This window comes from Phyllobates terribilis, unplaced genomic scaffold (assembly GCF_046119375.1).
Source record: "Phyllobates terribilis strain yellow unplaced genomic scaffold, ASM4611937v1 Scaffold_4334__1_contigs__length_62167, whole genome shotgun sequence".
Classification (NCBI taxonomy): Eukaryota; Metazoa; Chordata; class Amphibia; order Anura; family Dendrobatidae; genus Phyllobates; species Phyllobates terribilis.
This window is the reverse complement of record NW_027367086.1, coordinates 1-62,168: the sequence shown is the minus strand read 5'-3', so window position 1 is coordinate 62,168 and position 62,168 is coordinate 1. Positions and strand designations below refer to the sequence as shown.

Genomic DNA, 62,168 nt, shown 5'->3' with positions numbered 1-62,168 from the left:
AAATGGGCAATTAAAGATATTGGCCTGATTTATTGGTTTTCATTTATTTTCGTTGGTAGACTATGGAGTTTATTTGAGTTTAGGAAATTGTAATAAGGCAATTTTATATATTTTGCTTGATTTACGTTATTTATATAGTTTAAGTCTTGATTTTAGGTTTTTCTTTTGATAGTGAAATATTATGATTGAATTGTAATATGCGCTGATTCACATACCGAAATTGGTGAAGATATATTCAAAATAAAGAAACTGCCATATTCTAACATTGTATTAATTTTATTTGTGCAGATTCTATGATTGAAGACATGTATGAAATGGGCAATTAAAGATATTGGCCTGATTTATTGGTTTTTCTTTTATTTTTGTTGGTAGATTGTGGAGTTTATTTGAGTTCAGGAAATTGTTATAAGACAATTTTATAAATTTTGCTTGATTTACGTTATTTATATAGTTTAAGTCTTGATTTTAGGGTTTCCTTTTGATAGTGAAATATTATGATTGAATTGTAATATGGGCTGATTCACATACCGAAATTGGTGAAGGTATATTCAAAATAAAGAAACTGCCATATTCTAACATTGTATTAATTTTATTTGTGCAGATTCTATGATTGAAGACATGTATGAAATGGGCAATTAAAGATATTGGTCTAATTTATTGGTTTTTCCTTTATTTTCGTTGGTAGATTATGGAGTTTATTTGAGTTCAGGAAATTGTAATAAGGCAATTTTATATATTTTGCTTGATTTATTTGGTTTAGTCGCTTATTTCTTGGGGCAGATTATGGACAAATTTTGGCAGTTTTTAAAAGGTGTAGGTAGCAGCTCTTTATAATTGGTTTATTTTTCTGATTTAGGTCTGAATGCATTTAGGTCATTTTCTCGTTTAAGAATGAAATAATGGCTCTATAATCTCGTAATAAAATATTATACATTAAATGGGTCCCGCCTGTTTGTAGGTTGTCTGTATGAATGACATCTGACAATTTTCTCAACTTTAACTGTGAGAGCGACACGTGACGAGGACGAATTTTAGGCTATTTATGTCTGTTCCTTTAGTATTATTTAGGTAGATTGACAACGAGTAATTTAACTATTGTCTAACATCATCCATATTTCCAACTTAATATTAATTTATAATTATACATATTCCAACAACGAATTATTTAATTAATAGAAATAAAAATTAAATTTAAGCCACATATGAAACAATAACTAAAATATATTAATTTGAATAATATGAAATGTTTGATCCTTAACACAAGCAACTAATTTTTTGTGTGTGTTTAGAACAAAAAAGCTACATCAATATTAAAACTAGCTAGCTATCTTTTTGTCATACGCTACTCTACTAATTGACATCGTTCTACCTGCAAAAGAAAGAAATAAAGCAAGCAAATGGATAAATCTATATGTACATATCAATAGCAAATTAATATATAAAAGATAATGCTCAACGAAGATCACTCACGTACCAATCAAGGTAATTCTCAACGAACTCTACCCATTCCTCTCTCAATAGATCAAGTTGGTTGGATGTATAAGCTTGCGAAGAACCACCAAAATACTGGAGAGTTTAAATTACGTGTTGACTTCAGCTAGCTAGCAATTGAAAATGTAACTAATTGATTTTCAAATACTATATAAAGCATCAACGTACCTCAAGAGGGATGCTTATACTTCTCTGTTCAACAATATCTCACATATATCTCAATACATAATACCCACAATCAGTAGAAGTGGGTTGTCGAGGACACTAATTAAGATGCACAAAAAACATATATAGAATTAATGTACATAAATCAAGTATATAAACATAACTATAAACCGTTTTAATTTAGAAACTGACCTTTATACGCAATCATTGCGTTTTCTTTTGCAATTTGTTTTCCTTCAACTGCTGATGAAACATACTGAAGGACCTAAGATTTAAAAAAATATTTAGTTAATGAAGTTTTCCTAATACATGATAATATCACAAAAAGGCCAATACATGTAATAATAACAATAATTCAAATATGCACTTCCATGTCACTAAGTTGCTTACAGTCCTCGGTTACATTTCCATGTAACGGATCCAACAAGTAGACAATACTTTCTCGAGGATAAACAACAACTAAAGTCCAATGGTCACTACAATATTATATGATGACATACATATTAATAATTATAGGGATGATATAAAATTAAATTAAATTAAATAGTATTTATATAATGTGCTACTTACTTGTTATTGTAAGGTAAGAGATATAACTTTCAACGATCCTTTTGCCCAATCATAAAAGTATGAACATATTGTGCTCTCTCTTTTAATGTCACGCCAGTTTCAGAGCTCGCAGCTGTCCATTGTGGACATAAAAAGCTAAACAGATCTAAATTCTTTGGACATCTTTTCTCAAACAAGAACATGTTAGTGAAATAATAAAGTTAATATATCACATTATATAAAGGACATTTAGAAAGAAACACATAAACTTACTTCATGTATATTGAAATATGCAAAGCCTCTATCGTAGCTTTATTTAACCATGTTTCAATGCTCTCTTTCCAGATTGAGAGGTTATGACCATAACCCAAAATTTCTTTAGGCGTCACAATAGAAGCTATAATCTTATGAGGATCCAAAACCTCAATGAGCTTTGTCATTTTTCTCATAGATTTGAGTAATGGTTGGTTTTGTTGCTTCTCTTTAGCATGGTGCTCAGGTACAGTTTTTTGGAGATGTTCATAACTGGATCGCTCACCTTATTTGGTGGTATTGATACCTAAGAAGAAGTATTTTTGTGCATATATACAATAAGCAAGTGAGCCACTCGTTATAAAATAACAATAGATATAAACAGACTATATCAAATATCCAACAACTATGTATATACCTTATAAGGGAGAATTAGTTTCTTTGGCCATGCAATAGGAATGCCTACTGCCTCTTTCACTATTGATACTTCGTCGATTGGGCATGGCAGTGGTAATGAAGAATGGAGATTCCCATATACATCTATAATAACTTTCATATGATCAGATGAAAGAGGCTTACAGTGGAGAGAGATTTGTGAGTTTGAAGAAGGGATAAACACGCTTCCAGTGGTCACTCGACATTTAAGGTCTGGAAAAAATAATTGACACTTATCCCATTTTCCCTGTGCCAATTAAATATATAAATATTAAGAAATAAATGCACAACAATAATTTATAAAAGAGGTTCTACTTATTACCTCTAAATTAGTCGAATTAGGTGGTGCATGTTCATTTGAAATTGCATTCTTTCTTTGCAACATGTGATCTACTTCAGAACTTCTTGCAGATTGATTATCTTTTTTATGAGTATCTTCCTGCAAACTTCTTCAGTTGGAGATTCTCCGACACATTTCTCTTGTGTTGACACCTCTTTAGTTGGATTTGCATTTGCTTCAACTTCAAAATCTTTAAGGTCTAAATTCTGCTTTTCAGCGAGTAACTTGACAATATTTCTCAAAAGTACCACTTCAGCGGTAAGTTGCTTCACTTCAATAGCTTGAGAAGACTCTCCTATGTATTGATTGTGTGGCGATTTCCAATGTTGTTTAATTGTCACTCCTTGACCGACACCTAAAACACGACCTGGATGGTCATCCCTATCTAAGGCCATTGATAAAGCATCTTGTCTTCCATGAAATTTGAGTTGGCCAGAGGAAACTTTCTCATTTATCTCATCCTGTGTAAATAAAGAGTTATGTACAAGGAATAAAGAGCTATGTACATATGCAAGTGTAATATAATATAGTTCAGAATATATAGTTCAGAATATAACATAGTTCAGAATATAGTTCAGAATATAATATATAGTTCAGAATATAGTTCAGAATATATACTGAAGTTTCTCAAATATAATATATACTGAAGTTTATGAACTGATATAATATAGTTCAGAATATATACTGAAGTTTCTCAAATATAATATATTCTGGTTCTACATATGAAGCGAAAAAATGATTGGGCACGAAAAAAACCCAGTGTGGCTACAATTCAGGTTCTGGTTCCAACTTGAATTATTGTCTACGCAGTATGATTGGGCACGAAAAAATGTTGTGAGCACCAGGAGAGGAAGAGGTGCATAGCGAACCCTAGTTTGGTCCATGGATGCGTACTACAGTGAGAAGATCCTAGTCAAGAGAGTCAAAGCGAGAATTTGAAGTAGAAGAGAAGTTATTCAAAATTTTCCAGAAAGAGAGACAAACCAAAGTGCACATGAGGCTGAACCTGATTAATATAGTTTAGAATATAGTTCGGAATATAATATATAGTTCAGAATATATACTGAAGTTTATGAACTGATATAATATAGTTCAGAATATATACTGAAGTTTCTCAATTATTGTCTACGTAGTATAATATATATTGAAGTTCATATCAGTATGATTGGGCACGAATATAATATATACTGAAGTTCATATCAGTATATCAGTTCAGAATATATACTGAAGTTTCTCAAATATAATATATTCTGGTTCTACATATGAAGCGAAAAAATGATTGGGCACGAAAAAAACCCGGTGTGGCTACAATTCAGGTTCTGGTTCCTTCCTGAATTATTGTCTACGCAGTATGATTGGGCACGAATATCATATATACTGAAGTTTATATCAGTTCAGAATATATACTGAAGTTTCTCAAATATAATATATTCTGGTTCTACATATGAAGCGAAAAAATGATTGGGCACGGAAAAAAACCGGTGTGGCTACAATTCAGGTTCTGGTTCCTTCCTGAATTATTGTCTACGCAGTATGATTGGGCACAAATATAATATATACTGAAGTTCATATCAGTATATATCAGTTCAGAATATTCAGTTCAGAACTTATACTGAAGTTTCTCAAATATAACATATTCTGGTTCTACATATGAAGCGAAAAAATGATTGGGCACGAAAAAAACCCGGTGTGGCTACAATTCAGGTTCTGGTTCCTTCCTGAATTATTGTCTACGCAATATGATTGGGCACGAATATAGTATATACTGAAGTTCATATCAGTACATATCAGTTCAGAATATATAAGTTCAAAATATATATTGAAGTTTCTCAAATATGATATAGTTCAGAATATATCAGTTCATATCTAGATCAGTTCATATCAGTACCGCTCTCAATACTGAAGTTCAGATCATGCCCAATTTAGTAAGAGAATATAATATATACTGAAGTTTCTCAAATCCAACAGAATATAATATAGTTCAGATCAAGATCAGTTTATATCAGTACCGCTCTCAATACTGAAGTTCAAATCATGTTCTTTATACTGAATTATCTAGATCAGATCAGTTCAACGCAAATCCAACAGAATATATACTAAAGTATCTAAGATCAGTTCAGTAAGTGTTGAACAACTCAAGTCCAGACAGTAAGTTCAGGCTGATGCAATAACAGTAATTATCTAAGATCAGTTTTGTACTTGCTAATAACCATGCATTATCTAAGACCAGTTCTGTACTGATGCAATAACAGTAAGTTCAGACTTACAATTTTATCAGCAACGTGCTTAATACTCGGTGTGTGAATTTGACCATCAATATCTACCCGTGCTCTTTTCCATAATTCACATCGAGGAATTTCTGTAGACGGGTCCAAGTTTCTCTCTTCAATCTGTAATATTCATTAATATGAGTATCAAAATAGCGTCTAATAATTAATGTAAAATAGTCAACAGTATATAGAACTAAAAACATACCATTTCCTCCTCAATCCCAACATAACCCTTCCGAGAACCCCTGAATGGATATTTGTTTCTCCTTGCAAATCCACTATTCTTTTCACTAAGCTCCTGCTCAACATGATTGTTAAAAGTTATTACATATAATATGATTGGAAATGTAGAGTTAATAAATCTTATACCCGGAAATCTTTAGACTGTCGTTGATTAATAAACTCGGTCCATACATCTTGATCAATAGATTCATAGACACCAGGTGGTTCGGTACACAACTCACCATCATTGTTGTACATGAATTTTTTTCCCAATCTACACTTGAATTCTCTAAATCTGTCTGAAGCTATTCTTAGGATCCATTTAAGTCCTCGAAACAGGTATTTCAAATGCTCCCTATAAGAAAAATATGTATATGAGTTGTGCAATTTATTAATATGTGAAGCAATACAGTAAGACTCAATTTATGAAGCATAAAACTGAATTTGTAATTACCATGACTTGTTCAGCTACCATGTTCTTTATCTCTTGAGGCACTTTTTCCAGGATTGATAAGAAATTGGAACTCTAAGTCGAGTACAATGACCAATGTAGCTCATTAGTGTTGTACGGTTGTTTCCTTTAGGTTGGCCTTTTCGACTCCACTGTATATCATACTTTTTACCATTGTCCTTCATCCTTGTAACTGATTTCATCTTCTTAACACCTCTCTTCGTTGATTTAAATTCTTCGCTGTCACTATTGTTACCATGAGATTTATCTGACGAAGAAGCCATCTACAAATAATAAAATAGAAAACTGAAGTTAATACATTGAAAACAAAGGAAAAACATTACAATTAATAGAATACAGAAATTAACCTTTATGAGAATAAACAACTAAGTTTCCTCTTTAAGATTTACGTTTCCTTTTTCTCTTAGAAGCTTGTTTATTTTTCTCTATCCATATCCCTTCATTATGATCTTCACGTGCATAAATCTCCTCCCAATTTACATTGTCATCAACTGATACATTTGCTGCAGGAATTTTAGCATTGGCAATATTTTCCCAAATCTGATCTCTTTCATTATACTCCTCCATATTTCTCTCTTTTCCTGAAACGGCAACTGACCACCTCTTATCCAACGGATCAGTGACATAGAAAACTTGCTTTGCTTTGCTTATTAAGATCAACTACAGTAAAGCCTAAACCATCAACTTTTACTCCACCATTATTGTCAACCCATTTGCATCCAAAAACACAAGCTTTAAACGACACATAATCTAACTCCCATATATGTTCGATCACACCAAAATACGCCATGTTTGCATACACAGGTTTTCTGTCCTTTGCACTGGCTATATGCATCGCTTCAGCCACCAAAGTCACACCACTATTCTGCGATGGACTCTTATCATCTTGTTCCTCTGTGTAGAAGGTATAACCATTTATTACACATCTTGTGAAACTTCTCACTTCTGAACTTGGCCCTTGAGACAACCACTTCAAAGTTTCAGATGTAGTACCCGATAATTGATCCATTCGGTTAAGAATGTGTTTCTGCAGCCAGCTGGAAAATGATCGATTATGTTCATTCCTCACCCATTTATCGGTTCTGCAAGATGGATTTTGGCTTCTCATGAGTGCCAAGTGCTCCTCTATGTACGGTTGTACTTCATCATGGTTATAAAGTACATGCAAATGAGCCTTAAGTCTCTGATCAACTAATATACTTATAATTTGTCCCTTGTTTGTGTCAATCCCATCTTTTTCGTCATGTATGGATCTCGGAATGCCAATACTAGCAGCCCCTGATAAGAACTCTGAGCAAAACTCAACCGCTTCTTTAACAATGTATCTCTCAACTATGCAACCTTCAGGTCGATTTCCATTGTTGACATACCCTTTTAGTACTTTCATATTCCTTTCAACACCATACATCCATCTGAAGTGTGGGGGACCACATAGTCTAATCTCTCTAACTAAATGAATAGTCAAATGAACCATTATATCAAAAAAGGAGAGAGGAAAATACATCTCTAACTCACACAACACCATGACAATCTCCATCTGCAGCGAACTCAACTCATCAGAATCAATGACCTTGGCATAAATTTTCTTGAAAAATAAACATAGTCTAATGATGGCATACCGAACATGCTTTGGAAGAACGGCACGCAAAGCTATAGGCAACAAATCCTGCATTATTACGTGACAATCGTGCGTTTTCAAGCCAACTAACTTCAACCCATCACCAGACACTAGATTACTTATATTCAAAGAATACCCGGACTCGACCTTTATATCACGAAAAAGCTGACAGAAATCCTTTTTCTCCTTTCTAGAAAATGTATAACAAGCAGGTGGCAAATAAGTGGTGTCTCCAATCTTTTGTGTTGCTAATTCTGGTCTGATCTTCATATCAACCAAGTCCTCTCTAGCCTTGAGACCGTCTTTTGTTTTTCCTTTGAAATTCAGTAGTGTACCAACAACACTATCAAACACATTCTTTTCTATGTGCATAACATCAAGGCAATTTCTCACATACAAGTCTTTCTAATATGGAAGATCAAAAAATATTGACTTCTTCTTCCAAACATCTTTCGAATTAGGAGGAGAGCTCTTTTTCCCAAATCTGGTACTCAAATCCTTCACCTTTTCATATGCTTCTTTGCCACTTAATGGTATAGGAGGGGGGCTCTTTTCAGTCTTTCCGTTGAAGGCTTTCTTAATATTGCGAAAACGGTGAGAACTGCTTAGAAACCGATGATGTCTGAGGTAAACTGTCTTCTTATAGCATTTCAACCAGCTATGGGTTGTATCTTCTCCGCAAATAGGACACGCTTTCTTTCCTTTAGTACTACAACCAGACAAATTACCGTAGGCTGGAAATTCGTTAATTGTGCAAAAAATCATTGCTCGAAGTGTAAAAGTCTCTTGACGATTGGCATCAAAAACCTCAACTCCACAATTCCACAACAACTTTAGATCATCTATAAGAGGAGCCAAATAAACATCTATATCGTTTCCTGGTTGTCTTGGGCCTGAAATCAGTATACACAACATCATGTATTTCCTCTTCATACAAAAAGACGGGGAGAGATTATATACCATTAGAATAACAAGCCATGTACTATGAATGCTACTAAGATTGCCATATGGGTTCATTCCATCAATGGCAAGAGCAAGACGCAAGTTTCTAGCTTCAGACCCAAAATCTGGATATAAATTGTCAATCATCTTCCACTGAGGAGAATCAGCTGGATGCCTCAATTTCCCATCAGAAACTTTTTCATCTGAATGTCATCTCAATCTTTTTGCATCTTCTGCATTGCTAAACAATTGCTTGATTCTGGGCACTATCGGGAAATACCATACAACCTTGTACGGAACTCCTTCTCTCTTGAATCGCGGTTCACCACAATAACTATTTGGACATTTCTGATGATTTTCATATTCATTCCGATACAGAACACAATCATTTTCGACATGCATGTATTCTCTCATAATCCATACTCACTGCGCGCAACATCTTTCTCGCTTCATATGTACGATCAGGAAGTACATTGTCTTTTGGAAGCATGTCCTTTAAAAGCTCAAGTAATGCGGTGAAACTCTTGTTACTCCATCCATAAGCGGCTTTCAGATTGTACAACTTAAAGACAGTTGATAGTCTTGTGAAGTCAGTACAGTTTTCATATAGAGGCGTTTCTGCATCACTCAGTAGCTCATCAAACACTTCAGTCTTACCTACAAAATGTTCTTTGATAACATTTGTCACGTCATCTAATCTATCACATTCATTACTGTCATCTGCATAATCTTCACAATCAGATTGATTTGAAGTGACATCTTTCTCACCATGCCAAATCCATCGTGTGTAAGACCTATCTATTCCATTCATAATCAAGTGATCTCTTAAATCATTGGGATTTACTCTTTCCACATGACAACATCGTAAACATGGGCAAGGTAATTTTCTAGAATTTTTAGAATGTTGGACAACAAACTTGATAAACTCTTCCACTCCATCTTCATACTCTTGTGAAGTACGAATTGCACGCATCCAAATTCGATCCATTATATACTAGTATTTTACGTAAGAGAAGAACAGACCCTGAATAAGATCAAAGAGGGAAGATTTCAGCCCCTAACTACTGATGTTGGCAATTTACTGATGTTGGCAAGTTACTGATCTCACTTGATTTAAGTAAAGAAAATGAAAGGACTCCAATGATATGAACTGATTGTTTACTGATGTTGGCAAGGTACTGATGCAGAACAATTCACTTATAAAGATCACTAATGCAGAGAGACGAAGTCGTACCTTGTTTACCGATGATGAACAAATTTGAGAACAGATCACTAATGTTGGCAAGGTACTGAATTGTTCTGAGAGACAGAAACAACAAGGATGATGAACTGAAGCTGAAAAATGATGTAGGAAATATGAGATCAAACAAATAGTACTTCAATAAGAGACATAAAATCAGGACAAATTGAAGAAGTTGTGGATTGAGTATTTATAACAGTTCTCTGATGATGAACAACAATCTGAAACATACGAGACAACACAACAATCTGAGAAAATGAAAAAGCCTAGACATCAGTCAACATAAAATTCAGTCTATACTTAGAGTAGCAATACATCAGTCAACAGAAAAACAATCTGAAGCATACGAGAAAATCAGGACAAATTGAAGAAGTTGTGGATGAACAACAATATGAAGCATACAAGACAGAACAACAATCTGAGAAATTGAAGAAGCCTAGACATTAGTCAACATAAAATTCAGTCTATACTTAGAGTAGCAATACATCAGTCAACAGAAAAAATTAAAGGTTTGTTTTGAGGCAACTATATAGTCACTACAACCATTAATTTTTTAACACTACTTCAATAAGAGACATTCAAAAAGAGTGACTTTCTCGTATGCTTCAGATTGAAGAAGCTGTGGAGCAGCTGAACAAACACAGATTGATGAACGAGTTGGTGGGATGTATTGCTACTTATAGTTTCCTTAACTACAACCTTTAATTTTTCATCATCAGAGAAGTGTTAAGTATAATATAGTTGCCTTATTGAAGTACTGTTAAAAAGTTATAGGTTGTAGTTAAGGCAACTCAAGATTAACAGTACTTCAATAAGAGACATTCAAAAAGAGTAGCAATACATCAATCAACAGAAAAAAAATTAACGCTTCATCGTGTCTAAAAAATTAAAGCTTAATTTTTTAACAATACATCAGTCAACCTTTAATTTTTTATACTTAACACTTCTCTGATGATGGAGCTAGGCTTATTGTTTCTTAGTATACAATGTTCTAATCGTACAAAGACATTAAAAAAGAGTGACTTTCTTGTTTATATCAATCGACAATCCAAAAACAGGGTAATAGCAACAAGTATATCCTCCAACAATAGAGAGATTAATGGAATAAGTAGAGGAGGATAATATAATTCAGCAGTATACTGTGATTCTCAAATTCCATCTACTCTACAATTTATAAACTTGATGAAGGAACTTGCTATAATAAGAGTATCAATACATCAGTCAACAATCTGAAGCAAACGAGACAGAACAACAATCTGATGATGAACCAACCACAGTGAATTGTGAGAAGTGTTAAGTATAACAATTGCCTTAAGTTTTAACCGCAGTGAATTTTGAGAAGTGAGAAGTGTTATGATGAATAGACGAGACAACATAGATTATATGAACTGAAGCAAGAAAAAACGCAACAGAGAGAAAGAACAAGAGTCTGATGACAAAGTGAAGAAGAATACTAACCGCAATGAATTCTGATGAGAGACGAACGAAGATGATGATGAACTGAAGCAGAATCAGGATGATGAACTGAACGGACGAAGATTGAGGATGGTGAGAGGTGAAGAAAATCAGGATTGTGAGAGGAAGCTCATACGTATCTCATAGATATCCAAACTGCGTATCTTCAACATATGACATTTATTTTAAATCAACATAAAAAATATCTTTTAACCACTATTATTATGATGACGGTTTTACATGTGTTGTTTTAGATTTTATGGAATTTTTTTATCAACCACAACGGTTATGATAAACCGTGATCCGTGTTATTTGTAGCTACGACAACGGTTGTGACTATAACCGTTGTCCTTTGTTCTAAAACCCATAACATATACAACGGTTATGTAAAAAACCGTTATCCGTGTTGTAAAGGTCATAAAAAATGCATTTAGATAACACTATTTTTTGAACCGTTTTCTATAAGGCGTTTTCTATGGACCATTTTGTACTAGTGTTAGCTTCTCGTCCTTTCCTTCACTGCGCCTGAATCTTCTACGCGCTGTGTTGAAAATAACACGTTACCAAAGTAGAAAATACGTGTTTTGATCAGCTATTGTCTTTTGTCTCTAAGGTTCATTAAGCCTTAGATGCGCTTCACTAGTATTGAATTGCGCTTTCGATACTTGAGATGCGCTTGACCAATGTAGGACACTTAGTAATGAATTTACTAATGTCCTTTAAGTGCGGAAGTGGTCAGACGACAATAAAGCGCGCTTTAAGTTATTAAAGCGCACTTCTATTTGCACACAACACAAGAGTTTTTTCCAAGGTGAGAACCCTAAGCCACTAATTGACTCGGGATAAAACTCACCACTAATTTTGTATTGATTGAATAGGGTTACAATCTCTTGCTTCAACACGAGAAGCTCACTTGTAAGCTTTCTCCTCACAATACAACCAATCAGCTCAAGAACAAATGGCTCTACACTCTCTCTGAATACAAACCTGAGTAATCAATCTAAGCACCCCTAGCTTTCCCTATGAACTACTCACTTTGTATTACAGCTTCGAAATCCCTCTGATCCCCTTTTTCTAGAGTGAATGCTATAGTCCTCTATTTATACAAAAACCTTAAGCTACCCTTGCTTAATTCCTTGTAACAAACTAGAAGACTAAGCAATAGCCACCTCATCAATCCGTGTGCCTTGATCACTTCACCAGAATTAATCAACGGCTTGGAGTGATTTGGTTTTGTTCTCCATGTGTTGATCCACGCCACATAAGCAATCCGTGTGCTTTAAGCTCTAACAAACTCTTGCCACGCTGGCGATCCCTGGAGTAGCGTCACAAAGAGTGTAAAGTTCTTCTCGCACCTTCCTGTGCACGCAACTTGCACTCTCCCGCTTTACCAGCCTTCGAAGCGTCTAGATTTGTTCTCCTGCGCTCTGGCACACCCTAAGCTTCAGTGGAACCTCGTGATCAACTTTCTCCTTTTTGCTTCAAGCGCATCTTCAATGGCTTAGAAGCACGCCTACACTCACATCTGTACGTTGACAGGATTTATTGAAACACCGTTTTGCGAAACTTGATTTCTCCGCTTGGTGTTAAGCGCGACTGTGACCAGTCAAGCGCATCTCTAAGTGACTTAAGCGCATCCTTACAAGTATGGCAATGACCTGGAAGGCTTAAAAACACTAAGAGATTAAACATATTAGTTTGTTATCATCAAAACACAGAGAAATACATTGAGCTTTAATATTCCTACCAAAGCTCAACTAACAATTTCCCCCTTTTTGATGATGACAAACTATATAACAGGTAAGCTCATATACTTTCATTAGTGATGAAATTGAAGACAACAAACATCAATTTAATCATATACACAGATTCGGAAATAGGCCGAAGTATCTTACCAAGTACCTTATCGACAGATTTCGAATTCCCCCTAAGTTCAAGCACGGTCTCAAACTTCCCCCTTAATCAAAGAAGGATGTACCTGTTTTCTTCCCCCTTTTGACATCATCAAAAAATTCAAGCGTAATCATACAGTCGGAAAGTTAGCAGGTGCGCTTCTCTAGGTTAAGATCAAAACAATACTGAGATAGTGAAAAAATCAAACAGAGAAGGCAAAGAAAATATCACATTAGCAAGACTCTCAGAGATATAAAAGTCAAGTGCATGCTTAGTAATTTCCAAACTGCCAAAAGTAGGGTCGGAATACTAGGGAGACTAGTTCAGAATACAAATAAACATAGTAGAGAGTAAGAAGCCCAGCAAATACGCTTTATAAGCGCAACCACCACACACAAACAACAAAGTCGTTAATCAACTAGAGAACTTCATCACATGCGCTGATTCTTGTTGGTCCGCTCTGTGAGTGGGGAGATGCAGGGGAGAGACAAATGTATCACATTGAGACAAACATGAAGGTCAACAAACCTGGAGGGGGTGGCGACTTTTATGTTTAAGCGCAACCTTTTCCCTTACCAGAAGTACATAACAACGTCTCTAGATGTGCTTTCTTCTTGGGAGATTTGATGAAGTCTCTTCGCCCTGTGCATGAAGCACAATCAGCGATAATCGTAGCCACAGTACCTTTATGATCACCAAACTGAGAAAGGTTCTGAGCCACAAGCTCTTGGTCGACGGCAAGAAGCTTGAATATGATAGTGATGAAGCTCAATATCGAATGTAACTATCTTCGTGTATGTATGTGATGTCCAGTGTCAAACTTACCAGCCACTATGCAGATAGTAAAATGAACGGGAAATGCACATTTCAAGTTGGGGACATTACAGCATTCAATCACTCAAGTAATATGTAATCGTATGTGCATATACATGTAGCATGGTAATTGAGGCTTTTTGTCACCAAATGAATACTTCTCTAATGTAGAGCTCAATAAAGGACGAGAGAAGCGTTACATCTAGTCAGGCTAGGGACACCTATGCAATGGATCATTTCTTAGGCATGTAATATGGGTAGAAGACGATCACCATTGTCACGTTTTTGGCAATGAAGAGCATGCAATGACTGAGATTATATCAAATCGAGCTAAACTAGGAAGATACCGTAGAAGCGCAATCCGTTTGATAAACAACTACACAGAATGAGATGATTTAATCATTTAAGCGCATGCTACTAAAGTTCAAACATTGATATCATGCTTGCTAGTTCTAGTCAAATAGAGGAATACTTACAGTGCCATTGCCTTTAAGCTAATGGAGTTGCACGAAATTGAATTGAACCTGGAAGTTTAAGAAAGTCTATCGGTCAAGCGCTTGTGTAGGATATTCGCTATTTGCCCTTCTGAAGATATATAGTCAAGCTTGATGATCTTGCGCTTCAAATGATCACATAGAAAGTGTACACCGAGATATAAGCATGAATGGTGTACTGGTATGTCTCGTGATCTTTTCTTGCCTTTTGCCCTGAAGAAGTCTTGTGCTTCTTCCTTATGTTGAAATGAGAGTAGCCGTAGTGGATCGCTCATTACAAACAATCGCTAAACATGAATCTTCTACTCTTCATTTCATTCTGCATAGAAAAAGATCAATTTCTATGTTCCCTACGAAGCGCACGCTTCGTGGGAACATTGTCCATAGCTATTGACTCGCTTGTTTTATGAACAGGCTCATAATAGCTAGGATCATTAAGATCAAGCACGATATGAGGTCGCGCTTTACGAAGCGCATCTCTGTGCTTTGAAGCGCAACCGTTGTCAACATGTGAACGTTGATAACGTTGACGCTTGCCCTTGGATTTAGCCATCGGCTTATAGGGCTTAGTTGGGGTATGCGCTTGTTTCTTATACAAATGATGCGCTTTTGCCCCACGAAACCACTCTTTGGTTTCTAAAGGTTGTTCCTCAAGTACCTTAATCCTGCTCTTTAAATGAGAGTTTTCACTCTTGTAAGCAGTAAGGTCTTGTTCAAGTGATTTGATCTTAGAAGATATTTCACTTGCTTGAGGAGGAATGGAGGAAGAGGAAGATTCCTGGGGGTCATAACCCAATCCAGGTCTAGCTTTAACAAAGCCGGTTTGAGAAACAGGCTTTGTTTCCACTAACTTTGTAAGAACATCAAGCTTTGATATGATCTGATCAAGCTTAACATCTTTGGTTGAGACAGAGTTACCTTCTAACCCTTTACCATGACAAAGTTCACAAGATTTAGAAGGGAGTGTGTTTTTGTCATGTAAATGTTTAGAAAGCTCAACCAGTTCTTCCTTAGCATTATCTAGTTCAACAAGCCGTGCTCTAGCATCAGTTGCTAGAGACTTATGTTGAACCATAAGCTCTTTTAGAAGGAGTACAAGATTGCGCTTGGGAAGAATATCAAGGTTCAGGTCATTTACCTCAATCTCAGATCCAGAGTCTGAGTCAGATGCGGCGCCAGCCATTAAGCATAAATCAGGTTGCGCTCCATCGTCCAAATCATCATCAGATTCTCCCCAAAGTGTGACGAAGGCTTGTTTAGGAGGGGGCTGTTGTTCGGTGGGGCTTGCGCTTGGATTCACCTTTAGATGAGGACATGCTTTAGCGAGATGTCCCTTTTCGTTGCAGTTGAAACAGGTGAACTCCTTGGGGTCGCGCTGCTTGTAGGTAGGATCGCGCTGATTCAAACCACCCTGCTTCTTGAAGAATTTCTTCACAACCTTAGTCATCATAGCGACGTCCTTATCATCATCTTCTTCTCCTTCTTCATCATTTTCAAGCTTTTGGAGTACACGTGAAAGCTTGAGCGCTATCCCTCTTGTTTCTTGGTTTGAGTGCTTTTCCTCGTTGTTCTTGATTTCCTGCACTTTAAATTTACCTGCAAGAACAGAGATAGGCAAATCTCGGGTTTCCTTGGACTGAAGAAGAATTTGCTTGAGGGTTGTATACTTTGAGTTCACTCCATGAATGAACGCCATAGAATACTCCCAAGCTTTCTTCTCCATTCCAGCAGAAAGCATCTTGTCATACAGGATTTGACACCGAGAATGATAATCAGAGACGAGCTCATTTTCCCCCATTCGAATGGAGCAAAACTCGCGATTAAGCTCAAAGATACGGTTGTCCTTCATATCATCACTGCCAGAGTGCATGTTTATAATAGCTTTCCACATAGCTTGAGCAGTGGGAAGGGACATTACCTTGTCTATATCTTTCCGTGAAAGAGCATTAAGAATGAGCTGTCGCGCTTTAGCATTCTTCTCCATAAGTTGGTACTCTTTTGCTTCCCATTTTGAGTCATCCGTCTCGGAGATCTTCTCATCACCCTTTTCAATAATCTTCCAGCACTGATAGTCGGTTTGCTGGATGTAGTTCTTCGTCATAGTGAGCCACCATTCAAGTTCGCCTTCAATAAGGACATGGGGCTTGGCGAGAGAAATACCGAGGTTGAAGCTGGCCATTGTTCTAGACTTGAGAATCCTTTTGAACCTGTAAAAGGATTAGAGCAAATAGGCAAACCTGGTGCTCTGATACCAATTGTTGAAAATAACACGTTACCAAAGTAGAAAATACGTGTTTTGATCAGCTATTGTCTTTTGTCTCTAAGGTTCATTAAGCCTTAGATGCGCTTCACTAGTATTGAATTGCGCTTTCGATACTTGAGATGCGCTTGACCAATGTAGGACACTTAGTAATGAATTTACTAATGTCCTTTAAGTGCGGAAGTGGTCAGACGACAATAAAGCGCGCTTTAAGTTATTAAAGCGCACTTCTATTTGCACACAACACAAGAGTTTTTTCCAAGGTGAGAACCCTAAGCCACTAATTGACTCGGGATAAAACTCACCACTAATTTTGTATTGATTGAATAGGGTTACAATCTCTTGCTTCAACACGAGAAGCTCACTTGTAAGCTTTCTCCTCACAATACAACCAATCAGCTCAAGAACAAATGGCTCTACACTCTCTCTGAATACAAACCTGAGTAATCAATCTAAGCACCCCTAGCTTTCCCTATGAACTACTCACTTTGTATTACAGCTTCGAAATCCCTCTGATCCCCTTTTTCTAGAGTGAATGCTATAGTCCTCTATTTATACAAAAACCTTAAGCTACCCTTGCTTAATTCCTTGTAACAAACTAGAAGACTAAGCAATAGCCACCTCATCAATCCGTGTGCCTTGATCACTTCACCAGAATTAATCAACGGCTTGGAGTGATTTGGTTTTGTTCTCCATGTGTTGATCCACGCCACATAAGCAATCCGTGTGCTTTAAGCTCTAACAAACTCTTGCCACGCTGGCGATCCCTGGAGTAGCGTCACAAAGAGTGTAAAGTTCTTCTCGCACCTTCCTGTGCACGCAACTTGCACTCTCCCGCTTTACCAGCCTTCGAAGGGTCTAGATTTGTTCTCCTGCGCTCTGGCACACCCTAAGCTTCAGTGGAACCTCGTGATCAACTTTCTCCTTTTGCTTCAAGCGCATCTTCAATGGCTTAGAAGCACGCCTACACTCACATCTGTACGTTGACAGGATTTATTGAAACACCGTTTTGCGAAACTTGATTTCTCCGCTTGGTGTTAAGCGCGACTGTGACCAGTCAAGCGCATCTCTAAGTGACTTAAGCGCATCCTTACAAGTATGGCAATGACCTGGAAGGCTTAAAAACACTAAGAGATTAAACATATTAGTTTGTTATCATCAAAACACAGAGAAATACATTGAGCTTTAATATTCCTACCAAAGCTCAACTAACACGCTGGTGTAGGATTCCACCGTAGGACACTCTTCGGCACTTGATCCACTTGTATATTTCACTATGAGTTTGAAGCTTGATCCACTAGCTCGCAACGACTCTCTTCACTCAGCTAGTCCTCCGGTCTTCACAACTCACCACTTGGGCTTTTATTTTCCTTTGTTCTTTATTCTTCAACACTGCCTTGGCGAGAAGCTAGTCTCCACTTGTGTCAAATCTACTCCCCTAACTCCTCGAGCTATTCCTGGAAAGCTTATCACACACAATGAACATCAAATTCTATGTTTATCATCATCAAAACAAGTGAAACGTTTAAGCTACTCAAGCTTAAACTAACTCTTTCTCTCTTTTTGATGGTGACAAACACTTAAAAATGTAAGCACATAATTTTTCAAGACATACTCAATTAAGCTTAAGATATGAAATGAAGCTTAATAGAATACTTTCAGATTGAACAAATTAGCTCAATATCTTGCAAAAAGTAGGGTTGGGAACTTACGATTCCTATTATTTTTTTAGCCTACTCGTGGAGTAAAAAGGAATTTTTAATTGGGTTCGGTTCCCATGAATTTTACTAAGGAATCGACATTACCCTAACCTGCAATCTGAACGGTATCTAAAGTCGGTTCATCGGTTCCTATCTTTTTACATATTTGTCTTATTTTGGTTCATAAAGTCATTCTGGTTAACCAATTTTCAGAAAATACAACAACAAATTCAGCACGGCGGCAGCCGTTGTTTCTTGTCTGAGATCCTCAATATCACCCAAGTTGTTTGAATCGGAACCTGACAGGTCGATGGAATCAGTGACTGACTTGTGTTGTAGAATCCGTGTCGAGGGCTACAAATTGAAATAGATGGAAGTTGCAGTTAATATTACAATATTATAAAGCAGAGAGAATTCTAAAGAACAATTTTTTATAATATTATAAAGTTTCAGTAGAAAGTTTTTCCTGCAGTTCCGTAGAAAGTTTTTCAGTAGAAAAAGCCATATAGTTGACTTGTGTGAGTAGAAAGTAGAAATTTAAAGTTTAAGGGAGATCAAATGTATGATTTTGAAAAGCTTAAAAATGAATTATTAAACTTGAAAGCTTATTAATTCAGGGAGATAAGATGACCGGGGAAGAGAAATGCGGCGTGGAAGGACGATCGAGGAAGAGAAATGAGGCGTGGAAAGACGAACGAGAAAGACAACTGGCTGTGTGCAGAACTATAGAAGAAGAAAGTAAACATTATCGCTCATCCTAATGCTTTAATACTCATATATAAGTCTGGTACTCGGTTTATTCATTTTTTAAAACAATACGTACAATTTAAAATCTTGTTCCTGTATATATAGTTAGCTTCGTATCTCATATATCCCTAACTTGCCTATCCGCCATAAAAATATCAGCTCCAACTTCTTCAAACAAAGAATAACAATATAGTCCATATGAACTTAAAAACAGTACGTACAATTTGTTCTTGTTTTTTTGAATATGAGTTTAGAAACACAATTCAAGCTAATAGATGGAGCCCACATTTTCAACCTGCTACACTACAGGGTTTCAGCACCGACTTTCAACCGTCTAATGGTCGAGTACAAGAACGGTCAATTCTTGAACCCGGAACCGTGCTGCAAATGCACCAAGATGACCAAGGACGGTCTCCCCTGCTACCACGTAATTGGAACTTATGTGCACACAAGGTAGACCATTACCACGATCCGTATATTCTGGAGAACCCTTTCCATATTGGATGTACCCGATGTTGTTGACGACAAGAGGATTAAGAGGAAGGTGAACAGATCATTGATGGACGGCTTTACAGGAGAGGATTTCGACAAGTTGATCATGGATGATCAGCTGAAGGCGGTCAGGATGTTGAACAAGATAATACGCCTTGAAGAGACAAAGCTTGACGAGCCCGCAAACTTCAAGCACAAGGCCAGACCGGTTGGTGCACTCAACAAAAGGCTACCATGTGCGTGGGAGAGTTCAGAAGTTGACAAGGACCAGACACCACCGAAGAATCAGAAGAACACCACGAGGAGGTCTGAAAAGGAACCCAAACAACCTTCAAAAGCGCCAAGACTGCTTGTCAACAGAAAGTATCACAAGGTGTGGCCACAATTTATGGGATTGTACATCCAAGGTTGGTACAAGATCATCTCCGACGGAAACTGTGGATACATATCCATAGCTCTTGGTCTTGGTACGGACCAAGATGATTGGGGCCAAACAAGGGATGCCATGGTGAGGAGTGAGGACGGTTGAAACCGATTGAGAGGTCAAAAGCAAGTTGATATTTTCATAAATCACTAAGGAATAGATGATTGACAAGCTGAACTCGCAATGGTCTTGGCCGTCTGCTCCGTCGTGGAAGTGGTTTACTATTCCTGACATGGGGACGATTGTTGCATAACCTTAAATGTAGTGTTGGTAATTCTCAGGGAAAACAATAGCAGCACTCACTTGCCTATACGTGTAGCGGCAGACCATGTTCCCGATCAACATATCCCGATTATATGTCTAGGCCACATACCACTTGAGTCCCACTAGGTCTCGGTAAGTTTATTACATTCCTAGTAAATGCAGTTTTTAGAACTTCGTTATATTTTACTTGTAAATATTTCTCGAAATCTATTTCTTTCACGCAAGTTATCATTCATCCGAACTCGCCCCTCCCTCCACTGAATGTGATGTGGAACTATCATCATGAACCTTCAGTCAATGAAATGCTTGTGCCCGTGCTTCCACGGTTAGGATCTTATCAAGTTGATGCGGCAGATAGACATACACAGGCTGGAAGGGATTGGAAACAACGTAGTACTCAAGTAGATGTCGGTGACGATGGTGTTGTTTGTCCATGTAATATTAAGTTCCTTAATGTTTTTTCATGTTTGTTGTTATGATTTCCCACATTGTCTTAATTACACGGTGTTGTTAATGAATGAATCACATTATAACTCACACTTAACAAAAACAAGGCCCATTATAACTCACACTTACACAAAATGAAGCCCAACAGAACTCACATTTAACAGAAGGAAACCCATCTTAACTCAACAAATTGAAGCCCAATATGACAAATGGGCTACCAAGTAAGCCTACTTTGAAGAGTGTCACCAATCTACTATTGGATTCCGAAATGCAATTCACCTATATTGATGTGACCTTGCACTGCAGGGTTCCATCATGCTTTGCAGCTTAAGACCCAAACATATGTCTCCTTGAATCTTGAAAAATAATATAGAATCTGGATGTGAGCTGTACTCCCACTGTAACCCATCTATCCATCCTAATTTAGCTATAAATACTGCAGACGGCCAAGAGAAATCTCATCCCAAAACAACACTTTCCATTGCCATTCTGTTTAGTGATGAATTTTGATAGGGTGTCTTTCAGGTACCGTGATGGTATGGTTTACCACCGTTACTTCACCTCTGACAACAATGGTAACAACATGCGTCCAATACCAACATGGATGATGTCAACCATAGCGGAGCAAGTCTATGGGGTTCCGCAAACTAAGGTAAACTTCAAATTTGTGCTCATTAATAAGCATCTTTATAAACTACTTCGGTAACATACATTATTGTATTCCAGGAACAAATAACAACATATGCTTCAATCATCATCATCATGATGCTCTTCTTGTTTACACACTGTACTACATTCGTTCGAACGGAACAATTTAACGAGGCAACTAGAATGGGTGAAACTCCAGGAGTGTTAAGCTTGAGGTTTGACATGTTGAAGAACATGTATGCTGACTGGACAAGGTTCGTAAGGGATTATCCCGACAGACACGATCCTATTGTTGACGACGAATGGTGGACAACAAGTTGTCCCCCAGAATTTGAGAAATTCAGGGATCGTCCAATGCATCCCACCACAGTTGAGCTCCTAGCTCGCATCCCTGCGAACTTCATCGGGTGATCGTCACATTTCTCCACCGTGTGTAACCTTATGTTGTTGTTTTATGTTGTGTATCGTGTTTCTTTCATGTAACGTGTGTAACCTTATGTTGTTGTTTTATGTTGTGTATCGTGTTTCTTTCATGTAACGTGTGTAACCTTATGTTGTTGTGTTGTGTTGTGTTGTGTTGTGTTGTGTTGTGTTGTGTTGTGTTGTGTTGTGTTGTGTTGTGTTGTGTTGTGTTGTGTTGTGTTGTGTTGTGTTGTGTTGTGTTGTGTTGTGTTGTGTTGTGTTGTGTTGTGTTGTGTTGTGTTGTGTTGTGTTGTGCTGTGCTGTGTTGTGCTGTGCTGTGTTGTGCTGTGCTTTGTTGTGCTATGTTGTGTTGTGTTGTGTTGTGTTGTGTTGTGTTGTGTTGTGTTGTGTTGTGTTGTGTTGTGTTGTGTTGTGTTGTGCTGTGTTGTGCTGTGTTGTGTTGTGTTGTGTTGTGTTGTGTTGTGCTGTGCTGTGCTGTGCTGTGCTGTGTTGTGTTGTGTTGTGTTGTGTTGTGTTGTGTTGTGTTGTGTTGTGTTGTGTTGTGTTGTGTTGTGTTGTGTTGTGTTTAGTGTTCCTTACATGTACCGTTTTTAACGTTATGTTGTTTGTGTTGGTTCTACGTAACGTTGAACCCTTTCTATGTCAGTGGTAATGTTGTTTGCTGTTTGTGCTATGTTGCATGAGTTCATAACGAATTGATTCAATTAGTTTGAAAAATAAATAACATGACAATTCCATAACAAAAGATTAGAAGTTACAACATTCAACTACTACAACAACCTAACAATCACGGTAAGTCATAAATAGACAGGTCTTGGAGACTGTTTTGGATGACATCCCACATGTCCCATGGCTGGTGCTCTTCTTCCTCCTTGTATAAGGTAGTCCTTTACACGTTTCATGCACTAAAAGAATACCGAAACACATTACATGTCATCGATGCATATTACTCGTTAGAAATTGTAAGAAAACAAAGAATTGACTTACCATTCTGAGTTCCTCAGCCGTAGGAGGAATTATTTTAGAGTGTGTGCGTGCCAAATACCACTCCATATAGTCGTCGGTTACCTCGTACCCATACATAGTCAGTGCACCGATCGCGTCAAGTGATATCTTGTGGAAATGTTGTGCATCCCACACCCAATGCGTAGTCGTGTAATCCACCTTGTAACTATTTATCGATCGCGCCCGGATGGCTCTTGTGGGTGCGATTAATGGTGCCGGAATACACTGGACTACCCCGACCTGCCTCAAGACTCGATTGGGCATGTACGGTTCAATGATATCGTGACCGAATCCCAGCACACCATGAAATAGAGATGGCGCGATGTCCTCTTCGTCGAAGTCCAGAACATCGTAGGGCAGCAGTCAACCTGAATAAGAAATTAATTAAGTTTTAGAATAAGCCTACACTACAAATAGACGTTGGCATAAACCAACTTTTCGTAGTACACAATACGTACCTCGTCTGCTTACATGGCATCTAGCTCGGCCCGGTAGTTTCTCCTATGGCCGGACTGGGCATGCGGGGACCACATCATGGCTAGAGGTCGGTCACCGTCCCACTGACTGTGATGCGGCCTAAATGTCGGGAAGTCGGCATATATCCAGCTCTGCATTTTACGTTTAAATCATCACCATAGCAACGTTAAAGATATATAAACAATCTTTAATTGACATACAATTATTTACCATCACGAGCGTATATCACACTGGAACCTGCTTACACTCAGCCCTAGAACCCTTTCCCAGTTCCTGGTACATAGAGGCAAGTAGACCGACACCCAATGCCCACTCTCTGACCTCATCCAGGTCCCGAACAAAGTCTATGTTGGATAGTGGAATCTTGTCCTGTGACCTATCCGGGAAAAGGGCACTACCCAAAGGATGGAGTAGATACCCCGAGGCGGCTACGTGAGGAGTGGCAGTAACGTATTGATGGCTACTGCATCTATCCCTTGGCGTGGCATGGGAGACATCAGAGTCTTTCCCACGCAAACCCAAAAATGCCCTCGCCTCGGCCAGCTTCTGGGTAAGTTCGATATGCTTCCCTCTAAGGCGTTTATGCTCGGAGGAACCCATTCCCCTGCCATGTATCGGTAGCTTCATCTGCTGGTAAACATCATGCAGGGTGATTGTAATTTCACCAAAAGGTAGGTGAAATGAGCTCGTCTCAGACTGCCACCTCTCCACGAACGCCATGAACAAGTCCATGTCCACGTGCTTGTAAATGAAGTCCGGGATGTGGTCAAGCCCATCATCAATATCAACTAACTTCATTGGCGTCCGCGGGGCTGGGATCCAACCTCGCACCACCTTGTGGCAGAACTGGAAACTGCATGTTCGACTCTACAAAATTAATTTAGAATTTATGTGAGAACATCATACCGGAACTTAATGACATTTCATTGAACATGTAACTTACCTTTCCCCGACATATGGCGTATGCAACGTGGGCAGAGAACCCACGAAGCAACTTAGGGTTTTCCGGACCACCACTGATCCCTACGGTCAGGTAGGGATCAACGGTGATGGCCCTGTTGGCTCTCCTTTGTGGCGGATCGGCATCCTCCTCTACGACCACCCCCTCATCTACAACCCCCTCAATTGCAGCCCCCTCGTCACTCTCTGCATCCCGTGGGGCATTCCACGGTCTTCGCCCCCCCCCCCACTCGCCCTACAAGACATATTTAATATTGAAACAATCATGATCTGATTTATTAAGCTTAACTTATCATAAACAATATTGTACTTTATTATACATACCTCCACTTCAGACTCTTCCTCAGCATGAGCCCATTCCTCACCATGAGGATCTTCCTCAACTGCCTCTTCGTCCATACTACGATCATAACCGAAGGCAGACCAATCGCCTTGATGGCGATCATGGTCACCACCGTAGTACGGTTGCGATCCACCGCCATATTGGTAGTCTGACCCACCACCGTACTGGTTTGCGGAACCACCGCCGTAATGGAATTCCGATCCACCGCCTTCGTGGTGTCCGGACCCGCCGCCTTGGTGGTAATCGGACCCACCACCCATTTGTTGGTCACCTTAGTACCCCAGCAACATCTGATGGGTAGACGATGCATCTCCCATGTAATCGTCCCCCCCCCCCACCCGAGATGGAATGTCGTGACCCGGATGCCGCCGGGTACATGGGGTAAGGGTACGAGGGCTCTTCGGATTCACATGTTTCCCCTCACCCGAGACTGAATATCTCGCAGGCGTGTAAGTGGCCGAGAAGGAGATCCTTTCAGCCCCCTGCTTCTTCTTCCGGGCCACTCTAGTGCCCAGCTCTGCTTCAGCTCTGTCTGCTTCCTCCGCAGCCAGGCTCGGCATCCCTCACGGCATCCCTTTTGTGGTGCCGTGCAGATCTGGATCCCATGCAACCAACCTTCTTTGCTATCTTCTTCAGTCGGTCCTGCATACACAACATTACAATGTAAATGACTTTTAAATGAATTAACCATACATTTAAATCAACTAACTACAGAATTTGATCACATTCAACCTAAAAGTTGCAATCAAGCAAGTGCTCGTGATGGCTATGAAAGCCATGCTCGTGACGGCTATGAAAGCCATGCTCGTGACGAGCACCTCAGTAATGCTCGTCACGACCCAGAGAGCCATTGTAACAATGGCAAACACATACAAGACTGCCTTCCCAAACTGCAAATCCAACCTCAACCAACATTCAAAATTGTTTTCCTACTAATTCAACATTAAAAACTACCTAAACACCAAATCCACCTAACAAACTCATTACCAAGATAATTTTGACCCTAAATGGTATTAAACCCCTTATATAGCCAAATCACCATAAAAATCAATATTCCTAACATATAATGTATTTAAGTCAATTTTTTTTACCTACAAATTTTACAATAAATCAGAACAATTCATAGAAAATACTTATATAATCAAATATCTACAAAATCAATACTACAACTACATTCAACATAAATTTCAACATTTTAACCATATAATGTAATTAAATCTAATTATTTTACCTAAATACCTAAAAAATCCACCAAAAATTAGAACAATTTATAAAAAATTACGTATACAACCAAATATCCACCAAATCAATACTACAATTAAAATCTCGATATATATCAATATATCAACCATAAATTTAAATTAATTCACATTTTTTGAACTAATTAACCTGATTAACTACTCAATCTTCCAATAATTCAACCTAGAAACCTATAGATCCAAATATCTTCCAAATCAACTCAAATATTCCATATACTTCAAGATTTCAACAATATTATACATATATATCACATTAATTTAACTAAATAGCATCTATAATTATTAAATCATCCAAGAATTAGGCAAACGAACTTATAGATCTACATAAACATCAACTTAAACAAGCTAGAAATTGGACAACTAACCATATCAACTTCGATTTGGATCTTTAGAATGGAAGAACAACCAAACGAAACTCAAACAAGCAACAATGATGTTCGAACGAAGCTTTTCTGCAGAGAGAGTTTGTGGGAGGTGGAGGAGTTGATATAATGAGGGTTTGGGCCAAAATTTAGGCTTTTATAAGCCTTTACACGCTCCTCGTGACGAACAACGTCAGCGTGCTCGTGGAGCGTCTTCAAAGCGTTGCGATGGTGACGAACGCGTATGCGATCGTTAGTAAAAAACATGTGCGACACTTAACAATGGACTAAATTATAACTTCTTTTCCAAAATAATCTATTTAAGTGATAATTATTATTTTTATTTCAAAATTCACATGTACGAAAACCCGGAATAAACCCTAACTGTATCCCGTTGCCGCGCTCTCTTCTCTCCCTCTATAGACGGTGTCCCTCACCCTGTATACATCTCGTATCGAGCTCTCCACCCTCACGCCGCCTCTCTCTCTTTCTGTTGCCAACTTCTTCTCAGGTGATTTCTCTTTTGTTAGTGGTTATGGATTCTTATATATCACCGGTTCTCTGATACACAAATTTGTCACAGGATAACCGGTCTTTACTGGCTCTTGACTTGCAGTTTGAAGTGCGCCGACTAGCCAACCAATCTCTAAGCTGCCTGTATCTAATTGAGAAGAATGGGGATATTTGAGCCGTTTAGAGCTATAGGTTATATAACATCTTCAGTTCCTTTCTCTGTTCAGAGGTTGGGTACCGAGACATTCGTCACCGTTAGCGTCGGAAAAGCTTGGCAAATATACAATGTAAATTCTTCTTATCCCTTTTTCTACACTGCTTGCTACGGTACCTTGCAAAAATTGCTGTTCTAACCAAAACCTTTTCTGTTCTTTTTGCTCTGGCAGTGTGCTAAGCTCAATTTGGTTCTTGTCGGTAAGTTCTCCGTTGATTATATATATGAATATGACGTGATACAGCTCAATTTTCTTAGATTTTATGATTTATGAAGCTTTGTGGCGTTTCCATTGTCTGGGTATTGTGTTTTATCTGGTGCATTATCTTCAATTTCGGTACATCAATATTGGTGCTTTTGATCGGAAGTGTGCAAGGAGTTTAGTTTACTTTAGTTTTTGGCTTGAGGATTACCAGTCATAGCTTTTGTCATTGTTCCCATATTATATGCTTTGCATATGATGGTATCTGTATCTGTATACTTTCAATCTCAATTTTACATTTTTGGATTAGCTCAATGAATTTTGTCTTGTTACATGTCACTGAATTGACAGTGTTCTCCTTGATCGTTTTGGTTCCTGATTATTCCTTGAACCGACATGAGGGAAGTGTTACCATAAACTGCTTTAATTTCTTTTCTGATTGTTTTGTGTTTATTTTGGCATTGATCAAGGTCCTCAGCTTCCGAAGAAGATTCGAGCACTTGCTTCCTATCGTGATTATACCTTTGCTGCATATGGAAATGAGATAGGAGTTTTCAAACGTGCACATCAGGTATGTAATGGAGGACTTTCTTCTATTAAAGCTTTAAATCTGTAAGTAGGTGTACATCCACTTACTTTCTTGCCTGTTTTCACAAAGGTGTCAAACTCTGTGATCTTTGGCTCAACCTAATGCTGGAAATGTGTTTCAGGTAGCAACATGGTCAGCACATAAAGCAAAAGTTAATATGCTACTTCAATTTGGAGATCACATCCTTAGTGTTGATGTTGATGGGAGTTTGTATATCTGGGCTTTCAAAGGAATTGAACACCATCTGGAGCCTATTGACCATATTCTGCTTGGAGAAGGATTTACACCTAAGTGCATCATGCATCCAGATACATATCTGAACAAGGTGATTTCCATGTAATTTTTTTGCAAGTTCTGGTCTACTTGTGCTATTAGCACCTTCTTACTTTGTTTATTTTTAATCCAGGTAGTCATAGGGAGTGAGGAAGGCTCTATGCAGCTCTGGAATGTGAGCTCGAAGAAAAAATTGTATGATTTCAAGCACTGGAAATCACCCATATGTTGTTGTGTCTCCTCACCAGCATTAGATGTTGTTGCAGTTGGATGTGCTGATGGGAAAATCTATGTACATGACATAAAATATGATAAAGAGATAGTCTCTTTTTCACATTCTGCTCGAGGTGCAGTAACAGCTTTATCATTCAGCACAGGTAAATAATCTTTTTTACCTCAGATATTTACCGGAACATTATTAAGATGCTCCTAGTCCCATTTTATGTTATCTAACTCATTTAGTTTTGTGAATGCATGTTGTTTTCTGCTGTGCATTTATTTTGGTTTCAATTTTTATCTCGTAATTTTAGTAATTCGTAGCTGATTAGATTAGTGGCTATGCCCTGGACATTCTTGTAATCTTATTGCAGATACACAGCCACTTTTAGCATCAGGAGGTTCATCTGGTATCATTAGCATATGGAATCTGGAGAAGCAAAAACTTCAATCAGTGGTTCAAGAGGCCCATGACAGTTCTATAATTTCGCTTCACTTTTTTGCGAACGAGCCTGTTCTTATGAGTTCTGCAGCAGACAATTCTATAAAAGTGAGACAAGTCCTTATTTGGTCCTCTGTTATATGTTCTTTTGTAACTTCCTCTCTTGTTCACTAATAGAACCCACTTAGAGCACTCTTTGTAGGGCTCCTGTAATTATCCCTAAATTCAAATTTACCTAAATAAATTGTGCCCACAACAATTGAGCCCTATATTTGAGAACTCTCTAAATTAATTCCTAAATTTGTACTTCCCTATATTGCTCCTAAATGGATGACCCACCATATTTAAATATGAAATGGGAATAGATGAGATATTTTAGGTTTCTAAATTATTTTTATATATTTAAATATATTTTAAAAAAGATATAAGGAGATGTTTAAGAGTTTTGAGTTTTTCAAACAAGATATTAGTATACCCTAATTTTTAAGGGATGATATAGGGAGATATTTCGGAGTTAAAACTGTAGGAGTCCTTTAAAGAGTGCTCTTAAGGTTAATGATCTCACCCTAACGAAACCACCACATGTCAGTATCTAATAATTAAGAAATTAAGGAGAATCTCCATTTTTCTGTATTCAAATCAGTCATAAGCTTATAAACTGACTTTAGGATGACTTAAATCTGCCCCTCTACTTAGGTAAACATAAATAACAACAACTAGCTTTGACTGACTAGTGGTTGTGAAATAAAACAAACTACTCAGAAGTAGAAATTAGTAACTATTCTGGGATTGTATCATACTTCTGTGCACTACTGCAAGCTATGTCTCTCACTGTTTCTGTTTTTTTAGGTTTCTTCTTTGCATGAATTGTTTTGTTAACGTCAATGATTCATTAACAGTTTTATTTAATTTCTGATTTTTGTTAGATGTGGATATTTGATACGAGTGATGGTGAGCCTCGTCTTTTGCGTTTCCGCAGTGGTCATAGTGCACCTCCACTCTGCATCAGGTTCAAATGATTTTAGCCCATATATGTCATGTCATTTAAACATACGCAGATTTGTTAGTTTCTGGTGATAGTTATAAAATTTAAAATAAATGTGGCTCATTTTTGCAGGTTCTATGCTAATGGGAGGCACATATTATCAGCTGGGCAGGATCGTGCTTTTCGACTCTTTTCTGTTGTGCAGGTTTGATACTTTCTTTTAGGATGTAAGCCAAGTATATGGTATGAGATTAGAGCTTAATTCCTTGCATTTAGAAAATGTACAATAGTGTAATGAAGGAAATTCATCTTAATATGAAGATTTGATTGGTTATCTTCTTATTAACCTTTTAATGATCACGAGAGAAATTATATTGAGATTAATAATACATTTGTCACTATTGCCTTCATGTTGGCTTATGTTACTTGCTAACTTATCAGGACCAACAAAGCAGGGAGCTGTCACAACGACATGTATCTAGACGGGCCAAGAAATTGAAGATGAAGGTATGCCTTTGTGAACTTGCATGCAGACCGAATCTGAATCTTAAATTGCACTATGATTCTTATGCTTTTTTGATCAAAATGTTATGGCTATTAACTGGTCATGCTCTAATACGGTTAATGGATCATGTATTGAGCAAAATTTGCTCATGACCTTGTTTAGGACTACCATGATTAGAGTTCAGATTTGTCTTCTGTTCTCCTTTCGAATTTGATCTTGTTCATCATAGTAGCTGTGTGATCAAAAATTTGCTTCTTCTTATTTATTATTATGCAACATCTTTTCAGTTCCTAAGAGTTTATCGCTGACTATGTTTTAGGAGGAAGAGATAAAGTTGAAGCCTGTTATAGCATTTGATTGCGGTATTTATCGACTTCCTTAGAGTTTCTTGTTTATCCTTGTGCTATTTGTTAATTGATTCACTGATTTCATACTCGTACACTATTTTCAGCTGAGATTAGGGAACGTGATTGGTGCAATGTGGTTACTTGCCATATGGATACACCACAAGCATATGTTTGGAGGCTTCAAAACTTTGTGCTTGGTGAACATATACTGATTCCATCTGCAGAAATTCAAGCTCCTGTCAAGGTTAGATTTCACTAGTTTAACCTCCCTTGTAATTGCGATTCCGTGTGTTCTTCATTTTAGTCATTTCCTAAAATTCTTTATAATTAAATATAAAACATAATATTGTATTTTTAATTATGCTAGATTTTTCCTTGTATAACATAGAAGAATTTATTTTTAGTTCAGAATAATCTCTGCCACATGTATGCTAAATTAGATGCCATGTGGCTATAGTCCAAAAATAACAATGCTCTTAAAATTTGACACGTGAAAAAAACTGTTCAGAATTAATGAGAAGATGATAATTGTCCAAATCAATGAGAAACCAACACATGGGCTGTTTTTCATGTTGCTTTAGTCCTATATAGATCGATTTATCTAGAAGACTATGTTCCCTCGCGAACATTCTCGTTGTATCTTTGCACATAATTTTTCGTTCCTTTGAACAAATAACTGTTTGTATTTCATAGCTGATACTTTTTGTGTCTGTACAGTCTTGTGCTATCAGTGCTTGTGGAAATTTTGCTATATTGGGAACAGCTTCTGGTTGGATTGAAAGGTTTAATCTTCAATCTGGGTTGAGCCGTGGCAGTTACTTAGATGGAAGACATTGTGCACACGATGCTGGAGTAGTTGGAGTAGCTTGTGATTCAACTAACTCACTATTAATTAGTGTCGGTTATCATGGTGATATAAAGGTCCCTATCCTAATACAAAAAAACCCATTATTACTCTTATTATTCCACTTTTCATGCATAGCTAACAAAATATGCTTCCTATTTAGGTGTGGGATTTTAAAGGACGCCAATTAAAATCAAAGTTGGAAATAGGCTCTCCTGCCTCTAAACTTGCTTATCATCGCCCCAATGGTAATTTTTTTAGTTTGTATTGTTACTGTGAGTGTGCTAAATCATTTACTGTTTGTTGTATGTATATTGGCAGGTTTACTGGCCACTGTAACTGATGACTTAGTTATAAGATTATATGATGTGATGCAACTTAGAATGGTGAGAAAGTTTGAAGGGCACACAGACCGTATTACTGATATGTGTTTCTCAGAGGATGGAAAATGGCTTCTATCGAGCAGCATGGATGGTAGTTTGAGGGTTTGGGATGTCATTTTGGCTAGACAAATTGACGCAACTTATGCTGATGTGCCAATTGCTGCTTTGTCTATGTCTCCCAATATGGATGTCTTAGCAACCTCACATGTTGGCCAAAACGGGGTTTATTTGTGGTATAACATGTTTCCCTTTACTACTCTATCTGGCTGTTACTTGAATCTTCTCTTCTCACATATGAATATTATATATACATATCAGGGTTAATCAGACCATGTTTTCTGCTTCATCAACTGTGCACTCTTATGCTAGTGGAAACAAAATCGTACATGTAAAAATGCCCGGTGTTTCATCAATTGAAGGGTCTGAAGTGAATGAGGCAGGCCAAATCACAGATAAGTCTGTTGAAATTCAAGACAGCGTTGAGCAGAAGTTTGAGAGGGAGATGCCAGATCTCGTTTCTCTTGCCCTCCTTCCAAAGACGCAATGGCAAAGCTTGATCAATTTGGATATCATTAAGGTTTCTTTTTCCTCTCTCTTCTTACCTTACCTTACTGCTACCCATACCTCTTTCTAGTATAGTAGGCTTAAGCTACACTGTTACAACCCACTTAAGGTCAGATTCTAACCTTAACGAACCACTCAGGGTACCCTAAGGAAACCATTAACTGTCAGAAGGAGAATTTCCAATTTCTCTGTATTCAATTCAGCCAGAGTTTCAATACAGAACCTTAAGTACTGAATTAAAATACTGACTAGTAGTAGCCTGTTACCGGTAAACCACCACTTCAATAGCAGAAACTCACTCACTTCACATAAATTCAGGAAACTAAGGGGGTGTTTGGTATCTATATCAAGATATCAGATATGAGTGTAAGATATCATTCATACCCATATTTCTGTGTTTGTTATATCCAGATATTGATATCAAACTGATATGGGGTATATGGTATGAAACTACATGGATATCAGCAACATCAGATTGATACTGTTGGTGTTTTGGAGTTTTGTTTTGATATCTTCATGGAAATTGGTATATCAAAGATATCACTCATGATACTGACTTTTAACTTTTAAGATAGAAACAATAACTAACTACTCATTAGGTAAATTCTAAGTGGTGAATTTTGTATACCAGGAACGAAATAAGCCAGTTGAACCACCAAAGAAGCCCGAAAAAGCACCCTTCTTTTTGCCTTCTATACCATCCCTCTCAGGAGACATTGTATTCAAGTCGAAGGATGAAACAGAGGATAAATCGGGTGAAAGTGTATTGGATACCACTAAAATTCTGGATAAATCTAGCTTAGCCTCGGAGTTTGAGCGCATACTCAAGTCTTCTGCAGAACTAAATAACTGTAAGTTAAAGTGTGTTCTCTGAATGATCTTGTTTATTCCTTTTTGTCTAAACTGGATTTGAATTTGTGTGTTGCTGCAGTTTCAATATTCACAGATTACATCAAGGGGCTATCTCCCTCGTCTCTTGACATGGAGCTTAGGCTATTACAAATCGTTGAAATTGATGATGAAGATGATGATGAACCTAGTGGGGAAGGAGATGAACTTGCAGTTATTGAGCTTCTTCTAGACTACATGACTCATGAAGTTTCTTGCAGGAACAATTTTGAGTTTGTCCAGGCTGTTATCCGTCTCTTCCTCAGGGTAAAAACATCAAACTTCTGCTAGTTTTTCTTCTTTTTTCTTGACATAATCTCCAATCACGCTTGCTTGCTTGATTGTAGATCCATGGAGAAACGGTTAGGCGGAGGCCTCAACTTCAGGAGAAAGCGAAGAAGCTTCTAGAAGCTCAGTCACGGGTATGGCAAAGAGTTGATAAGTCATTCCAGATGGCTAGATGCGTTGTGGGTTTTTTGAGCAACTCCCAGTTTTGAGTCTTATGAACTTGTTTTCTTGGCTGTTGTAAAAGTATCAAGATTTTGAAATATTCTGGATAGCTTTTTTGGTCTGATTATCGATTTATTTCTTAATCATATCCAGATTTTGATTACTTACTGTTAATCAGAATTTGGTATTACTATCAGAATAAGCATTGACTTACCCCAACAGCATCAATACCGGAGTTAATAATACGATTTGTCTGGTCTGAACTACCTTAATAATATGGTATTCGTATGCTAATAATGTGGTAAAAATTGGAATTAGTTTCATTCGCTTCGACATTAATACTTGTTAGTATGATGTAAAGTTTCTATCAAGTAAAATTAAAAATAGTAGAACAAAGATGGAGAAGAAGGTTTGGTTGGAGGGATGAGGATATGAAAATGGTTCCTCACCAACTCCCCTAACCAAGGAATTCCATCTGCCTCACCTAATTTAATTACCTATCATCTCTCGATAGTGGGGCCCTTGAGATCTTTAAAATCCTTTGCATGTCTTGTCTTACATCTTATTCTTCATTTGTTCGTGATAAACTAAAAAAAAACATTAAGAATCTTATACTTAGTAATGCCTACCTAACCAACTTATACTACATGATTGAAGAAGCTTTTTTACACACAACTGTGTTCTAACAAAAAAATGATTGTGTTAGGAGATTTTCCTGGTTTGAAAGTTTTTCGGGTTTGATCATCCATGATCAAAGAGCTTTATTCATTATATCTGGATGACAAGCTTGTCTAGATTAAGGGGATTAATAGACCAAAAATGTTAAAATGAACGGATCCAATATTCCAAGAACTAATAAAAAAAATGCTTGTGTTGTAGATGGAGTGTGACCCAAAGACTCCTGGTAATACAAATTTTCCTTTTTTAAAGAGATGTGAAACTCTCTCATAAGTATATTAATAAATAAAAGAAAAAGTGGCGGGAGCAAACAAATATTATGGTGTAAAATGAGTGCAAATCTAGATTGTCAGATCATTTCAAGAAAATGCAAGCCGAAGACTCCAAAATGCATGCCAATAAAAATGCAAACCGGAGGCCCTTTTATGCATATTTTATATGCATTTTTAACATATTAACATGCACTTTTAGCACATAAGCATACACTCTCAACACATAAACTTGCATTTTGATTAGCATGCATTGTGGGTTGACTTAAATTCATTTCAAAAATAAGCATGCAAAACTGTAGGCATATATGTTGAAAATGCAAAGTTTTACTGAAAATGCATTTAAAATCAAATATAAGTTTATATTTTAAAAGTGCATGCTTATGTGCGAAAAATGCATGCTTATGCACAAAAAATTCATGCTAATGTGTTAACACCGTATTTTTAGCCTCCGACTTGAATTTTCTTAAAATGATCTGACAATCTAAATTCTTTTCTTCATTTCACACCATAAACATTATTTCACCTGAACCACATTTTAAATAAAAATATGGACTCAATGTTAGTTGATAGAACTGTTTATAGAGAATCGCTAAGTACATTTTTTATCTGAAATTTAACTTTTTACTAAACTTGTGTTAGATTCGTCTGGAACACAGTTGTTTGTTTTATACTAGTCTGAAACTGACAGCAAATCATGCAATCACTTACATGATGACGTGGAAACTTCAACGTGAACGTGCGTCTAACGGCCTTCTTTCCAACATTCAGATCCCCTTATCGTGCGCCCCTGCTTATCCTGCGCCTCTCCATTTTCTTACCAACCTCCTCTCCTAACCTCTATTTCTCCATGCCACTCTAATTGCAGAAAACTCTCTCCCACCCCAATCACGTGGAAATCCGAAAATGGTAACCATTTCATTTCCTTCCTTTCGCTTTTGCTCTCAGTGTCGGCGCCTGAGAATTCATTTTACGCTGATTTCTTCGGATACAGTCATACAAACAATGATGCTTACAGTATGTTGTTCTTGTTTTTGTTGTGAAAAGCCAAGAAGGTTTCTTTAGAGGCGATTTGAGATAAATTGGTTCCATTTTGAGAAAATGGAGGGTGGTTGTCGTGGTTCCGCAACCGTAAAACTCCCATCTCAGATCACTCTGCAGCTCCCTAAAACCAGATTTTTAGTTGCTCAGCCTCAATCACCAACAAGACATTGCAATGGCGGCCGTTTTGGGGCATTTCATATTGGTAGCATCAGTATAAGAGGAAGAACAGCCAAGAACTATACCCAGTCCTCTAAAGGTTACCCTTTTCTCTTTCACTTCTCAAATTAAGTTCAGTCAGACAGATTGCTCATTTACGGGTTTGATTGTTTCTGCAGCTTGTAAGATCGAATCAAGAAACCTTTGTGCTTGTTTAGATACGAGTTGGCTACTGAAGGTAAAGAAGTATGGTGTTATATTGAATTCAACTTTCAGTAGAAGTAATTTCTGATTTGAATATGCAACTGCAGAAGAAAGCAGAAGAAGTAGCCCCATATTTAAACGGCCGAAGTATATTCCTTGTTGGTAAGCAAAGGGTCATACATATAGATTCATGTCATTTCATCTCATATTGATCGAGTAATCAAATACTCTGAACTATTAGGTATGATGGGGAGTGGGAAAACGACAGTAGGAAAAGTTTTAGCTGAGGCATTGGGCTATGCTTTTGTTGACAGGTTAGTTAACTCTACAAATTCTATGATCATGCATACTTGGAATTTATATATCAATGTTTATGGGGAAAAAAATCAGCGACGAATTCATTGAAGAAGAAATGGATGGAGGAACTTCAGTTAGACAAATCTTTCAGCAGTTGGGGGAGTCTTATTTCAGAAACTATGAGGTCAGTTGGTTCAATCAACTCAACTGCATTAACTTGTATGTCAAAACTAAATAAATAAACAAAATTTGATATTGTATTTTTGATTTGTGAAGAGCGAGGCACTTCGACAATTAGCCTTGACACCCAAGCTTGTCGTTGCTACTGGTGGTGGTGCAGTTATTCAGCCTATCAACTGGTATAATATACTTATGACATAGTTGTTCTTCAATTAGTTTTTCATAACATATGATGAACCAACAGTGATGTTTGATGTATGTAGGAAATATATGAAACAGGGAATAACTGTGAGGTTAGACGTACCTTTGGATGCTTTAGCAAAGAGAATTGCTGCAGTTGGAACTGATGCTCGCCCTCTCTTGGATTTTGATTCAGGCGATCCATACACAAGGGTTCATAATCTGGAATTATACAGAGTAAATATGTATATGCTGTATATATATAATTATATATAATGCTTTGTAACTTACTTGCAGATTTTTATGGCGCTTTTCACAATATCAAAGAAAAGATCAAAATCGTATGCCAATGCAGACACTACAGTCTCCCTGCAACGTATATATATCTACTCTGTATAATTCCAGATTTTTTTTTTTTACTATTTCTGCTATAAAAATGTTCTTTTTTTGTCTCAGATATTGCAGAGAAACTGGGTCTTGATGATATTGGAGACATCACACCTACATCCATAGCAATTGAGGTATATGTTGTTGCTGAATCAAATTTATTAAATTCACTCTTTTCTTGCTGGGCATTAATGGAGCTTTATTTTGCAGGTTCTGGATAAAATAAAGAACTCCTTTGATAGCAATGAAGAGGGTGGCCTAATTAGCACTTAGATTTACACATATAAACTTTACTGGTTTCTCTGTGTCTTTATACCTTATTTACTCCCTTGTTTGTTCCTTTGTAAGCCTCTCTATAACATTTTGAATAACAAATTTTCATTTCGCTAGCATCTCAAGATTGATAAATATCATAGTATAAACCATAAATTTCTATTTCATTCCTTGATATATATATATATACACACCACATGAGTTTTCACTAGAGTGTTCAGCAGTCAACACAAGACACTAATAAATATAATTGGTTTAAAGGTTCATTCATCATCAAGTTCAAAGCCCTCTGCTGCTAAAAGCCTACTGACCTCCCTCTTCCTTGCTTCATCTGATTTCTTCCTCATCAAATCCCTCTTCTTTAACACCAGAGTGTGTCTTTTCAGTGTTGTATTCAAGTTCTCAATCGAACTCTTCTTCTCCCTCGCTAAGATTCTCCTCTCTTCCTCTGGATCCACCTTTGACCTTGACAGCTGGCGAGCACGGAGGAATATCTCCCGTTGTTGCTGCTCAGCCCATGCAGAAATAGCCATGTCACCACGTTGGTCAAAAGCTGTTCTCTTCTTCATCAGCCAATCCATCCATGCTTGAGATGCCTACAATATGTATATATATATATATAAGATTGTACAGAAATGTTTCTGGAGAGTTTTAGTGAAACTCACTTTCATGGGGTTAACTCGATTGTCCTTATCATATTGTGTCCTTCTCTCGACATCAATAAGCAGCTCATAAGCTGCTTGTATTCTTATGAATCTGGTTTCTGCTGTTTCCCCATCCTGAAGGTCGCCCCTGCCGTTATAGACTTGAAGAAATGGAAACACAAATCAGCCAATTCTAGTTTCTAGCTTCTGTACTTACATGGACAGTTGAAGATAAAAGAGCAAACCATCAGGATGATAGAACTTGGCCAGTCGTCTATATGAAACTTTTATCTGTTCCTCACCGGCATCCCTTTCAAGCTCTGTATACAACAGATGAATTATTTCAACCAACGAACTTGCAATTAGGAGATTAACGGATGATAATAGCTTGTTGGATCAACCCTCAATCACTACTCAGAATCGTAGATCGAGAAATCACTGTTTCAATTCGAATAAAGGATTGAAGAGAAATGATTACTAACCGAGCACCTCATAAGGAGACTTCTCGTCGGTCCAGTTGGAACCTTTAACGCCATAATACCTCCTCTGGCTTGCCCTAAAACAGGGTTTGCTGTACCTCCTCACATAATCAGAGGAATCCGAGAACGAAGGACAAGGAAGGCCGGAGCTCCGGTTAGGGTTCAAAAACGGAGCCCCGGGAGAAATCGAACCAACCTGGAATTGGTTTCTGGAGCACGCGAAAGAGGTAAGTACAGCGTTTGGGCGGAAAATCGTCCTCAAATTGCTCATTTCTTCGACTATTTGTCCTTCGTTTCTCCTAATTTTATAAGTAGAAATCAGTCAAGCTTCAAAAAATTTCTTCTTTTACTCCTCCATCGGTGTATGACGTGAAGCAATTGAACTGAAAACGTGGTTGCCGATTTACATCTGACTATGTGTTCTTGTCGTTCTCCGTTTTCTTTCCAATTTTTCCATATTTCGAATTTCTGAAATTCCAAATTTTTGATTGCCAAGAAAATTTGTGGACCAGTCGACGTTAGATTGCTGCCGGTGCTGGATTCTTGAATCTCAAGAATGCGTGAAGTCCACAAATATTCGGACAATCGAACCTTTTTTTTTCACTTTTTTTTATAAATAATAATAATCAATTATACTGGTAGGTTTGGTAGCTCAACAATCTTAACCAAAACCTATGAAATTTTAACCACATCAAGATCATGTTTCTGATGTCTGAATAACAAACGTTCATGTGTTAGTAAAAGATCACCCATATCATGTAATGGTAAATTTTACACCAAATTCATGTGTTAGTTATTATACAAATATATATATATAAGATGTTTCTGGTGCGGACTCATCACAACTAGTGTACTTTTCATCATATTTTTGGTGCACTGTTCAGTATACTGCCAAGTGCACTACTCAGTGTATTGCCAATGCACTTGTGATTGCACTACTGGTGCATACCTCTGTAGTGCACTGGTGCATTCTTCAGTTCACTCTGTTGCATTACCCAGTAGTGCACTGGTGCACTCGTCATTGTATTATGCTGTACTTCTCAGTAGTGAATTAGTGCACTCCTCAGTTCACTAGTGGTGCACGCCTCAGAGTGCATTACCAGTGCACTCGCGAATGCACTACCAAGTGCACTCTACGGTAGTACACTGATGCACTTTCTAGTAGTTCATTGGTGCACTATTATAGTCCGCACAATCTGCACAGAAAATTAGTCCGCACCCGATTAACCCTCTATAATGTATATACATGCTTTAGATGCTGATCATTACATATAATGATAAAGTATACATAGCCATACACACGAAATAACTACCATATTATGCTAATTAAACAGCTCTTTAGCCCTCCCTCATCCTTTAAACTAAACTCAGACTAATCACAAACTACATAATACATAGAGTAGAAGTATATATACAAACAGTTGAAGAACAAATCGAAAATCACGGCCAGTTTGGGTCTTGGCCTAATTCGCGAGGACGAGCTGCCCAGAGAGAACTTATAGTAGATAAGCGATGAAAATAATCTCCCAATGCAATTAAACCTCTTGCTGCTTGATGTGTTGTAAGAATCTTTGACATTAGATTTAAGGTACTCTCGCGGAGGTGATCTGCCTGGTTTCATGGAGATCACAAGCTCATGTTAATTAGAAACTCAGAAATGTACATGATCAAAACTACATTTTACCTGATTCACAAAGTTATCAATCGCAGCTAGTTTCTCTCTTGCAGTGGTCATCAATGGATCATAAGTGACATCAGCTGACAAGATCTGACCCAAGCTTTGTTGAAGTCTCTCAAGCCCTTGCGAAAGAACATCTTCTGCTTGCTGAGATGAATGGCTCAGTTTCTTGATATCCTCTTCTTGTTGTTCTGTTAATGGCTCAAGATATGGCATCACAACCTATGTAAATTATTTGTGGCAAGTTAAAAATAGAGAGAGCATTTTTTTATTATCAAAACCAACACCAATGGCAAGCTACCAAAAAGTGAGAAAATAGAGGTAAAAACATATCTTACAGTATGAAATGCGAACAGACTTGAAGTGTGAACTTTACTATCTTATATATGAACCTATAGTACTTATTCATGAACCTAAACTGTAAGATAGTGATTGCTCTACGTTCAAGTAATGTTCACACTTAAAGTATGTTTGCATTTAGAACCTTAAGTCATGTTTTGGTGGTTTCAAGGTCAAATGAGAGGAAAACAAGAAAGTATAGGGTAAGCTTACTTTAAGAAGATCTGAGGGGCGAAAACCTCCAATCCAAAGAAAGAAGCGTTCAACTGAAGCTCTCCATGCTCCAGACATTAAATAAAAGACATCAAGTTTGGCCACTTGTGCTTTCATTTGGAAGAGATTATGGTAATGATTCAAGCTTCCTTGTACAAGTGTCTGAAGTTGAGCATCACATAAACCAGCCTTAACAGCATTTCGGAGCATACAAATTCTCCGGTATTGCTCCTCTAGCCACTCACTGTATTCCTTGTCAAATGCAGCTATTCCTGTTTATGATAACAAATACACATAAGAAAAAATATCTAGTTTACATTAGAATGATCATGTAAATATCAATAATATTAATATGAAAAGAAACCTGCATTTATGTCAGGCCGGATATAAGTACGTAATGCGCTTCCAGCACAAAGATTCTGCTTTCAGTAGTCACACATCAACATTATCAGATGAAGTGAATCTTGGTTATGAAGTAGAAATAAACTCTTATCAGAAGTTTAGCTACCTGTAATTTAACTTGCTCAAGTTGTTGTTCCAATTGAGCAAGCTTTAGCCGACTACTTTCCAATTGTTGAACATACACCTGGGGTTAATATAAAAGGAGATTAATTTCTGTCAATGCTACCTGCACTTAAGTTTCTGAATATGTCACCTAAATTTCAGATTACCTTTTTTCTAAGACGGCTTTTCCTGGCGGCTTCACGGTTCTGTGCTAATCTCCTTTTTGTCTGTGGAATGTTTACTTTATTATAACATTTCCTATATATATAGCGAGGAAGTTTCTGCTGAAATTAGGCCTTCGCAGCCGAACCTCGTTATCCAAATTATGCTACTAAGAAAACAGAAAGTGATGCAAAACTGACACGGTGGTAATTTTGTAAATAACTCAGTTTCATTTTTTTCCATTTTTTTGGTAGTTTCACAAATCATGCTCTATGTTTATAGTTCAATACTCTATGTTGGATACTGAGGTTCGGCTGCGAATTTTAAGGTCTAATTTGAGCAGAAACTTATTCAATATATGTAGTATACCTTTAGAGCAACCCTGCTTGATTCATGGTCATTATCTGATTGCCCAGCTTGTTGCTCAGATGTAGATTCACTCTGTATAGCACAAGTACAAAGTAAAGAGATGAAGGGAGATTCAAAGATTAACAAATTTCTTGTATTAGGTAGCTGATTTTCACCTTATGGTTTGGGCTTGTTTCGTCTTTTATAATCGAAGATGGTACAGCTAAGCTGCTTGAAGATTGAGGAACATCTTTCCATTTTCCAAACTGTTGGGATGGTTCATACATGCCAATGCTTCTTAAGTGTGCAACTTGGATGCTTGTTGAGCTCATTCTGAATTGCAATTTTATTAGTACTTAAGAGCATAAAATTTGCAGTTCTATAATTCGAGATATGTTAAGGCACCTATTCAGCAGTAACAAACAGTCAAAACAAACGTGCTGGTTTCCTTGAATTTACAAATCTTTGTGCAATCAAATGAAGAACTTCTTGCTTAATTATTATAGTACTAAAATAATTGGTATTTTCTTTGTAAAGGCTGCTTAAGTCAATAAAATAAGTTAAGGGTGGTTAAGTGTACTTGGCCTTTTGAACCTAACAGGTCAAACACAAAGAAAAGATGCTCTGAGATGTGCAGAAGCTAGACTAGAAAAACAATCCTATTAGCTTATTTAAATACTAATTGACAGTGCCAGAAGTACTAAAAGAGGAAGATAGGATAAGATTAGCTGTTGGGTTAGCTGTTAATTAGCCGAGATTAACAGACTAAAGGACAACCAAGACTTGTGGTATTTCAGTACATAAATATTAAATAGTAAAGAAGCAACAAAGGCATATTGTTTCCTTTTTCCCTTAGTATGTAACAATGGCAAATTGTGAAATAGCATCTACTCACTGGATAAAGGCTAAAGAAAATGGGATTTTATTGATCCATCATTTCCTTCCACATCACTAGATCAGTGACAGTAGGGCAAATAATACCATCAAAGAAATCATATATGTGCAAAAATGTGGTTTTGACATTAATATGCAACGCCCAAAAGAAGATAGACAGTGGATTCTCCTTTTGATATGAATACTTGACTACTAAGGAATTTTCAACTTCAAACAAATAGATTCAGACAGAAATCAATCTACCTTTCATTCACGGCATCTGTTGTGTTGTGTAAGATCTCCCTTAGTTACCTGAATAACAGCAGTGACAGTCGAAATGATCAAACATGGAACAGGAGGAAATCAACAGGGAGAAAACAGAGAGGTTGTTTCACTTTAGAAGTAATAATCGCTGCTGCAGAAACCAATTAAGGAGAAGATAAAGCTGAATCCAAAAACTTCATGCCAAATTCATCATCAATCATCCACTTCTAGAGTCCAAAAACTTATACCCAGAAGCCCAGAAAGACTGATAGCTCAAATATTCAACAGAAAATAAGAGGAGGAAGAAGAAGAAAATCTGTTATGAGTTGTTGAATTGAATGCTTGTATTGAAATGGGTGGGCTTTATAGTGTGGTGACAAAGGAGAAAAAGAAAATGAAGGGCAAAAGAAAGGGAGAAAAGGGGAAAGGAATAATGGGTGAAAGTTGGAAAATAATAAAAAAGAAAGAATAGTGTTTGTGTAGGAGGAATGGGGAGATAACGCCAAAATTGAAAAAGCTGGTAATATTGGTGTGTATAGAGTGGCCAGATAGATCGTTTGCATCCAAGTTAAATCCCATGATTAGTTTAACCTATTTTTTACATTTAAATAAATAAGTAAAATATAAGTTATAAATATATTATAGTTATTAAATATTTAAATAACTAATAGTAATAAAAATATCGTCAAAATATAATTAAATATTTTTTCATAAAAAATAAATTGTGATTGTTTAAATGATAACTTTTTTCCTGGAATTTTTTGTATTATTTATTTTAATTATTTCCTGTTTTTATATAGGATATCTTATGATTAAATTTAAAAAATAATTTTAAATTTTAATTATACATTTTTTTAAAAATTTTGTTTCACATTTAGAATCAAGATATAATTTTCTCAAAAATAATATAAAATATATTACATAAACTAGAATATCTAGAAAATAATATTCTAATTTTTTATTTAAAAGTGAAATAAACGACCCATAATAATAATAAAAAAATAAGTGATATAATGATTAACTTTTTATTTTTGGTTTCGTAACATATGTCTTGGAATATACAAAAAGGGTGTTGCTAAATGACGCAATATTTTTTTGTTTTTTAACGCAGGTAAGAAACCGCCGGTTCCAACCCTCCACTAACCGCCGGTTCCTGGGCGACACATACCGCCGGTTTCGGTGCTGTACCAACCGCCGGTTTCTATTATATTCCAATTGGCTTCACTTAATCAATTTTCAATAAGTTTATTACAATATATAAGACATATATAGTCTTTTATACTATATTTTAACAAAAGATGAAATGTTTACTAGCCTATAGCATTATCGAGATGATATCGATATGGTTTCATCTCTCCTTTAACCATATAGAGAGCAATGTAATTTACCTATAACACTAACATTTTTCAATTAGTTAATTAGTAATTTTTTATTAACTATATAGTAAATTGAGATGAATGTTAAGGTCAATCACCGTGTTTCGGTATATTTTGATTTTATATAACACTTTTTTTTGCAACAAAGTAATTTATTACTAATAAGTTTACAAAAAAATTGCATTGAATTTAATGTGCATGAAGTTTATCAATGTAAGATTGAAGACGAGACATATATGGAGCGATCAACTGTAAAGCCGATTCTTCACGATGATATCCCCACATGCAAGTAATTGGGGGCAATGGGCACTCGTCGTCAAGAAGAACCTGAAATATAGTCAATTAGGATATTTAATCGTGAATGAAAAAATGTACCAATTTAGAATGTTAATATTATCGCAATCCAATGATTTTCTTCCTTCACGTGCCCAAGGCATACGATTTGGAGCATTTGTCCTTGCACATAATTTGGCCTTGACCTAATTGGTGGGTATGTAGAGCTGCCCTGCCACCCTTACTAAAGATTACTAATCTCATGTTAAGAGCAGTTGCTGTAATTATACCCATATCTGGAACTGTGAACCAAGTGGGTTTAGGGGCAAAGCAATCCCGATCTAAGAAATGAAGCTTCAATAGTATATCATACATAGTAACAGGTGATGTCATCATCTTTCCTAAGACATCCCAGTCTGCCTTGGTTGTAAACATCATGAGCTCTCTTATGTTCACCCAACTCTCTTCTGAGTCACCCATACCAAATGCTATAGCTCGATAGCCACAATTTCTATCAGGTACAATTTCATACCACCCCACTATATGTTGTATCAAAAACTTCGGCAAGTACCTGAAATACGTCTTGGAAGTTTATAATTTGGGAACTCTTAGGTGGTTAGGGAAATGTGAAGGAACTTCCTCCGGCCCCGTCTTCTTACGTGTGTTCCTTTGCTTCTTGGGAGGTGTGCCCATATCCTCAACTTCTTCTTCAACATGCTCCCAGTGAGATGGCACTCTCTTGGTCAAGCCGAGCGGTGGTGGAGGTGGTTTTGCTTTATTTTTTGCACCCGAAGGTCTACCTTTGTGTTTGACATTTGCAAAGTCATGCACATCAGTTTGTTCAGGGTGTGCAATCCTATTCATCTCATATAGACACTTGGCCTGTTCTTCGAGGGATAGGTTGTTGAAATCATTGTGCACGAACTCATCCATCTTGCTCTTGTACACATCTCGTCCGACTTGTAGTACATCAATATCTAAAGGATCTTGTTGCAGGCTAAGAGTCCTCCAGAATGGGTGCACACTTGAAACAGGTAATGGTATTTCATTCCTTACATATGGAGCCATCTCGTGCACACAAGGTAGGCCATCCCTGCTACTAATCATACATCTGCATTTCCTGTCGTATTTGGGGTCTACTCCCTTATCATACTCATTTGATAGGCTCAAAATGCACTCCCAGAGACCACAAAACAGATGCTTCTGAATATTCCTTTATCACCCTTCCCCCTAATCATCTTTGCATGCTGATGTTGAATGTACCTTCTATCTCTTTCACAAGGTTACACAACATATCATGGACTTCATTCCACACTGTGGATATGTTGCCTTTAGAACTTGTAAGGTAGTTCTTAAGCGCCACATGAGCACCTTCGACTCTGTAATTTGTAATAAATAACTGAAATATGTAATCTGTATTAAACAAGATGAAATAACTGAAATAGTGGCATATAATCACCTGTTAGTCGTATGGGTTTTAAGGTTGAAGACCGTGTCAGTCCATGCATAGACAATTCTTTCTTTGTGTGGTGCAAGCCAGTAATCTTCCATATACTTGTGCAAATGAGGACACCTCGACCAAGTATTAACAATTTTGTTTAGTTCTGCATAATATGAAGCCTCAGTTTTTTCTTGAATAGCCCATAATATGCAGAACTAAACGCACTTGCTATTTCTTTGTCTTTGAATGTCTTGAGTGCATGTGCTTCTATATTCTTCTTTATGTGACGCCTGCACAATATGAACTTTGTGTCGGGGAACAAGCTATCCATTGCGTTTATCAACGCCTGTTCTCTATCCGTCACCAAACAAACTGGCGCCCTATCTACTAGACGATAAAGTTCCTTCAATTATTGTATGGCCCATATATATGGGTCGTTTGTCTCACCGCTTAGGAAACAACCAGCAATGCTGAAGTTTTTACCAGAGTTGGTGACGCCGATTATCTCCAAAAACGGATTGTTTGACCTAAAATATAATGCATTATATAAGTACATGATGTATAATAAAAGTAAATACATGAAATAAGTCTTACGCTTACCGGATAAAACTATATGTACAATCAAGCACGACGATGTATGAGAATGCCCTTAGATGGTCCATGCATTCTAGATGCGCAAAGAACACATCTTGAAGCTCGTTGGTGCTTGGATTTATCCTATACTCTAAAAAATACCGATTCTATTTGCATCTGTAAAAAAACTCTTGGACAACGGTCCTTTTCTCTTTTTTCTGATTACGGATTTTGTAGATTGTGTTGTACAACTGCTTCTTTGTAGTATAGTTGTTTGGATTCTTGTTCAATTCAGTCATAATACTATGGGGCCTGCAATGACTGTCAAGCATGTCTCTCACCTTGACCAATTGCTCTTCTTTTAGTCTCCCTGCTAAAGGAACCCCGATGAGATGCTCTCCAATAGAATGGTTGTGTTTGCCTTCTTTTACTTTCATCCTCCATTCTCCTCTTGGTGCCTCGTGCAAATCAAGACCAAATTGGCAATCACAACGGCCAGTCTTCGACGTCTTTTTTGGGGTCTTTTTTGGAGGGTCCTTCCTTTCCCTAATGCAACGAAGCGCAACATAACCCATTTTAAAAAATGAAGACGATTGTGTACCTCCAACTTTGAGAACAAAGTTCAGTTTGATTGCTATATCTTTCGCCCATTCAATTGCCTCTTTCTTAGTTTTCCAAACTAAGTCGTTGCAAAAATCTTCCGTGTAGTCTCTTGACTGAACCTCGGGAGCAGTACCAGGGAAGGTTGGGTGGGTGCTTAGAGGAGGAAATCCAAATTGAATGTCGTCATTGGGTTGGGAACCACCAACATCATCTCCTATCGTATTTTGCATGTACTCACTAAAAGACCCGACAAATGGTTCATCGGGTTGCCCAGGATTACCTACATATGATGAATGTCTTTGAGGTTCTTGAACGTTGTAACTATACCCGTATTCCCCTCCATAGGATGAATGTCTTTGAGGTTCTTGATCGTTGTAACTATACCCGTATTCCGCTACATAGGATGAATGTCTTGGTGGTTCTTCAATATTGTATGAGTAACCAAAGTCACCAAGGTACGAAGAATTATTAAACTGCGAAATTATAAGACTTCACTAATATTAGTATAGAATTTAGCAAGGAATCACCTATATGTTAAAATAACATATGTAAACTAAGTCATCTAATAATTTGTATAGAATTTTCCAAGAACTATGGAAACATGTAAACATGAAGTATGCAGTAACTACAATATAAAATGAAATATGGACTAAGTCATCTGATAATTTGTATAGAATTTACTAATAACTTTATTTATAAAATATTCTTAATAATCATCTTCTAGTACTATATTAACTAACTATGGAAACATGTAAACATGAATATGTAACAACTATAATATAAAAGTCATCTATTAATTTGTATAGAATTTTCTAATAACAATATTTACAAAATTTTCTTAAGAATCATCTATTAGAACTATATTAACTAACTATGAAAACATGTAAACAAGAAATATGTAACAACTATAATATAAAATGACATGTGTGGACTAAGTAATTTGTATAGAATTTTCTAATAACTATATTTACAAAATATATTTTCTAATAACTATATTTTCTAATAACTATATTTTCTAGTAACTAACTATAGAAACATGTAAACAAGAAATATGTAACAACTATAATATGAAATAAAATATTACATGATTAATTACCTCATTGCTCCACCAAAAAAGGATTGTTGTTATTGTTATCCATTTTTTGAGATGTAAGTAAGAGTAGAATGTGAAGGAAAGTTGGAAGTGATTTGAAATGATGTAACAACAAGTCTATTTATACTACTTGTGGTAAGTGTGGTAGGTGAATAGTTGGTGAATCTTCTTCACATGCATTGGCCTAAGTTGTGGTGGTGGAATCCTTGCGCTCTCATTAGTCGGTTTGGGCTTACCTACTTAAGGGAAGAAACCGGCGGTTCCTACCCCATATAAACCGGCGGTTCCTACCCCATATAAACCGGCGGTTACTACCGCCTACAAACCGACGGTTCCAACAATTTTCTGGGCTTAAGTAACACTTCTTTTCTTCCTCCTCAACCCTAGCCACATTTTCACTTCCCACAAGCTCTCAAACCGGCAGTTTACCCCTTCCATACCAAGGAGAAGCTAAATCCTCTCATTTTTCTCAATTCTAGACAAAAACAACTTCATTAAGGTATGATTTTAGTTTATTTCTCCCTTTTTGAGTTTTTTTCCATGTAATTGTGCTATATATATGTAGATCTACTATTTTTCAACACAAATTTGTAAATCTGTTTTTCATCACCAAATTGTTGAATCTAGGCCAATGAAATGTTGAATCTAGGCCATAAAGGGAAACCACCGGTTAGTTGTTACTGGTAACCGTCGGTTACTGGATGTCCGGTACCGGCGGTAGCTTGTACTGGTGACCGGCCTTTGCTGTTTTGCGTTTTTCGGCGGTTTGTAGCGTCGAATAACCGGCGGTTCAGATCTGTTATTAACCGGCGGAGTAGATCTGTTCTTATTTTGTTGTAAATGTTGTTTATATGTTGATACGTTGTTAATATGTTGTTGTTTATATACATGTTGTTGTATGTTGTTAATATGTTTGCAATATGTTGTTAATACGTAGTTCTTTATATACATGTTGTTGTATTTTTATATAATTTTTTGCTTTTTCATAATTAATTTTTAGATATATATTAAATTTGTATAGATATGTTGTTGATATGATGTTTGTATAGATATGTTGTTAATATGTTGTTGATATGTTGTTGTTTATATACATGTTGTTAATATGTTTGCAATATGTTGTTAATATGTAGTTCTTTATATACATGTTGTTGTATTTTTATATAATTTTTTGCTTTTTCATAAAATAATTTTTAGATATATATTAAATTTGTATAGATATGTTATTAATATGTTGTTGATATGATGTTTGTATAGATATGTTGTTAATATGTTGTTGATATGTTGTTTATAGAAATTTTGTTTTGAAATTAATGTATGTAATATGTTGTTGATATGTTGTTTATATACATGTTGAGAATGACCCTAATTTGTATATATGTTGTGTTAGATGACGGAACCTTCATCAATCGGCAAGACCCCTATAGTTGATCGAGAATCACGTGAGGTGCGTGTTGTCTTGCGAGACCACAAGAAGAAAAAACAGGCCGCAGGAATACCTATCCACGATCCGAGAAAGAGGAAGGGTAACACCTCTATGCCCGATTCATCGGACGAGGAGGCTATGGATATTGTAGGTGCTACACCTCCACAGTACTACCAGTCTCCTCCTGGCCAGTACTTCCCGACTCCCCCACCGCTTACACAACATTACCAGTCTCCTCCGGGTCAGTATTACCCGACTCCACCGCCTGGACATCATTACCAGTCTCCTCCAGGCCACTTTTACCCCCCCCCCCCCTTCCACAGTAGTACCCGCCTCCTCCACAGTACTACCCGCCCCCTCCACAGTACTATCCGAGTCAATCATCTTAATCCTTCTCCCATTTTCCAGCATCAAATCCCTTACCCTCCAAATCCCATGTATTCATCTCCCAATCTACATTTTGTCTCACAGTCTAGCGATCATTATTCAGTGCCTTTTGACTTACTCAACGTAACAAGCACATCTCCAGTATTCGTATTACAGAGGTAAGACAAATGATAACTTTTATATCATGACGTAAATGTATTCAAAATTACTCACTTGTGCATTTTACTATTTCTGAATGAGGACAGGTTGATCCAGAAGATCATGCTGAGAGGGAGGAGGAGAGGGTACATGGAAGTGAAGAAGAAGAAAGGGAGGCGGAGAGGCCGGATGAAAGGGAGGAACCACCGGTTGAGGAGAGAGCAGAGGAGGATACTAGGGAAGCTTCTTCGTCTCGGACGCGACCAAGAAGATCAAATGAAATATATCCCTAAGTTATTACAAGGGGTGGACGGAGGACCCATGAACCCGGAATTGCTAATAGGGTTTGAGAATCATGTAGCTTACGACATATATCGTAACAAGGTAATTTTCTAAATTCTTCTATTGTCATTGAATTTATATAAGTTAATTTTTCTATAATTATGTGTAATTTTAAATTGTAGGAGAGACAGACTATGACTTTTGAACGTCGAAATCACATGCTCCTGAAATAGAAATTGTCGAAGAAGAAATCGTGGGGGGAGGGGGGGGGGTTATTTGTCTACGGGTCTTGTTTTGGACACATACCGGATTTGATGTATACAGATATCAACATAAAGTTGATAGAGGCGTTCATCGAACGTTAGAGGCGGAGACGAGCTCGTTCCACTTGCCATTTGGAGAGATGGCGGTCACTCTCCATGACGTTCATCTCAATCTGGATGTGCCCATATTTGGTGATAGCATGGCATTCAACTCAGAACTCAAGCTTTCAGGGACCTACAAGGCTAGGCACGATTACCTGGTACTACAGGCTTTAGAGTACTTTAATATAGATCCAGAGCTTGCACCGTCGGGGATGATTCGGTCCGATAATTTTGTCGACATGATGAAGGACGTGTCGAAGGTGCATAAGTGGACTTCAACCGATAGGGCAACGGCGTATTTGATTTTCTTGATGTCGACGGCGATATTTCCTGACAAGTCATCAAAGAAGATCGATCTCAAGTATTTCGAGTACATCAACTCTCTCGAAAAGGTTGACAAATTAGCTCGGGGGACAAGCATCCTATGCCACTTGTACCGGTCCTTGGGCGATTGTACACGGACCGGGTGTCGACAAGTATCGATGTGCTATACTCTTCTACAGGTAAACTCTATTTCAAAACATTGTGTGCATTTCACAAATGCTTATGACCATGTATGAATTTTCAATTATTTTTGACCATAATAACAGGCTTGGATATATCAGTACTTTCCACAATTCATGCCTCTTCAATCACCCGGATGGAGCCAGGATGCTCCAAAGCCATGGGCATCTAAATGGTACTATCCTGAGAGACCGTCAGTAGTAGGGGGGTATCGAGCAATCCTCGACAGGATGACCGCTCGTGATGTAAGTACATTCTTACCCTACAATTATTACCTTATTAATCACACTTAATGCTAAATTAATTCAATTTGTATGTTATGCGTAGGTTGATTGGATGTCACACGGTCATCTTGACTTCAATAACACGGCATTACGTCCCTCTCTATTCCATGGGGTCCTGACATTGTTGCACCACACAGAGCCGTATATGCCAGACCGGGTGGCGCGTCAATTTGGGCGTACGCAATGGATCCCAAAGCCGGTGATTGATCCTATTAGAGCTCATAGACTACCCAAGACATTGGCATACAAGATGGACTATGACCAAGGGTATTGGATATGGAGTTCTCAAGGATGGCATACCTTATCCATCGAGGAATTAGGTGCTGCCGCTAATGTGCCATGGCAGTCCGAGGAGCCTTACATGTCTTGGTTCTTACAAAAAAGACGCACCCTTACATTACTTCTCCCGATGTGAGATCATACCAGGTAATAATATGAATTTTCACTCTCAAATTACGATTTTTAATTTTTATTTACTCTACTACATCCTATATTTTATACTTGTCAAGCAGAGTGCCAGCCGAGTACACGAGTACCTTCTACCATTTTACGATGATCAACCACCATATGAGCGGGTAGATGAGGTATATGAGGCAGTAAGGAAGTCAGTTGATGAGTTTCGCCCTTTCTATAACCGGTCAAACCATTGATGAGCATGAAGTTCTTTTGTATATGTTTATGTTTTGAATTTTGGTTTATGTTTTGGATTTGGTGTAGGTTTTGGCTGTTGTTGACAATAAGTGTTGTATTTGCTCGTTTTAGTTATATGTATTGTTTCTTTATTTTAACTATGATATATTCATTTCACAAACCTCATACAACAACATCCACCTTAATGAATTGAAAAATGTTTATAGGCTTGTAAAACATACTATATTTTGTCCAAATGAAATAATTACTTATCTTAATATACAAGCTTGTAAAACATATCATTTTTTGTCAGAATATAATTAAAGGGACTACATATGTGTTATATTTTGTAAAAAACTAATCAACAGTGATTTATTGTATGCCAATTGGCATTTACACTAAACCAAGAGTTTATAACAGTGACTAACCGGCGGTTACTGGCGTCGAATAACCCGCGGTTTGCTCCAGATAAGTATTGGCGGTTGGTGCTCGCTACAAACCGGCGGTTTATAAATACGAGGAACCGCCGGTTCCTACCTCGTACTAACCGGCCGTTCCTGCGCTGCGTTAGAAAGAACAAAAAATGCGTCAAAAAGAATTGCCGTACAAAAAAATGGGAGCATAATACTCTATCCGATCGAAATTATAAGGAACTTTAGAAATTTTCACAAAAAATAAGGAGCAGGTCTATTTATTTTTTTAAAAAATAAATATTATACATTATTATATTTTATGTGTTTGTATTGATAGGTTGATTTATTTTATTCATTACTAAATTACTTTTTTTTAATTATTATTTTCAATGAATTTTTTATAAAAAGAAGAAAAATAAGTGTAAAACACCTTTTATTATTAATTAAATTGAAGGCTAAAACTCTTTATATTTCTGATTAGATGGAATGCTATACTTATACATAATTTTTAGTTTAATGCAATCATATTTTATTCGAACAAATCTTAAACTGACTTTTAAACAACTTTTCGTAGGGATTTTACATCCATATAGAGGGTAAACAACAGTCTATGGCCCTCTAGTATTGTAAATGGACATTAATCAGAGTTTTATCTTTTATTTTGCTCCAACCCTATACAGTTTCTTTACTCTAATTTTTCGATTGAAAAAAGGACTTATGCAAGAGAAAAAGACCTTTTCTCTTTATTTTCTCTCCACTTCTTTGGATGGATCTGCTCTAAAACTTTCCTTATTATTATGGTGAATAACGTCAAAACAACCAGGTTATATGACTCTGTAAATAATGCACTCACTTGTTTGTATTGTCCTAATTTTTTCAATATCAATAAAAGTGGAAAATCGGTAACATCCTTTACTAACATGAAGAAATTAACTGATTACGTTAACTCAGTTTTTTCAACTTATGTCCAATTTTTTAATTTCATAAAATAAAGAGGTTTTTCAGTAAACCACCCGTTATATAGCAGTTTTTGCAGTAAATCACTCCTTATAGTTGACTTTTCAAAAAACCATCCAAACGTTACGTTTTTATTACAAATCACCACCCATGTCCACAATCCGTCAGGTTAGACATTAAATGGTGTGCTTTACCATTTTACCCCTCGAAACTTTCAAAAATTTACGTGAATTACCAAGTTTGTTATCGGTTCCACAGGAAGGAGGAGAAATTTGGGGGTTTAGGGCGATTTACAGCTAGGAAAATCTGGAGGGCGACTTCTCATCTGTGGTAAAGCTACATATATCCTTTCAAGGGAGACTCAGATATGTCCAAGCGAGTCTCTAAAGCTTCCAAGCGAGTCTTAATCTATCTCTCTGAGACATATTCTTGTACTCTCAAAAGAGCAAAACAACAACATTGTAATAACCCTCTATTTCCGAAGGTTATTTTGGCACTTTGATATTCATTTGATTTTATGAATGTTATCTTTTGAATAATTTAGCAGATTATGCGTAGACGAATAAATTATTATTTAATTCGTCATATTCTCATCGTTAGTACGAGTACCTAGAACTCTTTATCTATAAATAAATACGCTTTGAAGTATTTATTTAACTTTCCGGAAAATTAAATTCTTCCTTTTGTATTTCTAAAGGATTATGGACGAGATTCATAATTTTCAGAATTAGTTAGACTACTGTGAAGAAGCCAATATAAATAATTTATTATTTATATTATTCTTTTTAAGGTTTCCATAAATTTAATTAGATTAAATCTTTTAATTAAGTGATTTCCTTAATTAAAATTAGGGTTTGGAGGTATCTATCCTACCCCTATATAAACCCACCTCCGTTCCACATATTTTATATCACTTTCACTCTGTTCAAACGACCGCTTAGTTGTTTGTATCCTTCGTTCCTCTGTATTTCTTCCCTTCATTACTCTGTTTCGGTCGTCGCTTGCCAACCACCGCACCACCTCCTTCCTCCCTCCTCCGGTGAAGCTTGGTTCTTCTCCGTCGACGTCGACCGGGGAGCAACCACCGCCCCTCCTTCCCCCTCTGTTTTCCCGGTGCCGCTCCGCCTACCGTCGTACTCGTCGTCGACGTCGATCCGCCCGTTCGTTTCCGCCGTCGCACCACCAGCCTTGCAGTGAAGCCACGCCGCCGTCGTTCTTCCTCCACCGATAAGGGTGCAGTTTGGGTCGTCGTCCTTCATGTTCATTTTGGTTGAGACCCATGTTTCCTTATATATGCATAGTTCATACAGAGAGTATATACATGTACATTGCTTAATCATATGTGTATTGCTTAATCATGTTTATTGATTCGTTCACATTAAGGCGTATACATAGTTATATACCTGTATAGTTCTTAATCATCTTATTAATCACTATTAATAGATAATATATATATTTACGAAAGAGTGTATAGTATATATTATATGAGGTGAGTTCCGGTGAAAACAACCAATATGGTGTGAAGTGCGAAACATGTTGAGCCATTAGATTAGAAAATGGAGGACTGAGATTAAAAGATGGGTTTTTTAATGAATCCACGCGGTGGCATTTTTTGTAATTAATGGTGAACTGTTACTTTTTTTTTTTACGTTTTCTGGGTGATTTTTTTATCCCTTTAGATGTGAACATTAGCATGTTATATGTGAACATTAGTGTACCCGAGAAAGTTCGCACTTCACGCCATAAGGAATGTTTTCACCGGATCCTTATTCTATATTATATAGTGTTTAATAACATACTTAGAGATTACCATCTAGTTAATCTGATACAAACTTACTAGAAAATTCGTATCGTAATAATTTATTAATGGTAATTTATTGATTTTTCTTCGGTATCGCGCTGGATCGAAATTCTTAAAGATCGAGTTCGTTGACAAGGCTCCAAACTCCATCTTAGATCTCGATCAATTCCCATAATTAAGGAAAGTGGCGGTTCGCTCTTGCTTATCTATTTATTTTTATTCCATATTTGTCTTAATTAACAATGAATCGGTTGTTATATTAAGTTGGGATAAAATATTATTCTCTTGTGTGTTGGGAACTTTAATAACCTAAAATAAATGTTATTTAGGTTGTATGCATATAGTGGATATACTATATATATGATGATATTTATATTATTATCTTAGGGTGATAGATGGACTTGTTGTGGATTGTTGTGGATATATATACTATATAGTTAGAACGAGTATTCGTAGGAACACTATGTACCTCGCGAGGTCTAGTGGTTTCTTTATAACTGGTATTAGGAGGATTTTGCCCTAATAGCCTTTTTGGTCATGATCATACCCTTATCCTTATATGAGGGTGGTGCACACAGCTGGTGCCGATTATCGGGATTATTCCCTTATTCTCATTGCGAGACATCATTAAAAGCTTCAACGTAAATCATTTTGGAAGTACGAAAGATAAGCACTTTTGTGCATAATTAACGTGTTCCGGACAATTAGTACAACTTGAAAAATTGTCTGGCCTCCCGGTTAAGTAAGTCATTTTCCGATCTGAATTCGCACAACACGTATGCGGTGAGGTTGGTCGTTGGCCCAATTATTCATGGGGGGTGATTTCAAAACCTATTGTTTGAATTACAAAAAAAATGTTCCCACACAGTTATAATATTAATATTATATTAATATCTTCCCATAAGACTCAACTTTTTGGAGTCTTCTCTTGTTATATATACACACATATATATATTATTATATCTCTTCCTTATTCCGTGGAAGTGTCGGAGTTGCCTCGGTTATCGGCTTTTTATTCGAGAAACCATTAGGTTTAACTAGATACAACTGCATAGAGCATCACATAAATCCCACTGCATAGTCTCTCGACTAACCAACCACTATTTTTTTCTCTTATGGTTGGCTGGTGTCATCCGTCTCTTTACGGCGCATCAGGTGGTAGCTTCAAGGATTGAAGACTTCGGGCGCAGGGCAGTTGAAGATTATTTGTTTTGTTTTGTTTTGTTTACAGTTTCAACAAGGTTACGATCTGTTTATGATTAAGTCTTTTGCTATATTATTATTTTGGGATTTGGTTTTGCATTGTAAGACAATTATTTATTATTAATATATTGAGTATTTGTTTTTACATTTAATGTTCTAAGCCTTGGTAACTTCGGGTCGATGATTCGGGGTTACTGGCGGTAATATTCCTAAGGTAATTTGGGGGTGTTACAAACATATCTCTCTAAGGCACTTTGCATGGATATCTTTCTAAGCCTTAGGCTTCAACCTGGTTTTCTATCTCTTCATTAGCTGAAGCAAGATATGCGTTATAAGTTTCTCCCATACTTTGACTATGAATTAGCAGTTTAATCTACATTGAGAACTTTAGTTTGAGTGTGCTTCTTGCTTGCTTGCTATTCATGCATCATCTATTTCAAAAGCCAATCTAGCTACGGTAATATATTGCATTAAAGCTATTGCTTATAGTCATGACCCATTGCATGCTCTTCTTGTGCCACAAATAAAGAATGGTGATCGTCTTCTTATCATATTACAAGCCTAAAGAAATGATCCATTCCTACGGTGTCCCTTGCCTGAATTAATTGTAACGCTTCCTAAGTCCCCTGATAAACTCTACAAATAGGAAGTATTCATTTTTGTGTCAAAAACCAGCTAACCCTCTATATGCACAAACTATATACTTTTATACCCTTCATGTGAAATGTGCATTTCCTGTTAATCTTGCATACTTAATTGGTTATAATTGGGACATATATCACATGCTTTACACTCCTAGCATGATCAAGCGCTTATGTGAGAGTAGTTGAGAAGGTAGTCTGTGTTGTTTTGGGGTTAAGCTACTTCAGAGGTTTGCTTAATGGTGAAGTTTGCTTAAGACAAAAGATTATTTGTGCGGCTCGAGAAATTGAAGGTCTAAACATGTAGCTCTGTGATCTAGGCTAAATAGATTCGGAAAAGCTACGTGGCTCAGTGATCTAACTCTAATTAGATCCAACAAAGCCACACCTAGCCGTTACATCGCATCACTACTAGCCGTTACAGTGCAATATTTGCAGCACCACTTGTAGTTGTTAAAGCAAATCTTCAGAAAAAGGGTTTGTAAATCTAGCCGTTGCAGCGCTTTAACGTCATAGCCATTACAGAGATTTGCAGAGCTAGCCGCTGAGAGATTATAGCCGTTGGTTTAGCTGTGGAAACTTACAGAGAAAGATTAAGCTACACTATAAATACATGGGTATGCATTAGCTTCAGATCTTTACCGTGTCTACTTTACATCTCCCTCTATATATTTTCCAGAAACTCCGCTATTACCTTCACCACACTCGCTCTCAAATAATTCCTTAATTTCCAAACCCTAAAATCACATAGCACCTCAAAACCTAAAATGGCCAACAAAACCCCTATTCGCATTCCAACCAAGGAAGAGCTCTTTGAAGAGTTTTGTGCATCTCGTGAGTCAGATCTTCAAAACTTGCGCAATAGAGGCTCGAAAGGCTTGCAGCTCAGAAAGCCATTCCTCCGCCAACACCTCCGACTCCGATGACGGGTTTCCACGTCGTCAAGAACACCTGACACTCCGGCGTATCCTAAAGTCAGTGTTACTGACCTCGTCATGGTTCAAATTGTCGAGGAAGGTAAAGAGGCAGTCTCTGTTGAGGATCTAGTCGCCACTTCGGTCTCTAAAGTGCTTACAAATCTCGCTACTGTCAAAACAGAGCTACTTATGACACCAACAAAGTCTTCTTCAGGTGAGCATATCCAGCTTACTTCTCCCCCTCACTCTAACATTTTATCTGATTCATTCGCCGACGAAGCGGATGAAGTGTTTGCCCTAGTTCAGCATCAACTTATCAAGGAAGCTAAGAGCGCATCCAAAGCTGCGGGCAAACACAAGTTGATAGAGGAGGAGGACCTGCTTTCAGAAGAAGAAGAAGGTGATGAGACTGATGCACCGATAACGGTGGTAGTGAAGACAGAGAAACCGCCCAGATCATGTTTTCGCACATGGCAGTTAGTTGTGCTCACCATGGCTCACCTCTCCATTTCCCTCATATTATTGCTCGTATGCTGAAAGCCGAGGGATTGTACAAGCCTACTCACGAAACTTCATTTGATGATGTGCTGACTATCGGGAAAGTTTCTGAGCTAGTTGTTAAGCCAGTTCATGCGAAGGTCTCTACACCAGCTGCCAACTCATCTCGTTCACAGTCCAAGGAAGTGCGTTTACCATCTGCTAGTGAGTCTCTTGACTCAGAGCGAATCATTTTTGCTTTACAGACTCAGTGTTCCACTTTAGAGAAGAAATTTTCAGAGATAACTACACAGCTAGAGCTCATGACAGCTCGTCAAGATGAGGTGATTGTGATTATGCGCAGTTTAGTTTCTCTCACTCGACAAGCGTGATGTCTAGGGTTTTAAGCGTGTGTGGTTGTGTGCTTTTTGTTTCCCTTGTTGTTGCCAAGTTTAACTAATAATCGTTAGGACTTCTGATACTAAAAAGTGTAAGGTTTTATGCTATATAAAGTATGCTTTTGGTTTCTATAATCATGTGCTTTATGCTTGGTTACACTTTGGCTAGTCTTGTGCTTATTGACTTTCTATGCTTGATTATTGAGTTAGCATGATAGCACTTTACACTTTAATTCCCTTTGCATGAGTTATACTTTCATTTTTCGATGATGGAAAAAGGGGAAAGTAAACATTTACATACCTTATTCAACTAAGAGGGAAGATTTTAGACCGGCTTGGTCTAAGGGGAACAAAGGTACACTCACTAAGTGTTTTTAGCGAGATATTGAGCTTATTTGTTATATCTTAAAGTACTTGATTAAGCTTCATTACATATCTATGGCTTAACTGAGTATGCTTTGAAGTTTATGAGCTTAATTGTTTAAGGGTTTGTCATCATAAAAAAGGAGAAAATTGTTGGTTTGAGCTAGGGTGTGTAACTAGCTAGCTCAAACGTTCCGCTTGTTTTTATGATAAAAAACCTAAGTATTTGATGTCAATTGTGTGTTCTAAGCTAATCAGGTATAGCTCGAGGAGTTTTGAGAGTAGCTTTGACACAAGCGGGCCAGCTGAGTCCACGAGGAAACTAGCTTAAGGTCTAGCGGGGAAAGTTGAATCTCGCCAAGACAGAATAAGACTTGCAAAGATGAAATAAGAAGTCGGAAGGACTAGCTTTAAGCGAGCGAGAGTTGCTGTAAAGCTAGTGGATTGGGCTTCAGAGAAAAGAGAGAAGATACAAATAATAGAGTGTACAACGAGAGTCTACATGTGGTATCCTGCACAAGTGTATAAAATATTTGGTCAAGTGAAGGGAAGACTGTCGTAGCTACAACTTAAGGGAAATGGAAACAACAAGGAGTTTGCTAGGATTTCTACTTTTGGTTAGTGGATGAAAGAGGATCGCCAAGCTGGACAAATCAGAAGACGCGCTGAAGGTGAAGATTGCCAACGTGGATGAGTTGAGAAGATCAAGCGAAGGAGGCCGTTGATGCATTTCTAGGAGCAAAATGATCACACGGATGGCTGAGGTGGTATTCTACATTGCTGCAAGATATAGAATTTCTAGCTTCAAGATAGTGAGTTAGAATTACTATATAAGGTGTGCATAGGAGTGATGTTAGGCACGAGTTCAACGAATTTATTGAGAGCTTCACGAGCTTAGAGAGCAAAGAGATTAAGTCAGAGAGAAGGCTAGAGAGAAAGCTATATTGTGCTTAAGTCGTTGTGAATAGAGCTAGTGTCTAAATCACTTAGGAGCTTGATAGAGAGATATTACTTGTATGAGCTGAACACAACTTGTATTGTGACTTTGAGCTAGGAGTAGCTTAAGTGTGTAATTGCTCTTGATTAATATAAGTTTAGTGGTGAGTATTATCCCGAGCTTGATAGAAGCTTAGGGTTCTCAACTTGGAAAAATCTTTGCATGAGACGAGCTTCTTAAATCATTTCACTAAGCTTAAAATTGTAGCTAATCTCTATTCCGCACTACTAACTCTTTAGATTAGTAGCTATTAGAGCTCATCTTTGAGATTAGACTGAGTTACTTGTGTTTTCATTGTTTACATCTTAAAACACTTTAAGTGAGCCGATGAAACTCGATCCTACAAGGCCGCTAATAGATGAGAAGTTTTCAAGAAAATCTTTGATAAGTTAATATTATTGATGGATGCATCAACGAAGATGATCATGTCATCAACAAAGCTAACGAACGAGATGATGTTTCCGTGTCTGATAAGTTGTATTCCGACGTGGCGGTCTGGTTTCGAATGTTCACAAATGAGGGATCGAGCAAAATATTTCATTGTGATAATGAATAGAAAGGGAGCAATATGGTCTCCTTGACGAATGCCACACGTAGGGGCGAATTCTGGGCCAGTCTGATTATTTGTGAGACTTGAGAGTTTCGTAGTGGTAATACATTGCTCAACCAAGGAAATCCAGTTATCAGAGAAACCAAAGGCCTTTTTAATGGAGAAGAGAAAATTCCAGTCTAATTTATCGTATGCTTTTTCCATATCTATTTTAACAGCCATCCATTTAGTGGATTTACTTCTATTATTATGAAAGGAATGAAAAATTTCATGCGCGGCTAATATGTTATCATGGAGGAGCCTACCTTTAACAAAAACACTTTGAAATTTAGAAATAAGTTTAGGCAGAAGTGGTTTGAGTCTATTAAGTAAAATTTTAGACATGATTTTATAGGAAGAGTTACAAAGACTTATATCTAAAATGATTAATTTTAATAGGCATGTCAGTTTTAGGTATGAGAGCTAAAAAAGGCATGATTCCAATGAGAATGCATATGTTTATCGTGAAAAAAAATCCTTAATGACATTACTTAAGGAGGGTTGAATATTCCAGAAGGACTTGTAAAAATCAATAGAGACCCCGTCATGACCAAATGTTTTGTCTGGTGGTTGGTCAAAGATAGCTTGTTTAATTTCATTATTCGACGCGGGTTTGGTCAGTATAAAATTTTCTTCCGAGGAGATTAAATTTGGAATAATATTACAGTTATTCTCGTTAAAGGGTTGAGATTTTGTTTTTCAAAGCGAATCGAGAGTTCATAGGTTATTCTGTTGGAAATATTGTTTTGACTTGTAAGGATGCTACAGTGAGGATTAAAATGTAAGAATTGGTTTACGAAAGGATTTCATCTTGGCTATAGAGCGAAGATAACTAGTGAATAAGTCAAAGTTGTTGATGTGGTTGATCTTTGCTCTGGTTTTTCAGAACTTAGTTTGTAAGGAGAGAGGGTTAGAGCATTTTATAGAATGATTAGTTATTTGATTAATAATATTAGGATTGTTGTGATTATGTAAAAGACGGAGATAGAGT

At 37.2% G+C, this 62,168-nt stretch overlaps 4 protein-coding genes across 4 annotated transcripts; 2 read left to right on the top strand and 2 right to left on the bottom strand.

Annotated features, from left to right (window-relative positions):
• Window positions 1-27,136: 27,136 nt before the first annotated feature.
• LOC141249164 (WD repeat-containing protein 36-like) lies at window positions 27,137-33,924 on the top strand. Its single transcript, XM_073669546.1, has 18 exons — window positions 27,137-27,262; window positions 27,362-27,389; window positions 27,862-27,962; window positions 28,102-28,305; window positions 28,387-28,630; window positions 28,844-29,019; window positions 29,838-29,920; window positions 30,029-30,101; window positions 30,338-30,403; window positions 30,721-30,763; window positions 30,853-30,992; window positions 31,466-31,669; window positions 31,756-31,840; window positions 31,914-32,208; window positions 32,294-32,552; window positions 33,171-33,390; window positions 33,471-33,694; window positions 33,775-33,924. Exons 1-18 carry the CDS (start codon window positions 27,137-27,139, stop codon window positions 33,922-33,924), a joined length of 2,721 nt encoding a protein of 906 aa, XP_073525647.1.
• A 2,399-nt stretch (window positions 33,925-36,323) lies between these two features.
• LOC141249167 (uncharacterized) lies at window positions 36,324-37,545 on the top strand. Its single transcript, XM_073669550.1, has 8 exons — window positions 36,324-36,390; window positions 36,470-36,542; window positions 36,619-36,709; window positions 36,802-36,884; window positions 36,969-37,098; window positions 37,183-37,261; window positions 37,342-37,406; window positions 37,483-37,545. Exons 1-8 carry the CDS (start codon window positions 36,324-36,326, stop codon window positions 37,543-37,545), a joined length of 651 nt encoding a protein of 216 aa, XP_073525651.1.
• A 263-nt stretch (window positions 37,546-37,808) lies between these two features.
• On the bottom strand, window positions 37,809-39,690 carry LOC141249166 (uncharacterized). The gene is made up of 7 exons (XM_073669548.1): window positions 39,618-39,690; window positions 39,305-39,380; window positions 39,076-39,210; window positions 38,672-38,967; window positions 38,435-38,509; window positions 38,211-38,350; window positions 37,809-38,141 (listed from the first exon to the last, which is right to left on the bottom strand). The coding sequence occupies exons 1-7, from the start codon at window positions 39,688-39,690 to the stop codon at window positions 37,809-37,811; spliced, it is 1,128 nt and encodes a 375-aa protein (XP_073525649.1).
• Window positions 39,691-40,108: 418 nt separating this feature from the next.
• On the bottom strand, window positions 40,109-44,416 carry LOC141249165 (uncharacterized). Its single transcript, XM_073669547.1, has 11 exons — window positions 44,361-44,416; window positions 42,592-42,612; window positions 42,350-42,453; window positions 42,089-42,267; window positions 41,934-42,005; window positions 41,570-41,629; window positions 41,407-41,484; window positions 41,263-41,317; window positions 40,899-41,170; window positions 40,353-40,568; window positions 40,109-40,279 (listed from the first exon to the last, which is right to left on the bottom strand). The coding sequence occupies exons 1-11, from the start codon at window positions 44,414-44,416 to the stop codon at window positions 40,109-40,111; spliced, it is 1,284 nt and encodes a 427-aa protein (XP_073525648.1).
• Window positions 44,417-62,168: the final 17,752 nt, after the last annotated feature.

Excerpts from the sequence above, each read along its gene's own strand:
- LOC141249165 (XM_073669547.1), bottom strand. The coding sequence starts at position 44,416 with ATGGTTAAAGGAGAGATGAAACCATATCGATATCATCTCGATAATGCT. Across the intron at positions 41,630-41,933 it reads CAAGCAGGGTTGCTCTAAAG|ACAAAAAGGAGATTAGCACA; the intron begins GTATACTACATA and ends AACATTCCACAG. Across the intron at positions 40,569-40,898 it reads GCCCCTCAGATCTTCTTAAA|GTTGTGATGCCATATCTTGA; the intron begins GTAAGCTTACCC and ends TAATTTACATAG.
- LOC141249166 (XM_073669548.1), bottom strand. The coding sequence starts at position 39,690 with ATGACGAGTGCACCAGTGCACTACTGGGTAATGCAACAGAGTGAACTG. Across the intron at positions 39,211-39,304 it reads TTGAGCTACCAAACCTACCA|AATCCAGCACCGGCAGCAAT; the intron begins GTATAATTGATT and ends TTGAGATTCAAG. Across the intron at positions 38,968-39,075 it reads ACAAGAACACATAGTCAGAT|GAGAAACGAAGGACAAATAG; the intron begins GTAAATCGGCAA and ends TTATAAAATTAG.
- LOC141249164 (XM_073669546.1), top strand. The coding sequence starts at position 27,137 with ATGGGGATATTTGAGCCGTTTAGAGCTATAGGTTATATAACATCTTCA. Across the intron at positions 27,390-27,861 it reads GCTCAATTTGGTTCTTGTCG|GTCCTCAGCTTCCGAAGAAG; the intron begins GTAAGTTCTCCG and ends GCATTGATCAAG. Across the intron at positions 29,921-30,028 it reads GCACCTCCACTCTGCATCAG|GTTCTATGCTAATGGGAGGC; the intron begins GTTCAAATGATT and ends TCATTTTTGCAG.
- LOC141249167 (XM_073669550.1), top strand. The coding sequence starts at position 36,324 with ATGCAACTGCAGAAGAAAGCAGAAGAAGTAGCCCCATATTTAAACGGC. Across the intron at positions 36,543-36,618 it reads GGCTATGCTTTTGTTGACAG|CGACGAATTCATTGAAGAAG; the intron begins GTTAGTTAACTC and ends GAAAAAAATCAG. Across the intron at positions 37,262-37,341 it reads CACTACAGTCTCCCTGCAAC|ATATTGCAGAGAAACTGGGT; the intron begins GTATATATATCT and ends TTTTTGTCTCAG.